Genomic DNA, 71,687 nt, shown 5'->3' with positions numbered 1-71,687 from the left:
CTACAAACACCTGAAACTTACCATGAAGCAGATCCCAAAGACTGCCATTTTCCATGTAGTCATAGAAGAGAAGGTTCCCAGAGGGCGACAAGGAGTATCCTTGGAGGCAAACCAGATTCCGATGCTTGATACTCCCAACCGTCTCAAGTTCTGTTTCGAATTCCTTCAAGCACTGATAGTGGGAGTAGAGTTTCTTGATAGCCACTGGCTTGCAATTCTTAAGGACACATTTGTAAACTGTGCTTGATGCCCCATAACCAATTATATACTTCTCACTCAAGTTTTCAGTCATTCTCATGATGTCCTCATACACATGAAGTGCCATATTCATGTGAAGGATCACTAGCTTTGGTGTAGAGTAACTAACTGTAGTTTCAGGAGCACACAGGAGTTAGTAGCTTGGTAGAGCTTTCAGTGGGCAAGATGATCAGACCCTATCAGACTATAACTAACGGGTAAAGAGTAAAAATATCACTTTAGAAACAAATTAACCTTCTCATTGCCATTATCGACATGGATGAAATAATCTCATGGTTTGATTTAACGGCCAAGGAATTCATTAGAAGGATGGTTCCAATCATCCAGGAAGATCAAAAACATCTCAAGTGATGGTACTTTTTTGAAAATGATTTAACTCAGTAAAATGAACAAAACCCATAGTAGGTGAACCATCCCCATAGGCATCTAAGCCCCATGGCAGTGACTACAGTTATGCAATATTTTATTTAGTCTAATATAAGGTACCTGGTTTGTCAAGCGATCCATCTGAAAAAGGAGCTGGTGTGTGAGGCCGGCATGCTGCTGCTAATATCATGAGAAGAATTACAAGGGCACCAAGAGCAATACCCAGAATGGCTGCTTTAGATATTGTGACTACAAAGGCAACAGTGAAGAAGAGAAAAGAAAAGAAAAATTATTACTCAAATTTGCAACTAAATAGCATCCAATTCTAGGAAGAAAGTATGCTGAAAACATGCAATAGTGTACTACATAATTAGACAAGGACAAAAGGCCCAGCTACGTCATGCTCTAACATCAAAGAAATGCTACAGCATTTTGTCAAATTACATATATACAGTTACATCTTTGCTGCATAGAACATGTCAGATGAATTTGGTACCAAAGACAAGATATTAACACCATTATAAAAGTAATTTGCATCTTTCAGTCAGTACTTCAGTGACTAGGAATTTTTCAAGATATAACAAAAATTATGCAAATGACTGATCTAGCCAGTCATGTCAAATCCTGGTCCAGTACATGATTTGGCCATTTTGTGGTTTCTAGTAGACATTTATAAGACAAATACTAACAGTTGTGGCTCTGGTTAAGCAAATAAATGAAGGGGAAAAAAGGTCAGACTTGAAGGTCATCTTTACCTCGCTCTGTTGGATGATACTCATGACATGGGGAACTGAGCCAAGAACCACAAAGACCAGGATTTCCAATGAAACTGCAAACAAAGATTCCATCAGTCGGATGAAAGCCTGAACCAATACTAGAAGCAATCAGATCAATTTTTTTGAAAATCAATAAGACAACTAAACTTTGAATGTTTCGTTTGGCAGTTTAAGAAATAAACAGTTGATTTTCTAACCTGTCAGGTGAAAATCTTGAGAAGTTATTGCTTGTGGGAATATCACCAGCTAGATTGTTATAGGATACATTGCTGCATGGATTTGGGATTAAATATTGTTACAAAAATCATTGTGATCTACCTTAAAGCTTAAGCCATAATATAAATTCCACTGGATAAGATACTTAACAGTACACTAAGACTCAGACAGTTAATCAGTGACATCACATCCCCAGATAAATTGTTGTTTTGTAGTCTCCTGCATTATATTGCAGGAAGGGATCAAATCACAAAAACAAAATGTGCAACCAATTAGCATTGCTTCATTTTGAAAATCTTAAATTCCTAATAAACAACAATAGCATGAATGCTTCATAACAGGGCCATTTAAGTCCTTAAACCTAATGCAACCACATAAGAATATGAACTATATAGCCACGGATGATTTTAAGCCATTTTTAAGTTGGTATCTTTGGGAGACCATATTATTTCATTGACTTGTACGCTGAAAACAGTCAAAAAATAAAGCTCACTCTCAATGGTGACAATTATTCATGTTCAATACTGTACCTAGAAAATCATTTAAATAGAATTCCATTGAAAAGAGTCTTGCTATTGCTCTTGAAACTTTGTAAAAGCCATAAATATCATCAACACGAAAGCTACTGGATACAAAATCACAATGAGTAACTTACAATGAGACCATGTTCTGTAGCTGACTAAGTTCTGGAGGAATGAAGCCTGAGAGATGATTATTTGAAAGATCTCTATAATGTGAAGCATGAATCACAAGGTTAGAAACAACCAAAATGGCTTAATAATAGTATTAATAAAAGAACTATTACTTACATTTCCATAACACTTCTTAGATTACCAAACTCCAAGGGAATAAATCCTGTTAAATGATTTCGGCTCAAATTCCTACCACATTGAATAACTGGTGTAAGCAAGAAGACAAACCATGATAGAAAAAAAAATAAGGAGTGGAACTCACAGCTTCAGAAGATGTTCCAAATCACCAAGGGAAGAAGGAATTGAGCCATTGATTTTGTTATCAGAGATGTCCCTGAGCAAAAGCATATATTAGAAAAAGAAATAAGTTTTGAAGGAAACCACCAGTGCGATTAATACTTACAAAGTATCTAAATTACCAATCCGAGATAGCTCAATTGGAATTGGGCCCCGAAGATTGTTGGAGGAAAGATTCCTGAGGATGTCATCAAATCAATGAGAAGCATTAAGGCAAGATTTCATATATTCAAACTGAGTGTGCATGATAGGACCTTGATGTGCTTAAATGTGCTTCTGTGCATGGACTTGTTTCAACCACAAAATGAAACCATACAGTAGATGGGAATGGAATTGATCACTGAGGACATACAAATTGGGGAATGACTACTATGCAACACAGATGGCAAACCTTGATGTGCACATATGTGCCTTGTGCATGCTTTAGCAACAAAGTAATGAAACCTTGGAGACGGGATGGTAATGACAACAATAACAGAGAGACAACCACTGCTATGACAAGGCAACATGGAAAAAATGCAAGACAACAAAAACTGCATGATTCTAACCGTTAATTAGTATTTCAGTAGACCAGGGTGAAACTTACAGATACGTCATACTCTCTAGCCTCTGGAAACCAAGTGGGACGGTTCCATTCAACTTGTTCCCATGCACATTGCTGACATTGAATCAAATAGAAAATAACTACCTTGAAAACAATCAATCAAAGTTCTTAGTAAGAGGTCAAGGTTAAGATGCTTACAGGTTGTTAAGATTTGTACACGAGCTAAGATTATCAGGGATGGGCCCTTCAAGATTGTTGTTAGCAACATTACTGCAAGAGTGTTGCATCAGTAACTTAAATAGAATTATGCTGAAACCACTCAGAATTAAACAATTCCAGAATGCAGAACCTACAGGTCAAAGAGATCAGTAAGCTTCCCAAGCTCAGGTGGAATAAGGCCATCAAGATTATTGTCATTCAATTCCCTACAAAGGTAGAGTGATAATTAGAGAGCAGATGCATCTTCCCCGATGCATGACTGAGAAATAACAAATACTTTCCTAATAACACAGGAACGCAGTTATTTTGTGTGCCCTTAATACATCACAGGGTAAATACACAAAATGGGTGGAATGCTTTGAGATCTTATATCCAACAATGAAGCTCAAATGACATCAAAACCATACTCAATGTAAAGAAAAATCAGAGAGCTGAAATTAAATTAAAGAAACTCAAGTGTTGCCACTTGTTTGCATATGCAAATATACATCATAGGTTACAAAAGAAATATGAAAAAAGATGAGGAAAATAAAAATAAAAAACGTACAGATAGTGAAGCTTTGTCATATTTCCGAGCTCTGGTGGAATAGACCCAGTCAGCTTGTTGCCATGCAAATACCTACATTTGAAATTTGGAATGAAAAAAATGAGGCATACAAAGCAAAAATACTTGGTAACGTTACAGTGGTGAGCATCATAAGATATTTCAGATACATAAATACATTCAAATCAAAGAAAATTATAAGTTGATAGCAGAAGTTGTACTGGAATGTTAACCGCTGGCTCTGAATAACAATTTTAAGATGGTGCTTATTAGTAGCTATTTTCAACACTATATATGTTTCATGTGCAAGAGAAGATACTCAGACACAAATGATATATTGCAAGAATGCCAACAACGTACTTACAATTTCTCAGTGTAAGTCAAATTTCCCAAAATAGGAGGAATTGGCCCACTTAACATGTTGCAGCTCAGATCTCTGGGTTGGAAACAAGGAAAAATGAGATGGAAATAGGAGAGAAAGAAAGCAGTTAGTGAGATGGCACTGTATAAACTTCTCTTCGGATGCAGTTAGCTAAAAGCACTTACAACACAGCAAGTGCCTGCATCAGACCAATCACTGATGGAATATGCCCCGTAAGTCGATTACCTTGAAATGATCTAGCAACAACAAAGTTTAAGAGCTATTAGTATATCAGACTTATCAAATAAATGAAGAAATTACCATAACATTATTAGATCCAAGCGCTCAACAAAACAAACAAAACCCCAAGCACATACAATGTGGCTACTTGCAAGAACCCAATATTGAATGGAATCTCTCCCGTTAGCTGGTTGTAGGACAAGTCCCTGTCAATAAAAAGAGAACATACTCTTAAGTTAACCCAGATTAAGCATTCTGGACATTTTGACATCATTGAGACAGATTGAATACATACAAGACTTGGAAGGCAGTGCAGTTCCCTATATTTTGGGGAATACTGCCAGTCAAACTGTTATTTCTTACATCACTGCAATCAGTAGGAGAAACCATGTTAAATAGATAAAGGACCTTATATGCTGGAGAATACAAAGGAATTTTTGCGTTTGAAGAGTGAAGGATTTGATGTCCACTTACAAGTACCATAACCCAGTTAGCTGGCACATATCTGTAGAGAGCGTACCCACTAACTTGTTCCCTCGCAAACCACTAAGAAGGAAATGACAAAAGAAGTTCATTCTCAAGATCAATATTATTAGAATTCCAGAAAAAGGAATAACAGCTTAGTATTATCAATGTACTGGTACACTCACAGATACTGCAAAACTTCATTCCAGTATATAAGCCTTGGTATTTCTCCACTCAGATTATTTTGTGCCAAATCTCTGAAACCAGTGTTCCATATGGAATTTCAGTCATGATTCATTCAAATTTAAATTCAGTACAAAGTAAGGAGAGAAGCCAGGAGATGAAACTTACAGAACTTTCAAGTTTGGAATCTGAGACAAAGTTGAAGGAATTGGCCCAATCAGCTGATTATTTTTCAAGATTCTGAAAGCCCCATTCAAAATATAGTTTAAAATTATTACTTTGCAGGAGAGAATAGGTTGACAAAACATAAAAAATACATTCTTGTACAAGAACTTACAGATATTCTAGCTGTTTCAACTTTGAGATTGAAAATGGTATGTCTCCATCTATCTCATTAAATGACAAGTCCCTAATAAGACCAATTAATAAATTAACAATGAGATAGAGAATACGGGGAGGGTCCTTGTATCCACTATCTAGCAGCATCCACATTATGATGATAAAATCATGAACTCAAGCAAGTCCCTTTCCACTATAGAACTTACAAGCTTTTCAAAGAAGAACAGTCACCAATCTCGTCTGGGATTTGCCCTGAGAGCCGGTTTAACCTTAGATCACTGATCAAAGAAGACATAATAACGGTCAACCTTGATTCAAACCCATCACAATTCCTTGTTTATAAATAACAACTAAGCTTAGACTCTGTTTGTTTTTAAAATAGTTCCCAATAAAACTATAATCAATCACTTTGGGAAAGCACAGTTCTCTTCAAATTCAAATTTTATTACTTTCTCAACACCCCCCCACACCCCCCCCCCCCCAAAAAAAAAAAAACTGTGGAAATCATTCTCTAAGGAAACAGAGTCTTGGCAGAAAAATGTAACAAAAAATAGCTTAAATGTCAAAACAAAAATATGAATGGAGAACAGTACATGGTAAGCAGGAACTTAAGTTCTCCAATTGCAGGTGAGATTTCTCCATCTAGATTCAAACCTGACAGATTGCTAAAAATCATAGAAAACCAAACACACAAACAGTGAAAAAGAAGAATTCTTGAATAACAAGAAAATAAAATAAATTTAAGTAGCTGCCAATTAAAGACATGCACAGTACTCAACCCACAAAAATGGAACAAAGAAACAGGACTTACAGGGCAACGACATTGAAGGTGACATTGTCACATGTGACACCTCTCCAAACACAATAATCTGAAGATGGTGAGTCCGTCCAATCATATAGAACATTGTCCACATCCCTGAATGACTTCTTTATCTCCAATAGTGTTGCCCCTTCAACACCCACATTCATTTTTAGTCTCACCACACAATACAAAATATCTAATAACATAAAGAGCTCCCTAAAATCCCAAAACACAGAGTGTGTGTGTACGAGTTAAATCGAGTCAAGTGTAAATAACAAGCAAAACAAGGTCAGCGATTTTGATTAAAAAAATGAATAGCTTAATTTAAAATTAATCAAAAGACCACACAAAAAATGTTACATTTTAATAAACATTGTTGAACTTCGAAACAGTGAATAAACTAATAAACAAACAAATGGGTTTAAAATATTGTTCACCATAGCATAAGCTTTACAAATTTTTTCTAAAAAAAAATCTTAACTTTACGTTCCATGATGTCCTGGTTTCAAAACCCAACTAACCCCACGTAAAAGAAGTATCAAGCATTTAGGTTCACTAAGTTTAAAAGAATTAAAAAAAAAAAAAAAAAAAAAAAAAAAAAAAACTTTGTTCTGAAAATCCAAGCTTCATTTTTTTTTTTTAATGAAATATGACATTTTTGTCGGCATACAAACAGGACATAAGGCTTTAGGATCAAATGACTCACCGTCATCGGAATCCACCGAACCGAAGCTGAGAGATACGAGAATAGCAAGAAGAAGAAGCTCAACTCGAAATGCCATCACTGCCCTCCAAAGAAAACCAGTTTTTTACAGCTTAACCAACCCCCTCTAGTCAGTGTACCGAAAAGTGAGATAAGCTTTAGCTACCCTTTATAATTTACAAGCAACTGCTTCACTTGAAAACATTTGGAAACCCAGAGAGTCCGCACAATACAACCCACAGAGAGCTCACACATGTACAGCAGCTTGAACTCAGTAACATTATTGAGTTGGGTTTATGAGAATTTTCCTTGGGTGGGTTTGTTTTTTCTTTTTTTAAATTTATGGGGTCGGCGAAAATGTTGTAACAGGACGAACTGAACTATGGTCGTTCAATCACATCGGTCGGGAGAGTCATATAGAGCTCTATGTATAAATGCAAAACTGTAAGAAGTACAGAGAGAAAGAAAGATAACAGCTAGAGAGAGAGAGAGAGAGACCATTATTTTCATGGACAAAGTTAAAAAACAATCTGCCACAACTCTGCTATAAAACCTGCAACACTACAGCTCTCTCTCTCTCTCTCAACTTTCTCTTTCTACATTCTCTCTCTTATTACTATTTGATATGGCACTGTGACTGTGAATAATGGGTCGCTTTCTATATGGTTGTATTGAATTGAACTGTGGGAGTAAGATGGTTAATGCAAAATGTCAGATACTGAGGTTATTTGGTTATCTCCTTGGGTCTCCAATTGGACCAAACCGGTTTGTGAAAATTTGAGTTTTTTTTTTTTTTTTTCCTAGAAATCGTGAAAATGGAATTAATTTTCAGTTTTTTTTTTCTTCCTTATTTTGATAAGCAAAAATCGATTTTAGACACCCTTAGGGTGTACTATGTAGGCAACCTTTTCGATGCGGTTAGGGATTTTAATGGATTTTCATTTTAGAAAATATTTTTAGAAATTTTTTCATTTGAGAACCGTTTTATTTTATTATAATTGAATTTTTTTTTACTGAAAATATGATAAATAAAGCTAAAAATTAATTAAAATAGTATAGTAAAACTCATGAATAGTATCAAAAAATGTAATAAGACCCATAAATAGTAGCAAAAATATGCTGAATAGTAAAAAAAAAGCTAAATAATAAAAAAATTGTATTTTTTAGCCAATGTCAAATACAACATTTTATAAAAAAATATTTAAAATAATTTTTGATTTTTTTATTTAGATTTTTATATTTTCTATGAAAGTGATGTAAAAAATTTCATAAAATTAGTTTATTAATAAATACTCTAAAAGTACCCATTAACCAGATTCATTTTATAATTTACTTATGTAAAATTGTGAATGGTGGAATCCACCACTTTTTGTCAACCATTACCAATTTTTGTATAAGTAAGTAAATGGTGAAATTGTGTGTTAGAATAGTTATCTTTGTTTTAATATTGTTGTTTTGTTTTATTATGATTGAAATTTTGAACATACATTTTATATTTGTAAAGTATTCAAGTGCATAATAATAAATTTGTGTAGGATGTCACCAAAATAAGAAGTGTAATGGATTCCAAGTTTTAAGTTTCCAACTAGCTCAATTTTTTAATTTTTGGACACAAAAGTAAGAATGCAGTTCAAATACAAATATACATTACAAACTTCATTAAAAAATTATCATCTAATTAACTTAATTTTAATAGTCTGTTTGGATTAAAAGAGAATTAAAAGAGAATGAGAGATAATAGAATAAAGTTAACCGAAAATTAACCTAATTTCCAACTAATTCTAATCTATCTTTCCTTACGTCCCCTCCTACCCAATCAAGCTATAAAGAAATAGGTGTCAAAAATTTCAAGTCTTGTCATATCATAAAATCGGAAGGAAAAAGAAAAAAAAAATTGCGTAGGGTCCAAAATGGACACTTGGACAATGAATAAGAAATGAATTGAGTAATTTCGCTCAGTTTGTAAGTGCATTTTTTCAACATCCAACTTTTTTAAAATTTCACTTTTTATTAGGCACAACTTTTTCAAAAACTAGTTTTAAAAATAAACTTAAAAAATAAATTGTACTAAACAGACTCCTGGTTGTTGGTCTTTTTGGTAGTCATGGTGATCTTCATAAACATAGTTTTTTTTTTTTTTTTTTTTTTTTTTAAATTTTATATATATATATATAAGAATTTTTGGTTTTTACCAAACAAATAAAGTGAAATACTAAATATATTACAAATTTTAAAGAAAAAAAATTACAAATTAATATGATAATAAATATAATTAGTGTAAATTTGGCAAGATAATAAATTATTATTTGAATTTTTTATAGTTAGTAACATATCATTTTATAAGATTTATGTACTAAAATTTTATGTACATATAACATCACTAATCTTTTTGCCACATAGGAAGAACTACCTTAGACGTTAGTTGCTTTGCTCATCAAAGTTGTTGAGTTGGCCACTTGGTCTCCAACTGAATTCCAATGAATGAATTCAAGGAATATTCTTGGCAAAAAGTAAAAAAAAAGTACTACTTTTAATATCGACCTGTTTTAAGGAACAAAATAATGCATTCATATGGTTTCAATATCATTTTAACCTATAAACTCAGTAGACCCATCCAGCAATCAGCATTGATTAATACAATATTTTTGCTGAACAATATGTATTGAAATTAAGAAAAGGACCCAAGGCCTATCCCATCAGTATTCTCGACCTTTAAAACGAGGATAAGAAGAGTGGAGTTGGGAATAACACCAAGACAAGTACAAAAGGGAGCCTAAGCTGCTAAGGAACTGCCTAAAACATTTGCAGATCGAACCACACGGAAAAATGAGAATAGAAAGAAGATTTTGCAGCTGCATTGATGTCATTAGTCTTACTAGTCATGTGCAACAATCCGCTAAATCTACCCTCTGCATTGCCCCGCTTGGATATGGTATTTATTTCTAAGCGGGTTGGGTCGGTTCAACTATTAAAATGATTGGTCAAGTTAGGTGGCAGGTTAAAGGTTGAGCTTTTTTAAACTACCAAGACTGGATGTGACCCGCCTATATATATATATATATATATTTTTTTTTTTTAATCAACTCCATAATTTGCATATGTTAATATGAAAAATGTAATACTTTTACAACATATTCGTAAGCATAAATTATGACTTGTTAATGTTTAAAAGTCTCTTTTATCTTTTGAAGACAGAAGTTAGAAAATACTTGTATCATAAAATATGTGGATTTTGATCTATGAGAAAGTTGACATTTCTTAGGATTTCCTTAATTGTTTATATTTTTGTTGTAAGTAGGATTTAAAGGAAATACTTTTTAAATTTATTCATAAATGATAAAATAAAATTGAAAATTTAGTTTGCAACACATAACTAAACTATACCTCATAACTCATCCAATTCACCGAGTTAAAAACCACCCAAATCTTCAACCAACCCGTCATTTTTTTTGCAATTTGGTGGGTTAGTGGTGGTTTGAAAATTTTCCAACCTACTAATGCCGAATTGATTAAAATCATTTCCCTCAACCCATCTAATCCAGTCCATGCACGCCTCTAGATGTTGCCAATATAGACCAATATGGAGAAGCGACAGTTCGAAATAGGATCAATGACATTATGAGAATCTCCTTTCAAAAATAGTGTAGTCTAATTTAGCGATAAAAGCGACGGTAATAGCAAGAAGACCTACTTTTTTTTTTTTTTTGAGAGGACCTACTTTAGTCTTTAGCTCAGCCCCAAAGAAGATCACCATGACCATCAATCCCAATCCAAGCATGCACGAGTGTGATTATTATTTATACCCAAATGGCTTCAACTGATCGATAACATTAAGGTAGACATTTTCAGGGTGCACGGCAGAATCACAATTGATCTTATGCCAACCAAGTGAAATGGGGGTTGGAGGAGGACCAAAGTGGAGGGTAGATTTGCGTGGAGTCGAGGTTCGTGGACTCCAAAGCTTGTAGGTCAAAGAGAATTTCTAATTTTTTTTTTTCACAGAATAGCACTAAAGGGAGTGCAATTGGAAGTTAACAAAATTTATCAGGATTAAGAATAAAATTAACCTAATATGTTAAAATTATGGATAGAAGCTGGTCTACGTGGATTGTCCATGGGGAGGATAGGCACATTGATTGAGCTATCGGGCTCTGGGTATAAGATGGAAAATGTTGTTTCCTTTTGTGCGTGGCGGAGAAAGAATATTATATCTATCAAATTACCAATTCTTTTAAAAGTTTAAGCTATTATGAGATAATGAATTTATTCTTTTAATCCAATATTCCACCTTCACTTGTGGGTCACTCTCCCAAAAGTCAAGTGATCACTTTAAACTTAAGGGATTAAAATCACTCATGTGCTCAAGTTTAGGGACCAACAATGTATTTTAGCATTTCTACAAATTGTTTTGCTAATATGAGTACTCGAAAGCTTTAGAACACTTGACTATTCCTCCATGTGCGTGTGGTCATGCAAAATAGTTGTTTTCTATTTAAATGGTAAAAAGTTTGCTTTAAATAGAAATCTCAAAAGTTTAGCTTTAGGTGAGCGCATTTATTCAGCATTTGGGAAACAAATAAATTACTTCATAAAACTTATATATATATATATATATATATATGTATTTTAAGGGTTGCCAAAAGTCTTGTAGCTGAATTGGCACCTTCCTATGCATAAAGTGATTAGAGGTCTAGAGGGGAAAGAGTTCGAATTGCGGGGCTAGCAGCATGTTGTAATTATTTCTCAAAAAAAAAAAAAAGTATTTAAGGGTTCTAGTAGCTCAATACCACGCATATACAAGTGCTAAATAAAAGTAAAGAGAAAATTTTAAATGAAATTAAGAAAAAAAAAAAAAAAAACACAGATCTTGTTGAGTAGTGTCTTTAAAAAGGTAGATAGTTACAAATTTTTAAAAATTTAATAAAAGAAAAGACTTTCTAGCAAGAGTTTAACTAGAAATTTGATAAATTCACTTTGAATGCATTACAACTTGGCACAAAAACATGTGAAAAAATGGGGAAATACCTCCCATCCGGCACAATGACAAGATTTTGATTTGCAATTGCATCCTCAAGCGCTTTGAATAGTTTGATTTTGATATGATTTTGGATTAGCTTATTGTTATACAACCTAAGTACACCCCAACTATGAACAATATTTTGAACAAGAAAATTGAGATGTTTAATGAGATTACTTTGGTTTTGGGTAAGGACATGGGCATAAGAAAGTTTTCCAAGGGAGCATGAATTTGTTTCATGTGAAACCTTGTTTGCACCAAGGTTACTAATTGAAAAATTATTATTATTTTTTTTTCTTTTCAAGATCAATGTGAAAGTCAATTTGGTTTGAGCCAGGCTGATAGAACTGATTAATTTCATGGGTATTTCCGTAATTCCATCATCAGCAACGGTAACAAATCAAACGCGCAGTGCGCGTTTTTATTTATGGACCGTCCATAAATTTTCTGTGTTTACTCTGCATTTTTGGGCTTAACCAAACGCAATTTTAGGCCTAGCTTTTTTCAAAAAGCCCTTTTTGGGCTCAAAACGTGGAAACAAACGGACACTATATTTTGACACGTTAAACAATTTGTAGGATAAGAAGACCTTGAACTATTTTGACTGTGTGAATAAGTGCTTTTGTTAGAACTTGGGCGTGACTATTTGCAATTTTTGGCATGTTGAAGACCTTGTCGGATATGAACAACTTGTACTTTGGCATGTTGAACTACTTGCACCTGCATTTTGGTATGCTAAGCTATTCATAGTAGGATATGTAGAAGATTGAACTATTTTGACTATATATAATAGGTCCTTTAAAATTGTTAGAATTTGGTATTGTTTATTTAGAAAATTTGGCATGGCAGAACTATTTTGATTGAAAGATGGTTATATACATATAACTAAAACACTTGCTTTATCTCTCTATTAGCACTCTCACATCTAATCCTCTTGTTATTATTGTTTTTAATCTTTATTTTGTTAATGTCGAAACAAATTTATTAAGAATAACAAAATAATTAATGATCTGTTTGGATTGAGGGAGAGGGAAAGGGAGTAGAGTAAAGTCAAGTAGATTTAGCACAAAATTAGTTTATTTTTAGTTAACTCTATTTTATTCTCCTCCATTCCCCCTCCTTCCCCCCTCCATTCCCCCTCCTTCCCCCCTCCATCCAAGCAGGCCATAAACCTTTGAAGAAGGGAGTGGGCACTCTTGATTTGACCCCATATCATTGATCACGTCCCACCTTATTGTCATCCTTTATCAAACAACAATCTTTTTCTTTTTTTCAGCTCATCTTTCATAGTTGCAACTACATAAGAGAGAAAGTCTTCACTTTAAGTAACTATTAACTAACAATAGAGAGAGAGTCTTCACTTTATGTAAATACTAACTAACATGAGAGAGAGAGAGAGAGAGAGAGAGACTTCATAGTTGCAAGTTGCCGCTAACATGTGCTAATCTTTTCTCTCTCTTTTTTCATTATTTTGATAGTTAACGTTCAAGTAAACAATGTTACACAAATTTTGACTCCAGAGTTTAATTAGATATATATTTAAACTTTAGGGTTTAATATACTACAGTATTTTTCGAACTATAGGATTTAATTTGGATAACCACTAAACTATAGAGTTTAAAATGAAATTTCTCCACACAAAAAAAGTATATCTTAGAAATCATTTTTCATGATAACAAACAAATCAAACTAAAAACACTAAAGCAAAAATACAATTTTCATTTCTACATTTTGGTGTCACTACTAATTTAGTCCATACATTTTGATTGCAATCAATTAGTTTCTATCATTAACTCACCAACAGAAATTGATTGCAAATTAAAAATAACAGAAACCAAATTGATTCCAACCAAAATAAGGAATCGAATTGACAACAACTCTAAAATGTAAGGATCAAAATGATATTTTCACTTAAAGAGATATTCATAACATTAGGGGTCTGTTTGGGAGCTGTTTTTTTTGCTAAAACTGAAATTTTTTTACTGAAAGTACTGTAAATAAAGGTAAAAGTTGGCTAAAATAGTACAGTGAGACTCATAAATAGTATCAAAAAATGCAGTAGAACCCATAAATAGTAGCAAAAATAAATTGAAAATAAAATAAGCTGACTTTTTAATTTAGAACCAGACACACACTAAGCAAAATAAAATATGATAAATTTTAGTACCAATCACAACTTTTAACCATAACTATTTTAGTTGATAAACTAAGATTATTTACCTTTTACTTCCACGTAAAATATTCTAATCACGTCGACAGTTGGGACAAAAGAAAAAAAAAAAAAGTTTTTTTAAACGCAGTTAAATTTTTTTGATAAAATATGGAAAGGGTAAAAAGGAAATCGGCGATTTCGTTAGTTAACAGAGAGTGAAAACGGGTAAAAAAAAAAAGGTTAAAAAAAAGAGCAAAAAAGAAAGGTCAGTAAAAACCAAAAGATTGAGAGAAAAAGTAGGGTCCACACAAAAACCCTTTGTTCTCTTTTGTACTCTCTGATAAATTTCCCCGTCAAAAAGAAAGAAAAAGTTACCCCCTATTCTTTATTTCTTTCTGCTTTTATTCAATTCATTTCTATATTTTTCACCTCGGGAAGGTCATTTGTCTCGTCTTCTCTCTCTCTCTCTCTCTCTATCACCCAGAGAGCTCAGCTCAGAGCCTATGAGTCTGACAAAACCTTATGATTTTTATGTGGGGCCCTCTTTCAATGCCCCAAAAAGCCTGACCCACGACACAGTTTGACGGCCTCCAACGTCGTTAAGGTCACTCTCTCACTTCTCATATGTCGTTTTCACCTTTGTCTCTCTTCTTTTCCTCTTTCATTTAACTGTTTTTATTCCAAATATTATATTAAATTAAATTATTATTGTACTACTCCTTTTTTTTTTTTTTTTTTTTTTTTTTATTAACTGTCTTTACTTAATCTTGTTTAGGTTAGTTGATTTTTTTTCTTTTTTTTTAAAATATTTTTTTGGAGAAATTATTTTATTATTTTTAATTTTTAAATAATATTTGATATATGAAAGTAGAGTCCAAATTCTATAAAAATGAGATGTAAAACTCATATTTTACATTATCTAATAAAAGATTGTCATGTCAATATTTTACTTAAAATTTAATACATTGTAGTGATTCTACCACTCTTAATAACATTTCAATAAATTCCCAAATTTTTTTTTTTTTTTTTTATGGTGAATAAATTCTCAATTTGGTTGGATTTATATATGGATATTATAATTAACTGAGTGGGGTTATACTTATTCTTAAATATATGACAAAATGATGTGACATATTAAGATTGAAACAGTAAAACATGAGTTTTACTCCTTACAGAATTTAATCTCATGAAAGTAAGATAACGATAAAGAATGCTTTTAAAATAATTATTAATAAATTATATTAAGAAAGTTCTAAGATCACTTTCAAGAAAAATATAAAAATTGTTAACAAAATTAATTAATTTTTTATAAAATATTTCTTAAACTAATATCTTTAAACATTCATTAACATTTTTTTTTTTGAGGGGATCATTAACATTTCTTAAGAAGTCTTTTTCTTAAACAGGCAGTAATGTTTCCTGGATTATGGGTATGCTCCTCATAGAGCAACAGAACTCTATATTAGGTCCACCAACCACTGCAGGCCACGTGGAACTAAGCAATAATTTCGGGCTTTTGCTTGTATTACCCATAAATGAAAAAAACCCCACCAATTGATGCCTGTTTCCTTTTGTGTTCATGATGTGGATTATCAATTGTGGACAAAAAGTGTGTGTGACAATGAAGGCTCACTCTTTATTGATAATAATAAGCTTTTGGGGCTATTTCGTTTATGATAATCCCTCCAAGGTCACATTATAGGGTCGGTTTGGAGTCTTACTTTGACAAATCCAAATCGAACTTCGTATGTATAATATTGTCTCAATTATGTCAGTATGTGCGTGTCTTTATATTTTTATCCCAAAAGAAGAAAATAAAAATCTTCATATTATATATGGATTCAAGGATAATTCCATAGTTTTTTTTTTTTTTTGAGTAAAGATAATCCATAGTTAAAACATTAGGAATGAGTATTTGAAGCTAAACGTATTTATTGAATGCACCAAGAGATACCATTTTCTTAGAGATAATTACAACATGTTGCTAACCTTGCAACTACTCTTTTCCCCCTAAAACCCCAAACACTTTGTATATAGGAAAGTGTCTACTTAGCTGCAAAACCCTTAATTTTTTTAAGATATTGTTCAATATTAAATTATACACTTAAAAACCCTCCATATTTCAAATATTGTGGGTTGTCTTGTATTTTTTTTCTATATTTTTTGGTTCACTCTAATATAAATTTTGATGATTTTAGTAAAATGGAAAAATTTAGGCATAGGTACTCGGGTGTGATACATTAGGTTTTTCAATAAAATTTAATCACATAGATATAGTTGTATTGAATTTACTTGTCCTTTAAAAGATAATATTATTTGTGCTTTATTAGTCAACATAGCCACATGTTTGAATATAATTAAAAAGTCTAATGTACTACATATAAGATATTATACATAAGTTTTAACCATATTAAAAATAGATAAGTGTTAGTTGATACAATTGTTAAAAGTTTCTTGTCACATGTCCACCTACGCCAAATGGGTTGGAGGACTTTGTACAGTGAATAGACTAATACACCCTAGCCCAAAGGTATTTGATTTGGTTTTACTTAGTTATACAATTAATATGATTTGACATTTGACGGAGCTTAAGAGCCTAACTCTGCGTTTAGAAGGGCTTAAAAAGCTTTAAGCCCCTTAAAGCTATTTAGCAAATTTACCATTAGTAGAGTATTTTCTCCCAAGCCCCCACCCTAAAGCTACGGCTTTGAGGTGAAGTTGAGAATGTGAAGATGTTACTTTAGTCTTTAGTACAATGTTTAAATTTTTAATACAAATAATGAAATGATAAAAATTTTATTATTTATTTTTAAAATTGTTAAATTTGCTTTGACACTATGTTGAAATTAAAATGAAATAGAAAATTTCGTAAAGAAAAATTGTAGAGAGAGCAGAAATAAGAAAAGAGAAAAATAGAGAACACAGAGAGTTACGTGGTTTGGCCTGACAACTTACGTCAATAGAATAAAGCCTCTAGCGGTTACATCTTTATTGTATGCTTAAGTGTTATTTACAACGAATCCTAAGAGCAACCACATCAGTTCGTGCAGATTTTCTATCTATTTTACAAGAAAAAACCTACTTTTTATATTTTACACATCCACTTTTACAAAACACCCACATCAGTTTATCTATTTTACACATTTATTCAATAAAATATTCATTCTTTTACCCTTTTTTATTATTCCCTCCCTCACTGCCCTTCTCTCTCACAGACCCATAGTCCATCACTACCAACGATCACTCCACACCCACCCACCATCACCACCTAACTAGCATCATCAAGGAAAACCGACCCACTCAATCCTAAACCCATTCAATCCCAAACCCATTCATCACCCACCCAACCCAAAACCTAGTCAAGCCAAATCATCACCCACCCAATCGGTGGCAAGATCATCAAAACCCACCAATGAACTAGAAAAAACAAGCCGATCAAGATCAAAACCCACCAACCCACACCCACAATCAACCAAAAAACTAGAAAAAAAAACCAGCAACCAACAGATTGGAGTGAGATCGACACCTCACAGCACCGCCACCTCCTTGTGACGGCCGTCACCATGCGCTCCATCCTAGCTTCTGAGTCCCTCCCCCTCACCCCGTCTGCTCTTGAAGGGATTCGATGTGATCGGAGCTTATTTTCCTGTGAATGATCGGTGGACTAAGGTGAGATTGGTGAGACTGAAGGAGAGATAAAACGAGAGAGAGGTGAGAGTGAGATGCTGAGAGAGTGAGGTGAAGGAGAGAGAAAAAAATCTAAAATATTAGATACACGATCTACAGTAGCCGTGAATATATGTATTATTACTGTAGCAAATGTGCAAATATGCACGCTTTTAGAAGCACTGATATGGAGCATTTTTTGGGTAAAATGTGTAAAATTAGTACCTTTTTGTATTTTAGAAGACTATACATGATCTGATGCGGTTGCTCTAAGTAGGGTATATATATAGACTAGAAGATAGGGTTAGTCACAATTGGGCTCTACACTAAATTGAGCCTCTTGAGTCATTACATAATAAACTACTGTAAATTATTATCTTTATGATTTCAGTCAAGATTTAGGAGGACCCACTCCTTAACAGAACAACACGGGAATTAAGGATTTTCGATGCTATTCCAATATCCCATCAAGGGAGACTTAAGGGGGGTAACGATCCAAAGTAGTACGAGGGTCTTTAACTATTCCTTATTAGGGCTCTAGCTTAACCTCTCAACCTATGGATTAATGGCTTCTATTGAACTCCACTAAAGGGTGTATGAACGTTCCTATTAACCTCCCTTTACCCCCTCCTCCCCCTTGATGAGGGCTCCCTTCCTCTTTGATTCTCTACCAATACAGGCATAGGGAACTTATGAAATGCTATGTGTTAAGCAATGGACTCAACACAAAACACCTATGGTGGTATTAAGTGACCCATGATCTCCTACCAATGTTGTTATCCCTCACTCGATCTGGGATACCTCAAATCATTCCTTCTTTTTCATATAAAGACAATTAGGAGCATGATGACATGGTAGATTTGTTGGTGAAGTTCTATCTATCTCGATTTCCCATTAATAAAGTTATTAAGCTGGCAAAGAAGATAGATAAGTCTATTTTTTGAGTCTATAACAACACCAACAAATTTGGATTATGTCTATGATATTATCGGAGACATTAAGATGGATCTCCCCACTTTGTTGCAACAATATATTCCTAGGTTATCCTTGATACCTCTTCGTTAAGGGTTATCTTGAATACAAACTTGGAAAGCTCTTCTACCAAGTATGTTTTTGAAGCCCCAATGTTGTTGACCTACGTGTTTTGATGCAGTAAAGCGATTATTTAGAAAGAATATTATATTTGTCTTTCCTACTAAAATGTTTGAGATGGCTGCTTTTAGCTCGTAGTTTCACTCTTGCTTTTGCCTTACCTTATATTCTATTAGTAAATAATGTGTTCTTGTATTTTGAAAGAAAGATGTACAATGGAGGTCTTCTTGTCAATCTTCGAAGCTAAGCTAAGCATTGACAACAGAGAGAATGATTGATACCCTTTTTTGTGTGGGTACGCCGCTTCATGAGAGAGCGAATGAGCATAAATCCAACCTAATATTACAAAAAATCATTCATTCACGTAGACAAATAAAAAGTATTTATGGTTTCATATTAGTATAATTTAAGATAATTTCATTTTTGTTTATTTGGAATCTAAAATACATATATATATACATATTGTATATGATTATAAGATTGATTCATTCAAGTTATAGAAGATTTTAATAAATAAAAACTCAAGACCAAAATTAAAATAAGAAAATATTGATGTTTAATATAACTAGTAAAAAATGAAACTAAGAATATTGAATCGGAAAATTAAACATCATGTATAATGACATTGTTTGTGCTCATATTATCTAGACTTGCTATTGCTAAAAGTATGGCAAAAATGGCAAAATACCACTTTCGCCTAAAAGTTCCAGCAAAATGTCCCTATTCTGAAACTAACTAGTGATATGCTTCTGTTTTGAAACTCGATTTGTAGAAAATCGAGTTATAGGCAATCAAACTTAAAAATAAAAAATAAAAAAATTTATGGAACTCAAGTTCCTTACTGAAATTTGATTTTTAGAAAATTGAATTTCAAAACAGGAGCATTTTGCTATATAGTTTTAGAACAGGGGTATTTTGTTGGAATTTTTGGATGAAAGAGGTATTTTGCCATTTTGGCCCTAAAAGTACGGGACAATCTTTTACTAGTAAAAGCTATAAAAGAAGACAATTCCCACCTTTCGTCTCTCTCTCTCTTCTTTTTGTATATTTTATTTTATTTTATATTAATTCATTATAATATGCTTTTTTCTTTTTTTGGATAAAATATATAATATGATTTTTTTTAGAGAGTTTCAACAAATGACGTCCGCTTTTGATGATAGCTCTTTATCATTAGACTAAAACGCCAATTGGTTTTTGGTATAGGCAGAGATTGAACCCCAAATATCTTATTCAATCATCAAAGATTTTAGCAGTTGAGCTAACTGGAATCCATGTATATTATATAATACTTAAAACAATAGAAGGGTAGGTATTTGAACTATTGATTTTTTTGTTGAAAACATTAGAAGGTATCAATTGAGTTACAAAACTTTTAACCTCAAATTTATTCTCTTAACCTTTATTTTTCATGAAAAACTCTCACTATTACTTAAAAAAAAAAAAATTAACCCAAATGAAAGTACACAAAAAGAAGGTGAAAAAAGAAAAAAAATGAAATGCCACTTAAGTATAAGAAAGACATCAGCAAATTGATTTCTAGTGCATTAATTAGATCAGGAGAAGAAACCAGCAAGAACAAGAAGAATTGTTCAAAATTTCAAACCCTCCTCTCTCACTTATTGTAAACAAAATATTCCAAGAATTAGTTAGCAGCATTATTATTGTCATTTATTTTTTTGGTTGAGAGTTAGCCACATCAATTGCCTAGGAGTCCAAATCTCCTGTCTCACACTTTCTATTCCACTATATACTCCACAAATAAAAACATGCCACATGTCCATCTAATTTATTAAATGCTAAATTTAGGTAATTGAAATAATAGAAGGTATAAATTTAGCATTTAATAAATTAGATGGAAATATGACATATTTTTATTTGTGGAGTATATAATAAAGTAAGAAGTGTGGGACAGAAGATTTGGACTCATTGCCTAGTGCCTTCAATATTTTGCAGCTGGCTATTACTACTCCGATATCAGTAACAGAGTTAATTAAGAAATGTCCCGGTCTCTTTCCCATATTGAGTGCATCCTGTAACATCTTATTATTATTATTAGATCATTCACACCACTGTGTGTATAATAGATAGAAGGTGTAGAATTTATATAATTTTGCTTAAAAATAATCTACATTAATTCATGTATAATTATGTAAATTTATAAGTTTCCTATAATAATCGTGTAAATTTATACTGACACTTTTAATTTTGTACTTAGTTGTTTATTATTTTTTTACGTATCTCAAAAATAAAGGAAGAGAGTAAATTGTGGTTGTTGTATGTAAAGAAAGAAAAACAACTAAATCAAGAAAATTGATATTTTAATGAAATGTAGTGTAAAATAAATAATCTGACCTAGTGTATTTTGAAAAGTGAATATGTAAAAAAAAAAAAAAAAAATTTTTATGCTAAAATAGATATAAATTTTTATACCAACTGATGCAAATCCACTTATTATTACGATTTTTTTTTGGTAAAATATTATTATGATTTTGCTAAAGGCATATCCTGTTTTATCTTTATATCCAAAAATATTTAAAAAAAAAAAGAAAAAGAAAAAGAAAAAGAAAAAAATCACGTGCACAGCTGTATCGTTGGTTTGATTTCTATTGTGGTGCAATCAGTGGGGGTACTGTGACTGGGGATCATTGCATGCAAGAATGCCCCGAAGTAAATGGTGAAGGAAAACCTTGGCCCACCAATCACATGCAAATCGTTTTCAAATCAAGCCCCTTCTCCAACAGCAATTTGTTCCCAATCACGTTCCCAATAAATGTCTATAATTAAGGTTTCTCTTTTTGGGCCCCATCTTTTTTATCAACCCAGCTAAATATTTAAAGGAAAAAAGAAAAAGAAAAAAATAGGGCTCACTATGACATATGTATTATGTAACATATTTTCAAGAAGAATAACGTAGCGCCTCCACCCCCAAAAAAAAAAAAAAAAAATGTAAGTTACACTGAATGGTGTGTACTTTATATGTATAGAGAATCTAATGTTGTTGTTCATAATATTGTTAGATGGGCTGTTCATGTAATTGGAGAGGGGAGACTTATCCCTGATTTTTGCCTTGGGCCTTTGAGCTGTATAGGACCATTTACCCCCCCCCCCCCCTTTTTTTGTTCCCCCCCCCCCTCTTTTTTTGTTATTTTCTGTTGGTTTTTATTTTTAATATTAAGTATTATTCAGAAAAAATAATCGAAGAAAAATAATCTCACTCCTTAAGGAAAAAAAGAAAAGAAAAAGAGAAGACAACCTATTATAGTCCTTACTGCAGAATTGTGATATTTTAAAATAACTATGGTTACTGTTGGGTGTCATTTAATATTGTAAAATGCAGTTTCATCATGTGTGCAAACAAATATGGCAGCCGAAAATTTAGTCCTTATTTAACTTTCTTATGTTATTCTTTAGGACTTGCTTCTGCAAGAGTAATGTAGATCCATCTTCCAAATTTAAAAATTCAATCTCGTTGGAATGAATGCCTGAGAATCACCCTTCTCGAACTGTGGACTTTCGAAGGATAAATATAATATACACTTCTATCTTGGACCTTTTATGTTCCACACTCATTATTATTATTATTATTATTATTTTTTTTTTAAAAGAGTTTCAACTTATGACGTCCGCTCCTAATAATAGCTCTTTATTATCAGACTAAGACACCAATCAGTTTTTGGTATAGACGGGGGATTGAACCCTAGATTTCTTATACAATCATCAAAGACTTTACCAGCTGAACTAACTGTAACCCACCATTTCAACATATACTACTTGTTTTTTTTTTTTGTTTTTCTATTTTCCTTGAAGAAGAAGAAGAACAGAGAAAATTATATTTTCATTTTTTATCCTTTCCAGCTTTCATCCGACCTTCGTATTTCCTTCAAGCAGAGGATTTTGAAAATACACAATAGAAGCAATGGCAGGGCATCATCACAAACAAATGAAAGGATTCAGTTTTCCTTTTGTCTCTTGCAGTCTTGGCTTAATCGATTTCAAAATGGTGGGTATAGCGACGATACTGCATAAAGCTATTGGTTATTTTGGGAGGTCACATGAAATCAACAGGGAAAGAAAAATACCTGACAAGGATTAATACTGTACAACCTGGACAGGAGCTCACTATTGTCCATGGATCTACGGTTCTGAAATCTGAATTATCAAGCCTGCTTTTACCAGCAATGCCCATGCCATGCACAAACAAAGAGTTGAATAGTCATTCATTGTTGGGTTCTGGTGGGGCAAGAGCAAATCCCTTTTAACATAAGATATATTTTTTATTACCAAACAATATAGATGTGCACATAAATAGAGAGACACGAGCGAAGGTGCTTGTGTATGAGTGGAAGTACATGCTACGTGTGATGCACTAGCCTTAACAAGTCTGTTTACTGGAGTGATGTTGTTGTTGGTGTTGGGAACAAAAGAAAGAGTAAAAAGACTAAAGATTATGAAATCACTAGCCACGTCATGCCCTTCTTGAATAATGTGGAATCTTGAAGCCCCTAATTTTTTAAATTTGTAACATTCCAAATGATGATAAAATAATTATGTAGTTGGAAGCTAGTAGCTAGCCACTAGTCAGCCATAATCCCTCTTTTTTTTTGGCTGAATAGTATTCATTAAAACAAGAAACAACCACATAGTTGTCACATAAACATGAAACAAATACAAAGACCAAGAAAGCAGAGATACATAACGGACTACTAGGGGGCCAGCCCAATGAGCCCATATCTTTTAGGATGCACAACTTGTGACGAGCTTGCTTATGTTGCACTATGAATATTTGATGTTACAATACTACAATCTTACACAGGCTTTAAGCCTTTAACTCTAATCATTAACAGCTATCAAATACTATATATATTTATACATTATCACACAATAAATGAAAGGAAGCCGTGGGATTAACGCAGAAAAAATTACTAGAAACAAACTCATCCGGAATTTTTAACAGCGGGTATATTTGGCATCAAATCATAGCTAGTTCTTACTGCTTCTCTGAGACCCATGGAGCTGTAGAAGCAACGAGTTGGTGACAACAAATATTGAGCTCAGAGCCATCAGGCCACCTGTTAAACCAAACATAGGAGTGAATCTTTCATGAAACTGGAAAAGAATAGTTGGTAGGGCCCGTAAAGTGGTATGTGGTACTGTAATATATGTAGGCAAGGCATGTTCATGAGATACGCATGGAACAATGAACATTGGCTTTTTTAACCATTCCAATCAAAGAATAACTTGGATTGAGTAATAAAACTATGCAGATTGCAGACCTGAAAGTGAAGGCGTCATGGCAAAATCATATTGTGGAAGAAGTACTCCAGCGGCAATGGGGATGGCAACAACATTGTATGCTATTGCCCATGATAAGTTTTGGTACACTTTTGCCATAGTTGCTTGTGCAAGTTCCAATGCATCTACAACCTGCCAACAACACAAACTCAGAAAAAAGAAACACGAAAAACCTAGTATAAGCTTTAATGTAGGAAAAAGTACACAGCATTCATGGTTCAAACAGTTTCGTTAATGGGACTTCTTCCCTTCTCCTGTTTATTTTTTTGGGGGTAAGTTAAAACTTTCATTGGAATGCAGAGAAAACAAGCTAGACAGATGGACAGGACAAGACAGGAGGGGATTTACCTCCATTTCTCTACTTTGTAATTTCCCAGTTTTAAAATAACCCCATTACCATATGCACAAGTTTTGCATCCAAATCAAAAGCAAAAAATCTGCCACTAACATATGATAACCATATACATTTTTTTATCCCTTTAAATCATAAAAGAATCAGAGTGGCCTAATTTGTCAATGGACCATTCAGTCAAGGACAATTTTTACAATAGGAATGGGGTACTCTTCTCGTTTTTATTCATTTGTCAACTTTATATAGAAGGTTCCCCATCCTCTGTAATGATAGTTTAGCACTCAACTCTCATATTATAACTTGACAAATCACCCAAGAAGCTTTCAAGGAGCATATCGTGCAAGTAAATGTTGAAGGCGTGCTCTTCCTCTTTGAATTAGTGTGCATCCAACCTACCAACCCGATGAAACTGACCCAACACAACCCAATCCAATGCCTCGGGTTGGTGGGTTGGGTTGGGTTTTTCTTTTTAGCCTCGGATTGGGTCATGTTCAAATACAGTGTATTTTATTACCATTGTTAAAAAAAATTTAGGTTGATTTATTTTGGTATTTTGAGAATTAGTTTTGATGAAATTTGAAATATAATTTAGACATATTATGGGAATTGTAAGCTATTAAAGAAAAATGCTTAATTAGTTGATGAAAGCCCAATTTTTGAAAAGGCTGGAAGTTTTTTGAAAATTATCTGCTGACCTAACCCAACCCGACCTGACCCACGTGGGTTGGTTGATGGATTGGGTTGAGTCAAGAATTTTCCAACCTGACTTGTTGGGTTGGGTAAAAAAAAAAAACTCCAGCCCAACCCATGCAAACCCCCTAGTATCTTTTAGTAGAATCATGCATACAGGTTCATATCCATAAGATATTGTAACATGACCAGAGTTTTTTGGGTTGAATGGTTACTTCTGATCACTACTAAACAGGGTATAGAGCTGGTACTGGTAGTGCAGTTACCAGAGTTTTCTGGGTTGAATGGTTATTCTGATCATCCCTAAAACAGGGTATTTATATCCTAGCAGGGGAAGGAAAATATTGTAATGAAATATACCTTGAGTATAAAAAGCTACCAAAGAGATTGTTATCAGAAATCCAATGTGTGAGAATGTGATGATCCTCAACATTTTTTTTTGGCAACAGAGAAATCCCATGTGTGCATAAGTAGCATAAAACAAGAAGAAAAAATCAATCACATTGGAAAGAACATACCTGTGAAAGCTTGTTTCCAAGAAGTACAATGGATGCTGCATCAGATGCAGCGTTCTCTTGTGCTTCAATCTGCAGAGCAATCCCGACATCGGCAAGAGCCAAAGAAGGTGCATCATTTATGCCATCACCCACCTTAAGAAAACTAGACATGTCAGAAAAATGTCATTTCTACCAAAGAAAAAGCCTTTTAAAAGTCCATAATAGGTTGCTTAGGGATGAGGTACAAGCAAATCTTTATCTGATATCATGTTCATGGGGATTAAGGAAGGTTGAATGCTTTAGATCCATGGAATTTAGTGTGAACAGTTGATTGAAAAAATCAGAATTGCTAGCATGAAGGACCTATTTAACCATTGCAAATTTTCTATGTTCATATTAATTCTAGAGAAGTAATGGATCTGATTGAAGATGGTTACCATAGCAACACGATGTCCTGCAGATTTAAGAGTTGAGATAATTTCAGATTTACGCTGCGGAGTCAAGGAGGCATTGATACAATCACTTCCCATTCCAACTGTCTTTGCAATAGTTGCCACTGCCTCTTCCCTGTCTCCTGATAAGAGAACTGCCTTGATACCCTTCTGCTGGAGCCTTCCCATCAAAGCAGCAACATAAGCACATGTAGCCAGAACTCGAGTGACAAGAATGGCAAGGAAAATATTGCCATTCAGCAAAAACCATACAAAGAAACAATGCCAAAATCCAACAAATAGAATGAAACTAAAAATAGTTGTTCTGTCAACCAACGTACAGAAAAGCGTTATTACTAATCACTAGGATTCCATCACAACCATGACACACAATTAATAAAAAGATTCTAATTATCCATTCTGAGGATTGGGATAAATAATCCAACATAGAGAAGGGGAAGTCTAGCAATTAGAAATATGCTGGCCAACATGTCAAGTACAAAAATTTATATGTACATAATCTTTTGTATTCTTTAGGCTCCTTCATGTATTTTTGCATGAAGTAGTCTCTTTTCAATAAAGTATTATTACCTATCAAATTTATTTATTTATTATTTATTTTTTACCATGGACAAAAGTACAAAACAAAGTCTATATTTGAACTCATTTCACTTTGCAAGGACCACAATATTCTTTGAAAATCTTCTAATTATGAGTTTAGAGTCAAATATTCACTACAAATTCAGAGACAATCTATATTCTTTTAGTGACAGGGGCACTGCAATGATTTTTTTGGTGAGGTTCAGGAAATGACTGGGTTTAGATGATATAAGTAAGATATCCTAAACAAAGAGCAGAAGACAGTTAACGAGGGGAAAAGAGAAGGGGGGGGGGTGAAACAGATTTGCATTATAGTTGGAATAAACAATGAATAGCTCTGGTCACCAAGGACACTCATGATCGCCATAACATAAAACTAGATTCTGTACATTATCAGATAAAATAATGCAGGGTTCTTGTATATGCAGCTAGAAATTGTCACAATTATATCATTTTAAGGAAAAAGCAATTTACCTAGTTACAGTAGATCTAGCATCAAGGCGTAAACTATCAGATATTGCAATAGCACCAATGATGCCTTCTCCTTCACGTCCAACATAAACAACTGTTTTTGAATGGCTTGACAATGATATTCCTATTGATGAATCTTGCATCACAGCATGCTCCAGATTCATAAGATCATATGAGCTTGTTCTTCTTTGAAACCGTGCATGAACCCATTCTAAGGAACCAACTGCTACCAAACGGCCATCTAATTCTGCCAAGGTTCCAAAACCAGGTTCTACTAATTGCCCTCTTGTGACAGGGATATCCAAATTTAATAATTCAGCCTTTTTTAATATAGCCTTTGCTATAGGATGTGAAGCTGTTTTCTCTACTGCAGCAGCAATTTGAAGAATTTCAGATTCTGCATAAACAAAAGATGCCACAGCGGACACAGCAGGTTTTCCTTCTGTGAGGGTCCCTGTCTGAAAGTTGAAAATTTGAGTCAGGATGCAGAGAACTCAAATAATCTAGACTAAAATGCATTATTTATACAACAAAACTTATTTATTTCAGAGCCAGTTCCATGTGTTTATGAGTTGGGGGAAAGGAGAGGGAGGGGGGGGGGGTGAAGTGGGGGACTACCTTATCTAAAGCAACATAATCTATGCTGGCCAAGCGTTCCAACACATCTCCTCCTCTTATAAGAAGTCCTTGTCTTGCTCCTGCTCATGGTCCAATGCAACAAAGGGGCGGCATTGGAGGTCTCAATAAGTACAATATTTATAGTACAGGGGCAGGGACACATAAACAGAGAGGAATATGACTATTGGAAATAAAGCAACACAATAAATTTTAAAGTGCATGTAAGCTTTACGCCTTGTTTTAAAACATTATTGATGCAGGGAGCACAACCAATATTTTTTTATATATATTTTTAATTTATTTTTTCAGATTTATTTTTTCCTTATTTAAAATCTCACATTTCACTTTTGAGTTTTGAATTTCAGATTTTTCTAGATTTCACTTTTGAATTTTGAATTTATTGTTGTCAGGGATTTCATGGAAATAATTGTGGCTTGAATTGATGTACTCAAAGCCTACCAAGAAGTAGGAATGGTTTGAAGCAGTGCAATTTGAATAAGAATTTTCTGAATAGGGACGGCCTGATAGTGATTCCAATCACCCTTAGGTGATGAGGCCTAGGGTTTCAGGAAAATTCTAGATGGTGAAGTTTAGGATTTGTCTTTTGCTTTCCCCTAATTTCTATCTTCCACTCCTTGTCCCGCGTCAATTCTGCACACCATCTTATAAAAGTAGTACTGTGATAGTCAGTAGAGTGATATTTGACAAACTGGTATTTGGCATTCAGAGGACGTTTTGAGAATCATCCATGGAAAAGTATCCTTTATATAAATATAGATATGCAAAAATCTCCATTATATTTTTTTCACTTATTTGCAGTCAGAACTAGACGAGTAGAAGTTACTCATTTCAGCATTTGTTATGACAGATGCTCATTGTAGGTCTCATTGATACTCTCAATCATCTCATATTTGCAACAATAATAGATATTAGGAAGAAAGAAAGTTGATTACAGGGCGTAAAGTATCATCTGAGCAGTAAGATCTCATGCACACTTGTTTTAGAACTTGTGTGTCAGCATTATAAAACATCCAACTGCATATAATATAACTTATCCCAATAAAAAGGAAAAAAAAAAAGAGAAAAGACTAACTGAATATAGCAAACAAGTTAGATAACGTACCAAGAGAGGTGCCAACTAGGATTGCTGTGGGTGTGGCAAGTCCCAGTGCACATGGGCAAGAAACTACCTAAGGGAGAGAAAAAATTACTCTTATGAAATGAATAAATAACAATAACATTTCTTTTAAATTTTCTCTCAAGAGTTTTTTGTTTCAATATATAGGATCATTAGCAAAGATGTTTTTCCTCAATAGATGGCAGTAATAGACAAATGGCTAAATGAATCAGTCCTATAGCATCAATTTGAATTATGAAAAATGATATAGCAGATGAGTGTAATTTTTTTCATTGATACTTTTTTTTTTCAATGATGATTATCGCAGATCAGTATGACATGGAGTCTTAAATGGCTGACAACTTGTAAGATGAATGGATACACAGTTTTCAGTCTGCAGTATTGTTCTACAACTGTCTAGTCACTGGCTTTAGCGGCCTTAATTTTTGTTATCACTTTTCAATCAATGATGGGATCTAAAAACTATTGAAAACAAAGTGTTTGAGACATGGATTTTATCTCAGTAAGATTTTATGTAATACTAGTTATGATTACTTCAAGAAGATTTAATGAAAAAGAGGACAATAAAAATCACTACAATTGCAGGGAATCATCCAGATATAGAATATTTCTATACAGTTTAATAGGCATCCATTTCCATTTAAATGTCCCAAAATCTTTGTTGAATGACACCAAAAAGTAGTTTAAAGACTTTTACACAGTTTTAGTCTGAAGCATTGTTCTACTACTGTCTAGTCAGTGGCTTAAGCAGCCTTAATTTTTGTTAGCACTTAGCACTTTTCAATCAAGGATGAGATCTAAAAACAATTGAAATCAGTGTTTGAGGCATGGATTTAATCTAAGCAAGATTTCATGTAATACAAGTTATGATTGAACTTCAGGAAGATTTCATGAAAAAGAGGACAATAAAAATCATCACAACTGCAGTGAATCATCCAGATATAGAATATTTCTGTACAGTTTAATAGGCATCCATTTCCATTTCGATGTCCCAAAATCTTTGTTGAATAACACCAGAAAGTAGTCTAAAGATAATTAGTTATAATAGCATATAAGTTCACCAATACTCACCAATACATCCACAGAAAGTTTCAAGCTCAGAAGCAGAGGATTTCCTTCTGGCCCAGCAATATCATTGAGCAAAACATCTGGAAAAATGTGTGTCCCAATATAATACCTGAACAGGAATACAACCAGGTGTTAAAAGCAAGTAGATTATAACAGGACATATATGAGAATTAATAAATTTCAGTGTCAAGTTAAATTGATTAATGTTACAAGAGGTTTACAAATTGTAGCCTTTCTTAAAAACTCCGATACTGGTCCTATTTATCCTTTCATATAACCTAATAGCATTTTTAAGTGTTATGAATGTAAGAATAACTAAAGAAGCAAACACATACCAAAATGCAAATGTAGCAGCTGAGAGAGTCATTACACTATATACAAATGGCCCAGCTATTGAATCTGCAAGCCTTTGTATGGGTGCTTCATGTCCTTGAGCATCCTCAACCTGACAATAGAACTTTCATATAACTAGAAACCACTAATACACATCCATCTAATAAGCTTTAAAGTCTCATATAATACGAACCATCCACTTATCATATATATGTATGTATGTATGTATGTATGTATATAATATAATATGAACTATCAAGCATTAGATTGTTCATTAGGCTTATCTCAATAACTGTCCATCCAACCTGGCCAGGTTTTATTTGAGCTGTTCACACAAGTGTAGTAAGTTTCAAATGTTTGTTTATATGGGTAAAGCAATAGGAGAAATGGGGTCAATTCTTATTGTTTCTAAGAAAGTCAAGTTTCATGACTTTCTTACCCTGTTGGCAACACCACCCCCCCCCCCCCCCCAAAAAAAAAAAAAAACCCAATCTTTAAAACACGAGGCATTTCAAAATACCTCTAGTTTAGAATTATGGACCAAAATGACATGAAAAAGACAAGAAATAAAACAACCGTTGTCTTACTAACCATGCGAAAAATCTTGGAAATTGTTGAGTTGGCGCCAGTGGAAGAGGCTTCAATCCTCAAAGGACCATCCTGAAATACAAAGTAGCACTTCTAATTAACTTAAACAAAATTGAGACATCAAAACCTGCGTAAAATTTGGATGTCCTAAGAGTTAACTGAAGAGTGAACTATGTGGTCTAAAGCTTGATTTCACAAGGAGAAAAATGGTAAGTAACAATGTGTTTTCAAACTCCCATCTCATATATCCTAAATATATAAAGGCAATACAAAATTTATTATGAAAAGTTCTATCTATGTCTAAAACATAAGCATCACACAAAAAATATCACCCTACAGAACAGAATTAAGGGCAGAAGGGATAACATTGAAGTCTTCACATGGTCATACCCAGTTTATAGTTCCAGCAGAGACTGTGAGGCCTTTTTCCTTAAACACAGGAAGTGACTCTCCTGTAAGCATGGATTCATCCACAACACTTCTTCCTGAAAGAACTTTTCCCTGTTGCAGGCAATTTTAGTTTCAGTTGACATCTATACAAACATTTCATTTTTAATATATGTATGCACATATATACATAGATACATATTATGCAAGCAACAAAAAGCTCTGGAAGAGCAAAGTTAAAAATCAAACCTATTTGAAGCTATGGTCTAAATTTGATGTGGGACCTAGTTGTAATCTTACGAAGTCTCAGCCTAATTAGTTTTGAACTTAACTTTATCTCTATTTGTGCTAGTAAGCTGTTAGTTCAGTTCAGTTCTATTTAATTTTTCTAAGCTAGGGGTGATCTGGTAATTTTCATATTTTTGGAATGAGCAGTACTAAAGGTTTGTGAGTCTTATTTTAGGTTTTGGAATCCTTTTCTATTTTATTCTAGTAGTTTCTACCTGGTTAGCGGTTCTTTCCATTTTTAACTTGGGAATCCTAGTCTTTGTTGTAATAGGATTGATAACAGCCTATATAAAGACCTTTATCATTATGTAGGCCAAAAATTCAGAGAATGTTTTAATACATATTCCAGTAGCTTTTGAGCTTTTAAGGGGTGATTGCCTATGCTGTTTCCTTCTTCTTTTCCGTATTTGTTTTATCGAGCACCAAATCATCAAGATCCCTTTTTCTTTTTCTTTTTCACACCTAGTTACCCCTAAGCCCCTTTACAAATGGCACTGACCTGTTATTGTTCCACTGCCATGAGTGAGAGGTATTGCTACTCTATGAAGCCAACCTTGTGTGGTGTTGTCCTACTTGACCACTCCTCTTTCACAACTTAGCAAAAGGGGAGAGGGGGGGAAGCTAGTACATGACATAGTGGGAAACGATAAATAAATAATTTATAATTTTATGCATATTATATATATTTTTAAGCATGTTTTATGTTAACTAGTGATGATAATTAAAATATTGTTTGCGATATTTACAACTTTTAAGTTTTAATTGCTTAACACTAATCCCTATTCCATATAGCTTTGTTTTGACTAAGAGAGTTAGAAATAAAGCATTAATTACATTCAGCTGTCTTAATGATTGGAAAATACACAATCGGCTCAGTCTTTAAAAAAATTGAATGTAAAATTTCACCGAGAAGCCTCTGGCTCTCGAACATAAACAAAAGCAAAGAATAAAAAAAGACATAACAGAGAACATAGAGAAGAGAGAATGGTAAGAGCAACATCAATGGGCTGAGACAAGTGCTGATGAGCTTTGTCGGAGTGTAGATGTAGGATGACAACGAGAGAGAGAGAGAGATCAAGTGTATTACAATCTAAACACCGATCGACGGGTCAAATCAATCCACCTTTTTTTCCCCTAGTTTTATCATCACCATTTTGCAATCATGTCCCAGAAGTGTCTTAACTGTATCCGAAATAAAAAATGAAAAACAAAAAATAAGAGAACCTTTTTTTTTTGGGCCATGTCCATGCTTCCTAGCTAAGAAGTGAGTTAGATGTTGGCTTTATGTGTGTCTAGAGCTACCTTCAAGGTCCGACTACTCATTTTTAGGTAGCTTGTAACTCATGTGTAAGCCTTCATCCACTACTCCTTCTCAACCAACTTAGCCATATATATAAACTTTACATCAAATTCCTAACCAACATTTCATTAAGAACCCTAACTATAGTTCTCTCTATCTTGCGTCAATATATAACGGAAAGAGGCTCCACAAAGAAAAAAAAATGAATGAGAGACTATCTTAAGTAATCAACAAATCAATTTTTACAGCAAAAACATGTTATGTGTATATATTGATCTAATATGTATTCATACAACATATTAATGAAATCTTAAGGCTATACACAAATGTTTGACCTAACAAGAAATTATCTGATTTCATAACAAGGTTGGTTTTTATGTTAAAGGGTAAAACATATCAAGTCAGAGATAAATTGCACTGGGGAAAGGGTAGACTATAAGACTGATTGAAGATTTTATTTATTTATTTAATGGTATGTTAAATGCACCAATGTGTCTTGAACCCATGACCTCATCTCCATCTCAACATTATGGGAGGGGGAAGTGACAATCAAACTATAGCTCACTGGCAGGAGCTGATTGAAGATTCAAATGTGATTTCTCATAATAACTGATTTTAAACCATGGAAATCCATAAGCATTCTGAACACTTACATCTACAGGAATAGTTTCTCCAGGCAAAACCAACACGGAATCTCCAACTCGAATGTCATCAGTTGGAACCTCAATACATATTGCATCAGAGCAAAGTACACTATCAGCATTTGAATCACTTTCAGAGGACATGATCACAAGTCGCGATTGAGTGGATATCAATGACTGCAAAAACATCCAGCACATTCAATCAAACAAGAGTTGACTATTTTATCCACAATAAGATATCAAAGCATATAGGAAAGGACATCATGCATAGATCAATTTCCTGTACAGTCAAATTAAGGTCATTTCCACTCATCACTTTTTCCTGTAAGCAAATCCTATACAATGGGACATAAAGAAAACAAGAAACGGGTGTTCTGAAATGTGTTGAATTTAATGAAAGTAAACCGTGGTGCCATGTTTTTTAACAATACAGTAATTCACAAATACTCAGGCTAGCATGTTCATTGCAGTGAGCAAATGGTACTCTCTCATCAAATAAATATGCTTATCTCTGCTACCTTCGTATTTTTTATGACATTAGGCTAGACCTAATACAGACAACAGAGACATGGAGAACTACATCAAACCAAAAATACATTGAGACAACTGTGATCAACGTGTTTCAGCAACCGAGAAAAACAATTGTCTTTTAATATAAAACGAAGTACCTTGAATTTGGATCATATATATTTTTCATTGCTGCTAGAAATGAAAGAGGGGGGGGGGGGGGGGGAGACCAGCTACAAAAGTACATAATAGAGCAAAGAAAGAAAGAAATTATGGGAAGAACTAGCTTAGTGAGTGTTCCATCAAAATGCACTGAAATACTAAAAGGATAAATACTACTACTACTACCAATAATAACAATAATGAATAATATTCCCATCCAAACTCAATATCACCCATTGAAAACCTTTCAGACAGATAAAAAGAAAAATAAATCACAATGGCAGGTAAAAAAGGCACAACTACACAAGTTAAAGAAGCTATAATAAAGCCGAATTTCATGAGAAGAGACTATCAGAATTTTCATAGATTATTTTGTTGAAATTAGTGCCATAAAGCACATTTTTAACTTACTAAAAGTTCATTCATATCACTTGATGCCCTGATCCTTGCCTTTTCTTCCAGAGAACGTCCTAGGAGCACGAAACCAAGAAGCATGACCTGCATGCTAAAATACAGGAGCCTTCCATGAGGAATTTGTTTTCTAATGAACTTTAATGTTTAACCTACTAGCTTTCACATGTCATGAAGATCATCCAAAAAACTTAATAAGCTCAGCTTAAAAAGCAAAAAGCCAAGCCATGTTGAGTAATAGGTTTCTCAAACTCAGCTTAAAAACTTAACAAGCTTCTAAGAAGATCATGCAAAGTACTGAAAATAATGAAAGTAAAGCAATTCACCGGTTCATCGAAGAATGATGCATCCCATTCAAGGCCAGGGTTAAGAAGTGAGACCTACAAGAGAGAATAAATTTAAGATAATAAAATTTACAACCAAAACTGAAATATAGCATAACCATCTTGCAATGTAAGGGAAAACTCAATGTTAGCTTTCAGAAAGGGCCTCACCGCACTAATGATAAATGCAGAGATTGATCCAAATCCCACTAGAGAATTCATATTTGGTGAACCTTTCTTGAGTGCCCTCAAACCATCAAAAAGCAAGTCTGAAACATATTCTTACTCTTTTCAATCAAAACATATTAATAGACATAGAAAAATTTGAACATACAAAGTAAGCAAACTACACTTTACCTCCTTGGCTATAGTTTGATTTTTAAATTCATACATTGATCGGTTCAATGTCCTTGTAGTTTGGATTAGACTGAAAAAATTTGGTGAATCTATCAAGTGATGCTACATCTTCATCATCATCTACTATTCAACACCCTAATTGCACACAATCTTCCTTCCTTTTTCTTTCCTATCAAATGCCCTGCCTGTGGGGTGAATTAAATTGATACATTTTGGATGAACAGTTAAGAGGAAAACGAAGAAGGAAGAATGATAGTTTACAAATAAGGTGTCAAATTGATGATGATGTGACATTACCTGATAGATTTACAAAGACAAATCAACTTAATATAAACTATAAGGAGGTTCAGTATAATCTTTTAAAAGTCAGGAAGGTAAGGCAATAAACAATAATTTAACCAAAATTAATCGATGAGCAGGGTCGGCCATAGATCCTTAACAGATTAGTCAGGATCAGCCACATGTATTTTTTTCCTCCATTTTATTCTATCCGAAGTCATAGTCTCCTGTTACTTCCTTAATTGACATGTCGTTCTAGTAATTTCATTTTTGGTCTTCCTCTACTTTTTTTTCATTCCCTCAACTTGAATCAACTCACTCTTTGTCACTCTTTGTTATAGGTGCATTGATCTCAAATACTAATGAAAATTTATTACAAACACATCAAATCCCTCATGAGATACTAGTTGACAAAATATACCAAGAGGATGAAAGGGAAGCCATTACTGACCTCGTCCAGGTCCTAATAGAGCTCCCAAAGCCAAACCGCCCTTCACATATGAATTATGAAGTACCTCCCAGAACGATCCTACACCAAACGACAACAATGAAAAATAAATCAAATGAACCAATTTTTTTTGCTTTGAAAAGCAAAACTTAACTTGCTCGTTCTTGTTTCGAGTTTCTGAAATAATTTGATTTACAATTACCATGAGCAACGTGAATTCCAAGGGAATGCAAGATATGCGAACCGTGCGATCCGCAACACAAAGCCACCAAAGTCCACGCGAAGAACACGCGGTTCCGACTCTTAGCGAGCAATTCCTCCTTCTTCTTCGCCATATCCTTCCACTTCTTCACGTTCTCCGTTACTCCCATCCCCGAAACCCTCCTCTTCGTCGGGAACCCACACTCCGTCAGCTTCACAGCCAAACTCTCCGCAACATTCGCAGCCATATCGAGCTTCGCGACCTCGGGCTTCAATTTGACCGCGGCGGTCTCGGTCAACATGTTGACCACCACCGAGTCGACTCGGTCGTCGGCGGAGAGCAACGATTTGACTCGCGACACGCAGGCCCCGCACATCATTCCCGATACATCGAGAAGAGCCGACGACTCGTCGCCACGGCTGCGAAACGCATCGTTTTGCGTAATCATCCGTTCGGTTTCGAGAGAGTTCGAGATAACGAGATTAGGAGCTGAGAGGCGAAAGCAAAGTCGAGAGCGGCGCGGAAGGTCATTACGACGCCGTTTTACTGGAATCAGAGTATTAGAGTCTGTGCTATAACTGAAGCAGAGCTTTTTGTGAGACACAAGAGAGAGTCTCAGTAGATCAGTCATCGTCGGATAGAGAGAGAGAGAGGAATGAGATTTGTTTGAGAGAGAGAGAGGAGGGGATGGGAAAACCGAAAATGAATAAAATGGAGGTGTTCGTTGAGTAATTTGAAAGTGGCGTGGCGAGTTTGATCAGGATGTGACACGTCAGATAATTATATCCTCAACTTTCATTTCTGGCTGCGAGTCAACTAACTTGTGGTCAAAATTGCGGGAGGAGTTGCCACGCTGTATCCACCGTTGAAAACTGTGCACAACGTCGTCGTATGGAGTGTAATGATTCTAGGATCAAATATCTCTTTCCTGATTTCTATGCGTTATCTTTGTTTTACCAGTGGACTTGGTGAACTGAGCTTCGCAAGATATGGCACTGAATAGTGACAACGTTACGGAATGTAAGGCGACTAAACCTGTGCCAAATTGTGGAGTGTTCTCTTGGGCATTCACTCAAACACCATTGGCAGTGGCACCCCCATTCCTGAGACCATTCAGCTCCAAGCCTAGCAGTGGTAATTATGTTTGTCCAAATCCAAATACCATTCTTCGTGACATTCAAAGCTCTATCATGTCAACTGCTGATAAATGCTTCAAATTACTTCACCTGTTCGCTTCTGAAAATCCTGTTCTCAAGAAGCTCCTCGCTTGGTCTTCTGAATTTCACACTATCCGCAAACAGGTACGTAACTCGCACTCTCTACTTTTTACTACTCTTTTGGTGTCTCAATTGGAAAAATGTTGGAATCTTGATAGTTGATTGAAGTAGGAGTAATTGATGAGTAGAGTCTGAGTTGTAGAATGTCTTCTTTATGACTTTCTGAATAAAATTTTCAGTAAGGGAAGGTTTCAATTATAAATTTCAATCAGGCAGAAGACGAAAGAGAGACTGAAACCACTGCACTGGAGAATTCATGTAGCCAATAGCAAAGTAGTCGAGTTGATCCAATTACTGATTCCGGAAATGTTTCATTCTTGCGTTATTCTTGTAGAAACTTTATTCAACTTGCCCAACAATTTGGATGTTTTATCATTTGTTTTAGGGCTAGCAGTACTGCACTATACAAGATTGACTGCCTAATGACCGATGTAAGTAGGGATCCCCTATCTATCTTACTATTGAAACTAAATGGTCCATCATGAAGATTTGTCTTAGACTCTTGGTGAATTCCCATGGTGTATGGTTGTATGCTTTTGCGAAGCATATAGTTTTAGTGGATGAAAGTAGACATGAAGTGAGCGCCAAGTTAGAAACCTAGGGGGACGCCTTAGAATTTAAAGGCTTTAAGTTAAGTAACTTTAAAATGTAGTACATAGAGTGTAAGTCTAAGTAATAGGAGAAATAAAGATGGGGCCATAAAACTTGATGGTCTAGAGATGCCAAAAAATGAGTGCTTTTGATAATCATTGATCAATAATTCATAACGATGGAAAGACTGAAGGGGATGCGAATCATAGGATAAGAGCAGGGTAGATGAAGTGGGAAAGCACATAAGGAGTATTGTGTGATCATAAAATACCTATTAAGCTAAAGGGAAATTTTTACGAGATTGTTACAAGAGCAATCGTGCTATTTGGCATTGAGTACTTGGCTATTAGAAAATGACATGTTTGGTTAAGATTAGCATAGCTGAAATGAGAATGTTAAGATAAATAAGTGGAAATACAAAGAAAGATGGGATATGAAATGCATAAATTCGGTTAAGATAGTAGTGACTCCCATTGATGAAAAAAATGAGTAGAGTCACTTGAGATGGGGAATGAAAAGAGGTAGAGGAGGACCAAAAATAGCACTAGTAAAAGTTGTTGTTGTTTGTCTTGTAGTTTACCAAGGATATGTTCCCACCCTTCTTTATCTTCTTGTACTTTTCTTTATGATACACCTGAACTGATATTTAATATTCTTCATTTCTTTGATCAGTTGGAGTAACTTGTTGAACTTTACTTCAGATTGACTGCAGGAACTACAGGAACATGAGCTCTCTGTCCAATCACAATTTTGCTGCTGTCTTACCTGGAGATTCAGTGGCAGGGCTTGTGGTGGCTAATGGCATCCTGAATTTCCTGAACATTTATAACACGGTTTTGATTGTCAGGCTTGTCTTGACCTGGTTTCCAAATGCTCCCTCTGTCATCGTTAGTCCCCTCAGGTGATCATCCTATATGTTGAAACTCTGATATAGTAAACCTTTCAATTTCATCATAGGAAAAGGGAAAAAATACAGGAAAATTGAATTCATGTGAACATGGTGTTAGAGAAATTTGATTAGAACTGCTGAGGTGATTAACAATGAATTTGCCTTTTAGAGTCACACAGGCTGATGTGATAACCTTCATATCCAATCTGAATTACAATATTGTAAAGAAATAAAGGCAGAATCGTTCATAGATAAGGTCATCATTGTTCTTTAGTCCATGGGGTGTCCAGAACATATAATTGATGTTGGAGTTTGTAGCCTGCTTTATGCATTTAGCGTTTGATTTCTACTTGCCTCAGTGATATGGAAGATTGACTGATTGTTTATTCAGTTCACTTAATCTGTACATCTTTCTGATGGATATAATGTTTTCGTTCAGCACTTTATGTGATCCGTACTTGAACATATTCCGTGGAATTATCCCACCACTTGGAGGGCTGGATCTCTCTCCCATACTGGCATTCCTCGTTCTGAATGCCTTTACTAGCACTGCTTCTGCACTTCCTGCTGAACTTCCTGGCACAAGAACATCTGAAGAAGGTCCTGCATCTCATTCAAAGTTTACTAATCTTACTACATCGCAGAAGAAATGGCTGCTAAGGCTTCAAGGAAATAGGTCAAAGAGATCCGGTGGTGTCAATTAGGCTATTCTGTTCATTTCCATCTCTCTCTTCAAAATTTTCTGCCTTACCAATTGTCATAGTCTACTAGGTATACATTTGTGTATTCTTGTCATTTTTGAGTTATAAAAAATCTTCCGAATATTACCTATTTACCTTGACTTCGAATGGCTGAGGTGTAGAAATTCTTTTGTTACGCATGTTGTTTCACTGTCTCATCTTCTGGTATCTTGTTAAAATGTTGTATTAGGCATGCATGAACAATCCAACTTAATTTATTCTTGTCAGGGTGACTAGTCTGCTGCTATTGATATTAAGTTGTTCATGGCTAGTGGTTTTAGCTGACTACTTGATTTTGTCTTATGTACCCTAGATACGTATCAAAGAAAATGATGTGAATGCGGGTTTTTTAATTCATGTAGAACAGTTTGTGCAGCTATGTGATCAGATAGTAATAATGAATGGAATAGAAGTTAAGGCCCATGCTCGATTCTCAAAGGAGATAACTTATGACCCATTCACATTCTTATATTTTTGGTAGGTAGACCTATACATGTAGATGTCCTCCTCAGGGAAGACTTTTTTGGCTGCTTTATGATGAGTTTAGAGAAAACCAATGAACTACTCTTGCTGAAATGATACTTTCTTCTCTCATAAAAATGAGTAGATGGTGAGCCTGTTGATTTGAAACCCATTGTATAGAAGTATAACTTACCAATAAATAAATAAAAAACTACTATTTGCTTGGAGAAAGTCTATGGTTTCCTGTCGGGCAGGCCTAACAGGTAGTTACCAATTTACCATCCTTGTATGCACTTTATTGGTTATTCTTCCGCATACAATAATCGACTCAATTTTCTTTGTTCTATTGTGAATTTGCGATTGGTAATGATCAAAATTCCGTGTTGCTTTTTAATTCCTTTTGATGAGACATTAAACGGCTTTGCCACCTTGTATATTGTGGATATGTGTTTGAATAGATTCGAGAATTTATGCTACTCAAAGACAGAATCAGATTCCAAACAATCATGTACACAGCATCAGACATATATTTTTGTTAATGGGGGAATAGTCTATCCCTTTCCAGGACTTGCTCACATCCATTCAATCTAACCAATGTGACTTCATGAGTAAGCTGCCAAAGCACTATCTTGCAAAGTACCTGATTTTCATTACTTCGATTCCCTGGGGAGGATAGACTATAAAATGAGTGTCTTTTTCCGAAAAAACTTCTCCAAAGACGCTGTCCAGGAAAGTTCCCTGAGATCAGCTCAAAAAACAAGCTAACATCAGCAACTAGTCCCAAAGAATATATCAATCTAACTAACAAGAGGGATGGAGAATTCTCTGGAAAAATCCCTCCCATCACAGCCTTCCCTCTTTTTTCACCAAGTACACACTTGGCCACTATACAAGTTTTGGTGAAATTTGATCAACTTGAATCCTTAAACAACGAGACAAGGCGGTTTTCTGTAGAGAGTTGCTTCCTGAATGGAGCTTGGAGCTACATGCAGAACAAGTAGGTTTACTTCATATGAGAGGCTGGTGGTAATAGGCTTGGCTCTTCTAGCTGTGCTTTCTCCTCTCTATATTGACCGGAAACTGGAAAGTGATGAAGAACCTGAGGAGGAGCCCTTCAGTCTTGTTTCTTGGTTGCCTCTGCTGCTCTTGGTGTTGATCTTGGCCATTGTTTTGTCACATTACTTAGATCAGAGCTGTAGCAGGTTTGATCCTTATTGGATTCACAGAGTTGGTGGCTCTTCTTGTGGTATCATTTTGATTCTCTTGGTGCTTATACTGGTTTTGAAGTGCAAAGGTTCTGTAAAGAACTGGGAGGCCTGGCTTAAATGAGAGAGAGAAAGAGACAACAGTCTCAAAGATTTGGCGTGATGCTGTGTTTGAGGAAAACGAATAAGCAGCTTCTCAGTTTGGGATTGAAATACTTTTTGTATCTTTTCAGATATAAGAGTTAGCAGCTTATTGAATGAAATCTAAAAGTTTTTGTTATATTAATATTTTTGATCCATTTCTTTCTAGAGAGTAAAGAACAAGGTAAACAGTCTCCCTCTCTCTCCCTCTCTCTTCACACACACACACACACCTTTTGAACTGCAAAAAAAGAACACTTTTCCATGGTTCTTAACAAATACCTGGGGTTCTTAAAGTTGAAAAACGAGTCAGATTTTCACCACATTGGATTTTATTTTTATTTTTTTAATTTCACAGACAGCATGTAAAAATAGAACAATGGAAAAGGAATTCTATTAGTTTTCTATGTTTTCTCTTAGGGATGGAAAAGTAAAAGAATGACAAAGGTTGGGAAGATAAATTTTTTTTTTTTTAAATAATTTTTCACCATTTGGCACCACATCCGATGATGAGAAAATGGAAGATTGGAAATATATATAGATTTTCTTTGATCGGTTTGCCAGAAAAATGAAAGAATGGAAAAGGTTATAAGTTTTAATTTATTATAATGCTCATATTATATAATAATTTTTTTTTATAGCAGATAAGATTAAAAGAATCAATTAATTAATTAATAAGTAATCAAATACTATTTTTTAATAGTCAATCTAACCTCTTAACCACACACACACGAAAAAAGAAGAAGGCAAAATTGATTAAAAAAACAAAGTCGAATGGGTTTCATCACCCTTTTTGATGAAACCCATCCAGCTCCAACGAACTAGAGCTTGCTTCATTTGTTGGCTAATCTAGAGAGTAAAGAACAAGGTAAACAGTCTCCCTCTCTCTCCCTCTCTCTTCACACACACACACACACCTTTTGAACTGCAAAAAAAGAACACTTTTCCATGGTTCTTAACAAATACCTGGGGTTCTTAAAGTTGAAAAACGAGTCAGAAGACTTTATCACTCCACAATTGGATTTCTAATTCTTTATCTATTATTAATTTAATACATGAATTCAGGCAAGTTAGTAAAGTTAAACAAATGGAATGGAATCATTTAGGTTCTTTTTCAATATAATATTTTCTCTATGGGATGGAAATGTAATAAGAAATGCACGAAAGCAGTTCTGGAAGCCACTATATGTTTCTATGTAAAAAATTACAAATTTTTCGACACGCCATGTGGTTCTATCAGAACGAATACTGCATGATAGGGGAAAATCATTATGGGAAGGTCAATTGAGTAATAATGGAATTATCACAAGGACGGCATTACTTGCTATGGGTCGGTTTCTGCCCAAAAAAATGAAGAAAGAATGGAAAGGTATAACGCTTCTTAATCTATATAGATCACCGTCTATCAATAGACGGCATTGAGAGTATTAATAAAGTAAATTTTTTTTGCAGCTGTAGACAGTAAAGAAGCCAACGATCAGCCAATTAAATAATAGAAATAAACTCATAAGGAGCTATAATGACATTTAAATAAGTGACTAAAGCTCTTAACCACAACAACAGCCCACGAAAATAGAAAGGAGGCATTGATGAAAGACAACGTCGGAATGACGCTAAATCCTATGCAACCCTATTTTCTTGATGAAACCCATCCAGCTCCAACGAACTAGAGCTTGCTTCATTTGTTGGCTAATGCGAAGGCCAACTTTCATGATAAGACAAAGTTCAGACGACAATAACCATAAATTCGGCAAATAGGGGCATTGTAAGAAAACGCTAATTCCGGGAACAATTAATTGAGCGTCTAGTGTCATCAAAGTAAATTGATTTTAAATAATTCACTTTTTTTTTTCTTATCCATGCCCATATATGTTTATAAATTAAACTACATAATAATTAATAAATTCCCTCAAAAGATTAAATATGAGAAATTTAAGAGAATGTTATGCCTATAACATTTTCACAACAAATTCTATGTGATAAGTTGTTACTAATTCTAATTTGAATCCATGACTAAAATTACTTTTTTGTCTATCAGTAACAGTCGGTAATAACTTGCTACTTAGAATTTGTTATGTTGTGAAAGTGTTGTAAAAATGTTGTGAACATAGTATTTCTTGAAATTTAAATAGTTAACTAGATAGATTAATACTAGTTGTGGGGGTAAAGTTCGCCAGTAAACTGTGGGCCATGGTACCCGTACAAAGCCCAACCATAATAAGAAGCGAAAATACGGACAGAGGACCCCCAGCCCAATCATGTTGGGCCGGGCTTGTTTAAGGGGCGTCCGAGAAGGAGTGCCTCCTCGGACGCACCAAACGGGAGGTCCAATTCACACCCTTTACATGGTGAAAGGTCATCCAAAATCAAAGGAAAATGCAAGACGATCAGGGGGCAACCACAACTGCCGCATTAAATGCAAGGAAAATACTTTTCTAGCCGCATTAATGTGGAGAGGACAGGAGAACAGTATTATCTTGGCCAGCGCAACTCACAGAAAAGAAGGAGGATGTCCTATGGGACAGACACTCAAGTAGAGGCCCAGATGATTAACAAGTGTAGGGTCATTATCGTAAGAAGGATGCTATATAAGAGAAGAAAATCCCCATGACCAGGGGATCGGAAGCGGGGGGAGCAAAAAGTAAGAAAAAGAAAAGGAGAGAAAGAGAGAGAAGTTCTGCAAACAAAGCAGAAGATATTGTCCCATGAACTGTAGTCCCAGGAAACTCAATAAAACATCCCCACATTCAAATGGTTGCATGGCTTACTAACAATTATGTTTACTCTGTTTAGACCTAGTTCTACGACCCACTCTCTACAAATTCATTGTTGAGGGTCCTTTGGGCCAGAATCGCCTGCGTGCTGGGCCTGGGCCCCAAAATCCGCACCTACACTAGTAAACTGTGAAAATAAATCTATAATAATAATAATAATAGTAATAATAGGTGAAGGTGAGAGAAACTCAAATTAGAATTCCAAATTAGAGTTCCAATTTTGTACCATGTGTCCTAAATTATTTATTCCTAAAGAGTTTTATTCCTTAATTTTAGAATCAAATGTGGGACAATACCATAAATATTCATCCAAGTGAGTTATTAAGTACAAAAACCAAATAGTCTAAAATAAATGAATAGTAAAAGAAAAAATGCTTCACAATAAAAAAATTAAAAAAATGGACAATTTACATTTCATACTTAATAATATCCTTATAAAATTTTGTAAAGAGTTAATAAAATATAAAAATGACTATTAATAGTATTTAAATTATATATATAGGAATAATATTATGCATCTTATTACATATCTTTAAGTGTATCTATGCATATGCATGGAGTTATAAGCTGGTTATATAAAAGTATAAATGTATTTTATCAAAGAGTTTGTATATATAGGGGGTTGGGTTCAAGTTACACTTGGTGTAACTTTAAGCAATGTTACACCACCCAATCTTTTTTAATTGAATGCGAATATTAACAAATCCACCGTTAGATTACATTATCTTCATATATTCTCCATGCTTGCAAAGTTTCAAGGTGATTAAAGATTAATAGCCATGTCATCAATCAATTGTTAAAATTCAAGTTTTTGTAGTTTAAAATAATACATAAAAGATGAGTTTATGGATCAAATGGTAAATTACATCCAATTGATATGAAAATTGGCATGCATGTTAAGAACATATATAATATGTAATTTAACGGTTGGATTTTCAAAATATTAATTCAATAATAAGTTATTGAGTGGTGTAACACTGCTTAAAGTTACACCAAGTGTAACTTGAACCCAACCCATATATATATATATATATATATATATTTGTGGTGGCTAATAAGTTTTGAGATGAGGAACCACACCAAGGAATTTGACTAAGCAGAATATGAAGAGAGATTCCAGCTATCTAGATCCGAACTTGCAAGATTGAAACAACTTTATTTCCTAGGCTTCTGATCAATTAGGTGGGTTGAATGGAGACCCTCTGAAAATCAAGGTAGTTCTTAAGAGTTTTATGCCTTTAGTTAGAAGAAATATGGAATAGCTGTAAAAAAAATTCCTCCATAAAAATTGAATTAATTATTTTGGTTTTGTATTTGTTAATATTAGACTATTATTATAGGAGATTTTACTTTTAGTTCATGGTTCATATTAATTTTTCATTATTTATGTGTATAAAGTGATATGAAAGTGCTAGATAATACAATTTACATTATGTTTATTAACCTAATGAGATTTTGGGAGAATAAGTCCTATAAGATTCTTAATAATAAATGAAACATGAGGATATCATATTTCCTGGAATTTTAATCAAACCAAACGTGAGCATACTTACATCTCTAAATATTTAGGTCTCCAAATATCACAATTCTAGAAGTTGGCAACTCAAAGCAGTGACAACAATCATTAAGGGCCCTTTTGGGTAATAGTGTTTAGTATTAGTTTCAAATTGATATGAAATCTGTTATAGAAATTTTTGTTTAAAGTATTCATGATGTTAAAAAAAAAAAAAAGTGTTTGGTATTATGTGTATAATGACATATTTTCAAAAGTGAAAAAACAAATTGTTTGTTTGGTAAGAGTGTGTGTGTGTGTTTTTTTTAAAGTGGTAACTATTTTGTGGATCCCATGCTTTTCAAAGTGGTATGAACATATTTAGTTTTTGTATTGTCAAATCCTATGGGTCCTATGCTTTTCAAAATATTTACAGCAATACTATTAAACATTGTTACTCAAAAACTGAAAACCACTCTGGATAGGTTATTAAAATAGAGTGTTTAAACACCTTAAATTGAGAATTGTGGTTCAAATACTTCTACCAAACACTCCTTTTTTTTTTGCCCACATTTTTCAATGTTTAAACACTGAAAACTGTTATTTGAACTCACATATCAAATATACCTTAACTATTCCGCAAGCAAAATGGCCAATCGAAGCACACGCATGATTAATTGTGAACATTATCATAGACCTAAGAAAGATCTTAAAAACAACAATTAGGACAAATATGACAGAATAATGAACACATATCATAGAGTTGAGTTTCTATCCAATGTATCAATGTTAAATTAGACAAAAGATATGGTATTACATATATGTACCCTCTCACATGGGATAAATTTAACGTTTGTAAGATTCATCCATGTGAGATGATGGAAATATGTATCAAATGCACAATAGATTGTCTTAGACTAAAGTCAAGTCTATTATAATAAAGCAAGTCACTCCTAGCATATCAATAAAACTTCTTTTCCAGTTTAGCAAAAAAAAAAAAAAAAACTTCTTTTTCATAGTCAAATCTTTGAAAGTGATCATTAAAATTGTCTTCCATCGTTAGAACAAGCAATTATAGTGTATTTTTCATCAATGAACGCCCTATTAAATGCACAAGAACAGTTTTAAGAAGCCAAATTGAAATCTCTACTCAGAAAATTTTAATTTTCTACAAAAATTAGAAAGCCAAACAACAAAGCTAAATAACTAGACCAAAATAATTAATGAAACATAGCTTGATCTTACCATTATCTAAACTAGAACCAATCTCAGCTTTCTCCGTCTGAGTTGCTTCCATTCAGGACAATAGAACCAGAAGTTAAAGCTGCGTCCAATGACACCAACCCCATACCAAGACTCAACCAAACATTATGATCATTATCATCATCGTCCACTTTTCCCTTCCCCTTCTCTTCCTTTGTGTATCGCATTCTCTTATTTGTCAAAGAAGACAATGACCCCGATCCAAGTCTTAACCAACCACGACCATCATCATCATCATCATCAACTTTTGCCTTCTCTTCCTCTTCCCTGGTGTATCTCTTCCTCTCACCCCTCAAACCGGTTCCCTTTTCTTCTTTAGCACGATCAGTTTCACCGTACCAACGATCATCACCATCCAAATCAATGACAATAACACCGTCGACAATGCCATGTCCCAGCTCAACCGGTTTCATGTTGAGATCAAAATCAAATACTGTTTTTTTCTCTGCCCCTTCTCTTTTCTCATCAGCCTCCTTTGACACCAACGCTTCAAACCCATCACTATCTTTGCCTTTAGCCTCAACCTCAACCTCGACTCTATCAGTACCCTTTTTCAGATCAGAATGAATCTCACTAGGACAAGAAAGCTTTGGTTTCTTTTTCACAAGACTCTCAGAATCTGCAGATTCAGGAGGTGGAAAACAAGTAGAAGAAGGGTATCTCTTAGTCATCGTGATATTGGAGTGAGAGACTATTGAGCAATCTACATAGGTCTGTGAAGGAAATTTTGTGGGTTTCATTGCTATACTTATAGAAGATATTTTCGAAGCAATTAAGGAAAGATTGAACCGCCATTGACTTAGAGAGAGTCTGAGATAACTTACCAAACAAAGGAAAATAGATGTGAAATCAAATGGTGAGAGTCGTGAGCGAGTTTTGAGGAGCCGCCGAGTAGATTTTAGGTGGTACAGAAAAAGTTGCTGTTGTTGTGATGAGTCGTCTTTTATGGTACAGAATTCTTGATTTCCTTTCCTAAAAGAGCAACCATAATGCATAATCTTGCCAAATAGAAAAAGTAAGGCATTTTATCCATTTTGATAAAAAAAATACTCATATTAGTGAGTGTAAAATTGTGTATAAATGCATAATATTCGCATTAATTGATGCATAATTACTATCCATTTTGTAAGAAAAAATGTATTTTTTCTATTTTACACACACATTTTTACAAAACACCCACATCAGTTTGTCTATTCTACATATTTATTCAATAAAATATTTTAAAGCCAACCACCATCAACCCGATCAATACCCAGCCACCATCAATGATCAATACCCAGCCTTCATCATCAACCCACACAACCACCATCATCAAGCCAGCCTTCATCATCAACCCACACAACCACCATCATCAAGCCAGCCTTCATCATCAACCCACCCATCAAAATCCTAGCCACCATCAACCCGGTCAATACCCATGGATCAAAATCATCAAAACCCACTCATCAAAATCATCAAAACCCAGCCACCATCAACCTGATCAATACTCAGCCACTATCAATGATCAATACCCAACCCTCCATCATTAACCCACACAACCACCAGCCTCCATCATCAACCCACCCATCAAAATCCCAGCCACCATTAACCTGATCAATAACCATGGATCAAAATCATCAAAACCCACTCATTAAAATCATCAAATCCACTAATCAAAACCATCGACGATCAGCAACGGCGAGAGCAGGGACAGACCTACAGTGCAGGGGGGGCCATTGCCCCCCCCCCCCCAAAAAGTTAATATATATGTGTGTGTGTTGAAATTTTAAATTTTGGTCCTAATACCCCCAATTAAATAAATAAATAAATAAACTGGTATACATATGTAATTTGAAAATTTAAGATTTGCCCTTAAATATATATATATATATATATTTGGATCTCCTCTGAAATAACGTTAAGTTCCATTTTGATAAATGTGTTGAAATGTTTAAGAAACACTTATTTTATATGTTATACTTTGTTGACATTTTTATAATATCAAATATTTAAGAAACACTTATTTTATATGTAGTATTTTGTTGAATATGAAATAGATGTTAGTTTTTATTTTCATAAATAAAAAAATAAAAAAAAATTGTTTTAAGCTTTGGCCCCCCTCAGGTTTGAATCCTGGTTCCGTCCCTGGGCGAGAGTAGTAGAGATCAATGGAGGAAGAAAGCGTGAGGTGAGAGTCAGACCAGAGAAAAAAAGAGAGAGTGAGGTGGAGAGAGGAAAAATAAAATAAAATCTTAATAGCAAAAGTTACAGTAGCCGTGCATATATGCATGGTTACTATAGCACTTATGCATTTATGGACAATTTTAAACCCACTGATGTGGGTTTTTTTTTTTTAATTTTTTTTAATTTATCAAAATGTGTAAAATGCCTTACTTTTTCTATTTTGCAAGATTATGCAACCACTGATGTGGTTGCTCTAACCGTACATATATGCAAGGTTACTGTAGCTCTTGCATCTGATATTTTATTATTTTTTCCTCAGTCCCCCTCACTCTCTCTTTTTCTCTCTGGTTGACCCTCACCTCACGCTCTCTTCCTCCACTGATCTTTGCTGCTCTCGTCGTTGCTGATCGCCGATGGTTTTGATTATTTGATCAGTGCTTTCATCGTTGCCGATCACCGATGGTTTTGAATAGTGGGTTTTGATGATTTTGATCCGTGTGTATTGATCAGGTTGATGGTGGTTGGGATTTTGATGGGTGGGTTGATGGTGGAGGTTGGTGGTTGTGTGGGTTAATGATGGAGGGCTGGGTATTGATCAGGTTAATGGTGGCTGGGATTTTGATGGGTAGGTTGATGATGGAGGTTGGCTTGATTATGGTGGTTGTGTCGGTTGATAATGGACGTTGGGTATTGATCGTTGATGGTGGCTGGGTATTGATCGGGTTGATGGTGGTTGGGTTTTGATGATTTTGATTAGTGGTTTTTGATGATTTTGATCTGTGGGTATTGATCAGGTTGATGGTGGCTGGGTTTAGAATATTTTATTGAATAAATGTATAGAATAGACAAACTGATGTAGGTGTTTTGTAAAAATGAGTGTGTAAAATAGAAAAAGCATGTTTTTTCTTGCAAAATGGATAGAAATTATGCATCAACTGATGCGGATGCTCTAAAAGTTATTTTCATCTGGTCATTGGAAAAAATTAATTAGAAAAAACATTTTTCATAGCCATCCTTTATATTTTACATAACCAGTTTTACAATAAATTATACATTTATCTACATTTTGGATACATCATAATCATGTGCCAACATATTTTTTTTTTTCTCTTATATATAGTACATATACATTAGGTTCCTAATTGAATTTAAACACCTGAGCATTGACCAATAAAATAAAAATAATATATTTTTTTCAAAAACAATTAATTTTTTTAAAAAGTATTTAAATTCATTTGAGAAACTCAATACCTAAGGTATTATATATAAATTTTTTATCCTTTAATAATATATTTTTAGAAGAGTCCAAAAGTGAGAGAGAGAGAGAATAAAAATAGGGGCTGTTTTACATAAGGTACAAAGCTTTTGTTGATTTAGGTAGGAAAAAGTCTATATACACAAAAAGTTTGAAAAAAAAATTCACACCGGGTTGATGGTGGCATATTATTTCTAGTAAGTAAAAAAAATGATGTCAATGATAAGTCCAGATAAGAACTAATAAAAATTTATCAATTCAACTATTGTGAAAAATGTTATAAACTTTTTTGTGTATGTACAATTGTTCTTTAGGTAAGCACTAAGATAGTGTATAATTTTATACAAAATAGGGAACGAGATGAAGTTTTTTTTTGCTTCCTTTTATAGCTATAGCATTATCTATTTTGCATTTAAAAAGTTTTACATAACTGGATAAGAATGCTATAACAAAAGATAGATAAGCATTGTTGTTTTGCCTTCCCGAGATCCATAACCGTCATTATGGTTTTTATCAATAAAGTTAGATATAGTGGTGACTTGACGTAATTATGCCAAACTTTCTCAACGTAATAAGTAATTTTGGTAACAACATAATCATACAGTTGTCAAAACATGAATTGTATCATGAATCAATTTTTATTTTTTCTGTATTGTGTATCATAATTTACTCAAACACTTAAAAAAATTAAAATACATATAAAATGTACATTCATTATAAATGCGAAACATATTCAACTAATGATTAATTTAATCATCTCTTTTGTAAATAAATCAAATTAACATGTGTTTAATACATTCACATTCAAATTTATTAAACCCAAAACCGTTCTATATGACATATAAGCCAAAACAATAATTTCTTTCACATTGTATTCATAATTTTGCCTAATCAATTTCATTTAAGTCAAATGTTATCATCATGTTCATCATCTTGTAAAATTATTTTTTCATTGACATTTTCTTCCTCATAATCAACATTTACTATCTCTTCTTGTTCTTTTATTTTAATAATTTTTTATACTTCCTAAGTGTGGGGTCAGAGAACTTGTGACCCCGGCCCACTTTACGTTAAGGCCCAAGGCCCGAGCCGAGGAGAGACATTACCGATGACATACAGTGAAAGTCCAAATGACCTAGAGATATAGCCGAGGATGACTCTGTCCTCAGCATCCCAAGATACTCCTAGAAAAAAAAGGCAAGTATGGTATAGGAGCGGTGCATGGAAAAGCCAAACACCTTCGCATTAATGTGGAAAGGACCCCTGAACAGTGTGGCGACAAAAGATAAGGGAAAGGCTGCCATTACTGCAATTAAGTATTCTGCGCCTGACAAAGCAATGCTTTTCAGTTTTTACAACCGCCCCCAACCACTTTGGGTATGGGCTGATAGGACAAGTATCAACCCTAGAAAGTTGAACCTACACGTGGACGTAGGAGGGAAGGAAAATGCTAGTATTAAAAGGAAAGAGAAGCAATTAAAGAAAGGGAGGGGGGGGGGGACATATTGTCTCCCAGGCCATTGAATCTTAGAAAAAGGAGAATAATAAGAACACAAAACTCCTCGGATGAGGTCTAAGGACCGGAACCGCTAAGGGCGTGCCGGGGGAAAAGTCTTATTAGATACGCTAAGTTCACCCTCATGCGACTACCATGAACACCATGACTAACCACTGTCCGGTGACCAAGGCCTAACCTTTCAGCTCATGCTCTACAAATTTTATTGTTTGGGCCTTTAACGTACGAACCCAATATCATTTTGGGATCGTTACAAATTGAGTCCTTACACTAAGCATTCTAGTTTCTTTGACTTATAACAATAATAACAAAAATAAAAAGTAAATATATTGTCATTTAATACATGATTCATAATATAGAAAAGAAATTTACAAATATGATTGTGAAGTGTCGAGTTCATATTTTATAGGAAGAAAAAAAATCATGAACATATTATTATATTAGGCTCAATTAAGTAGCCCAATAATTTTGTATTAAAAACAAGTCTAACAACTTGTTGGACTTGAATAAAAGCAAAAATTTTAACAAAGCACCCAATTTAAATTCACATGTCTATATATTTTATGGTAAATTTGATTTTATGATATGATTTATAAGATACACATCTATGATTGTACGATTCATGAGTATGTTCAATACGTATCTACAATACGGTACTTTTTTCACTTGATACAATACATAGCACATATTATATGATACTAACGACTACTCATTAGAAAATAGGAAGTTTTAGTTATTAAGGCGCCCCTTTTCACCACAAATCACACCTTTGTCTTTTTGAAGGATGATGTTTAGGATAGAACATATTTTTCTTTATAAGCTTTACATACTGCTATATGAATTTTTTAAACATACAACAATAAAAGTAATTAAAATTTTTATTTATTATGTAGATGTGACACTAATCACATTTATAGTGAAGTTAGGTTGTAAGCCTTTTGTAATAAAATTGACAATAACTTTAGCATTTTTTTTTTTTTTTTTTTTTTTTGTTGAGAATGAGCATTTTTCTTTTTTAAAGGTCATCATTTTGTGGTAAATTGTTCAATTAAGGCATTTATATTTACCTGATTTTCATTACTTCGATTCCCTGGGGAGGATAGGTTATAAAATGAGTGTCTTTTTCCGAAAAAACTTCTCCAAAGACGCTGTCCAGGAAAGTTCCCTGAGATCAGCACAAAAAACAAGCTAACATCAGCAACTAGTCCCAAAGAATATATCAATCTAAACTAACAAGAAGGATGGAGAATTCTCTGGAAAAATCCCTCCCATCACAGCCTTCCCTCTTTTTTCACCAAGTACACACTTGGCCACTATACAAGTTTTGGTGAAATTTGATCAACTTGAATCCTTAAACAACGAGACAAGGCGGTTTTCTGTAGAGAGTTGCTTCCTGAATGGAGCTTGGAGCTACATGCAGAACAAGTAGGTCTACTTCATATGAGAGGCTGGTGGTAATAGGCTTGGCTCTTCTAGCTGTGCTTTCTCCTCTCTATATTGACCGGAAACTGGAAAGTGATGAAGAACCTGAGGAGGAGCCCTTCAGTCTTGTTTCTTGGTTGCCTCTGCTGCTCTTGGTGTTGATCTTGGCCATTGTTTTGTCGCATTACTTAGATCAGAGCTGTAGCAGGTTTGATCCTTATTGGATTCACAGAGTTGGTGGCTCTTCTTGTGGTATCATTTTGATTCTCTTGGTGCTTATACTGGTTTTGAAGTGCAAAGGTTTTGTAAAGAACTGGGAGGCCTGGCTTAAATGAGAGAGAGAAAGAGAAAGTCTCAAAGATTTGGCGTGATGCTGTGTTTGAGGAAAACGAATAAGCAGCTTCTCAGTTTGGGGTTAAAATACTTTTTGTATCTTTTCAGATATAAGAGTTTAGCAGCTTATTGAATGAAATCTAAAAGTTTTTGTTATATTAATATTTTTGATCCATTTCTTTCTAGAGAGTAAAAAACAAGGTAAACAGCCTCCCTCTCTCTCTCTCTCTCTCTTCACACACACACGCACACACACTTTTTGAGCTGCAAAAAAAGAACACTTTTCCATGGTTCTTAACAAATACCTGGGGTTCTTAAAGTTGAAAGACGAGTCAGATTTTCACCACATTGGATTTTATTTTTAATTTTTTTAATTTCACAGACAGCATGTAAAAATAGAACAATGGAAAAGGAATTCTATTAGTTTTCTATGTTTTCCCATGGAAAAGTAAAAGAATGACAAAGGTTGGGAAGATAATTTTTCACCATTTGGCACCACATCCGATGATGAGAAAATGGAAGGATTGGAAATATATATAGATTTTCTTTGATCGGTTTGCCAGAAAAATGAAAGAATGGAAAATGTTATAAGTTTTAATTTATTAATGCTCATATTATATAAGAAATTTTTTTTTTTTTTTTTTTTTATAGCAGATAAGATTAAAAGAATTAATTAATTAATAAGTAATCAAATACTATTTTTTAATAGTCAATCTAACCTCTTAACCACACACACACGAAAAAAGAAGAAGGCAAAATTGATTAAAAAAACAAAGTCGAATGGGTTTCATCACCCTTTTTGATGAAACCCATCCAGCTCCAACGAACTAGAGCTTGCTTCATTTGTTGGCTAATGCGGAGGCCAACTTTCATGACAAGACAAAGTTCAGAAGACAATAACCATAAATTCGGCAAATAGGGGCATTGTAAGAAAACGCTAATTCCGGGAACAATTAATTGAGCGTCTAGTGTCATTAAAGTAAATTGAATTTAAATAATTCACTTCTTTTTTTCTTATCCATACCCATATATGTTTATAAATTAAACTACATAATAATTAATAAATTCCCTCAAAAGATTAAATATGAGAAATTTAAGAGAATATTATGTCTATAACATTTTCACAACAAATTTTATGGGATAAGTTGTTACTAGTTCTAATTTGAACCCACCACTAAAATTACTTTTTTGTTTATCAATAACAGTCAATAACAACTTGCCACTTAGAATTTGTTGTGTTGTAAAAATATTGTAAAAATGTTGTGAACATAATATTTCTTGAAATTTAAATAGTTAACCAGATAGATTAATACTAGTAAATTGTGAAAATAAATTTATATATATAATAATAATAGGTGAAGGTAAGAGAAACTCAAATTAGAATTCCAAATTAGAGTTTTAATTTTGCGCCATGTGTCCTAAATTATTTATTCTTAAAGAGTTTTATTCCTTAATTTTAGAATCAAATGTGGGACAACACCATAAATATTCATCAAAGTGGATTATTAACTACAAAAACCAAATAATCTAAAATAAATGAATCGTAAAAGAAAAAATGCTTCACAATAAAAAATAAAAAATGGACAATTTACATTTTATACTTAATAATATCCTTACAAATTTTTTTAAAGAGTTAATAAAATATAAAAATGATTATTAATAGTATTTAAATTATATATATAGGAATTATATTATGCATCTTACTGTATATCTTTAATTGTATCAATGCATATGCATGGAGTTATATGCTAGTTGTGGGGCTAGAGAACTTACGACCCGGCCCACTTTCCATTAGGGCCCAGGGCCCGTGCCGAGGAGGGTAGTTGTAACACCCCAATCCAATTTTTATAATTAAACTATATGTTTAAGTGGTTAAGTATGATTAATATTTTAAGCCACTTACTTACAAAGTATTTAATGAACATATTATTTTATAATGTTATTGAATAAGAATTTGTAAAGATTATAAATAATTGAAATGACTATTTGTATTATAAAATATATTTAGCATGTACAAAACTATATTAAGTGGTTAAGTTATGAGATATATATATATATATATATATAGTTATTGGTGTTTCAACTATGTATGATGCATGAGATATTATAGAACATCTATGCAATTTTAATGTGATGAATACAATTTTATAAAGGTAAGGATATATATGTATATATATATATATGTATATGCAAAGTGATATTATTTTGTAGAAAGGTGTGAGTGTGAATGTAAAGAATTATTTTGGTAGCAAAGTAAGTGTGAATGCAAAGATTATATATATATATATATATATAAGTGTGAATGCAAGAAAAATTTGGAAAGTGGGTGGGATATTTCTTTCCCTAGCCATACACGTATCCACCCCAACTTTCCACTTCTCTTATCTGATTTTGCTGCCCCAAAAGTCTTCACACTTTTCTTATTTTCTTGGCTGCATCAGATCAGAAGTCCAGCCCCTCTCTCTCTCTACTCCTTTTCCTCTTTCTTTGTTCTTCTTTCTCTCTTCTTCTGTTGCTTCTACACGGCAGCCCTCCCTTTCTCACCAACACAATATATTCCTCTCTAAATAAGAAATTAAAGGGTTAACACTAAAATTTCAGCTTCCAAGTTTGTGGGTAAGTAATCAAACCTTCATTTGTTTATTTCTATTTCTTTATCTTCTATCCTGATTTTATAGGCTGAATTAAGATTCTGTTTTAGTGATTGAAGGTTTGATGATATTTTGATCAATTGAATGCTTATTAGGGTATTTTAATATGTATACTATATGTATAAAAATACCCAAATTAAATTAAGGCCTATTGCTATTTGTTGATGATTTTATAAGAATATGTACTGAATCTGTCACTGTGACAGATTCTGTGTTCATGCATGTTAAATTATGTATTAAATTGTATATAGTGAATTTGGATGCTAGGGATAATTCATATGAAACCTAAGACACTTGTGGTTGTTATTGAATTGGTCTCACAGCATTTGGATGAACATAAAAATAATGGTTTAAATTATAAATTGCATGAATTTCTGTCAGGAAAGTTTTGAGTATACTGTCTTGTGTGATTTTTAGTAAATTATTGGTTTATTCTTTGACTCCGAAAATTTTATGGTTTATAATTAACATACAGGGGAGTAGTTCTGTAAAATTTCATGACAATTGGATGTGTTTGGACAGCCCGTTTGTATTTTACAAATGGAGCCTATGCTGCTGGAATAGAACAGTGAATAGTAAGGGACATGCCTAACTTTGTGGATTTAATTATCAAGTTAGGGTAAATGTTTTGAGCTATAATTTAATATGCTTATCTTTTGGTATGTTTCGATCATAGATTAATTTTGTGTAACTTGTTTTGAGGTTTAGTACCCAAAGGAAGGGGCTCTAAACCATGAGATGGTTGTATGTATGAAGCCGTTTTGCCTGACGTGTTGTATGTTATCATATGAATCTATATAGTTACATGATCATGCTTAAAATATTTTATATTTATGCATGCATTATTGTCCTAACCTTAAAGCACCTTTTGAAATAAAGTTAGCTCTTTTAGAGATATGGGATTAATATAAGAATGTTGGTTTCTCTAGGATTTTGTACTTGTTGTTGATGAATGTATTTTTGTTTGTGGGAACCTCGTTGAGGTGGGGTTAGGATTTCCTTAATTCTAAGAAATAGGCTTTGAGTTGATTGTGTAAGTCTATGACAAGGAAATTATGGATAGTAATAAGCTTCGATTTATGGTTTAGGTGTTACCAGTATCCAAGTCTAAGCTCCTTCGACTTTAGGCTCTCGGTTCCTCTGCTTTCAGGTAAGGGATAAGTTATATGAGCATTTGGTAAGTCATGAGGTTATTTTAAAGTATGTTATGCATTAAAATGTTTTTGATTAGAGATATGGCATGTAATCATTATTCTGACAATGATATGTTCGTGAGCTTTCGAAAAACTTACGTATATGATTTAAGCATATTGATGCTATTATTGATTCCAAGAACATGATGTTTAATGAAAAGAATGGAAATGCTATTATTATGAAATGTTATGCAAAATAAGAAATTTCAGTATGATGTAAAGTATGAAATGTTTTCGGGTTATGTCCTCTGATAATTTGAACTCAGCCAGTAGGGGTTAATTATTGGCTTTCCATGGAAATATGTTATCTGTTTGGCCATTTAAAGTAGAGGAAATGGGGCTGCCCGTAACTCTAGGCCATTTAAAGTAGAGGAAATGGGGCTGCCCGTAACTCTAGGCCATTTAAAGTAGAGGAAATGGGGTTGCCCGTAACTCTAATTTGACTAAGGCCTTCTCCCCAATGTGTACGGACGGCGGGGAGGAACAAAACCTGGAGGAGATGTGCCATCAGGCCTCTCAAAGGGGACAATATCATGCACATGAGGTTTTCCAAATGTGATGAGGCCTTCTCTGTACAGCTTATCAGACATGGACTAACCAATATGATATGAACAGCTATGTTATGTTATTAATCATGAGAGAATTATTTTGTTTAAATGCATTATGAAAAGTTAAAAGCTCTCATGAAAATAAGAAGTTTCTGATGAAAAGAAAGCTGTTCATTAAAGATAAAAGTTTCTGAAATTCTGTTATGCTATAAAGGTAAAGTTTCTGATGAAAGTACAAGTTTTGTTAAAAAGTTATCAGATATCTGTTTTTATGAAACGTCAAGTTTTATGATCATGAAAGTTATGGTATTCTATGAGAAGAAGTTTATAAATAAAAGTTTTCTTATTAGTGAAGATGTTTCTAGTTGAATACAAAGTTGCCGATTATCTGATTTGAGTTGAAATGATTATTTTGTAACGAGAATATATATAGGGCGACTTTGTAAGAAATGAAAAAAGTTTAATCCGAAAGGTTTTGGTAATATTAAATCGATAAGAAAAATGAGAACAATTATTTTCTATGATGAGCGTATAAGCTGTTATTATGAATAGTATAAAATACTATGCATGGAAAGATGTTCTCCTGTTCGAATATTCATAGAATGAAATGATTTTGTTACATGCATCCTTATTAAATTCTCATATATCTTACCTTTACTGAGCTGTGTAGCTCACCCCTTCCACTCTTTCAGTTAGCAGGTTTTATTTTGGAGCAGAGGGAGCCTTAGTCGAGTTTTGGAAGGAGCTGGTTTAGTTTTATATGTATAGATCCTAAATTAGCAATATGATGTTTAGATTTGTAGTATCCTGTATTTTAGGATCTAAAGAAAGTTGTGTATCTTAAAATACTAGGAGATGTATTATGTGAAAGTGTGGAAATTAAATGATTGGTGGTTTAAGTTATATTTTGAGTACAGTATAGATGCTCTGACTTTCAAGTGAAAAGTGATATCAAGAAGTAAAGAAACAACAAAATTGTTCTGAAAATAAAAAGAGAAGCTTTTGGAAAAGTTTTGTAAAAGTTAAGTTGGTTCTTGTTAATATCAGGTTTAGGCTTGATATTAGCATGCCGGTCATGATCACAAATCCGAGTATCGGGTTTGGGGCGTGACAGTAGTTGCCGAGGACGAGTAGGGAAAGACCAAATAGCCTAGAGACGCAGCCGAGGATGACCCTGTCCTCAACATCCCAAGACTTCGGAGGGAAGAGTGACATGTCATCAAAGGCAGGCTCCAAACGGCCCCCAGAAGAAGAGGCGAGTAGAATAGGACCCACGTAGGGGTACGGTGTGGAGGTGGTTCAAGGTAAATACGTCCCCTCCGCATTGAATGCGTCCACAAACGTCTCAACCATATTAATGAGAAAAGACGTTTGAACAGTGTGACTTCGGTTATTGCAACTGATAAAAAGTAAGGGGAGGCGGCTGATAGGACAGGTACTTGAATAGGCACCTGCCTGATCAACAGGTGGAGGGCCAGGATCAGCCAAGAAGGGCTATATAATGTGAAGACTGATGCGCAAAAGAGGGGGTGGGGGAAGGGCCAAGAATTAGAGCCTTCCAAACCGTCTCGAGGAGAAAGACTCCTCGAGCGAACACGGTTTAATTCTGTATGAACACCACGACTAACCACCGTTCGATAACCAAGGCCTAGCCTTTCAAACCCACGCTCTACAAATTATATTGTTTGGGCCCTCCACGTGTAAACCCAATACTGTTTTGGGGCCGTCACGAATTGAGTCCCTACAATTGGCGCCGTCTGTGGGAAGGCTTGTATGTTGGCACAGGCGGTGGGTTGAGAAAGTCCCCCCATCACCTCCAACAGCCCGTTGTAGCGCTCTAAAGTAAAGTTCCATTAGGGGCTATGCTTTTTCATTAGGGGCTACGCTTCGAAGCGTCAGTAGCGCTGATGGTTCTAGGGGCTTGGCCGAGGGGTTAATCTTCCCAAACCAATGTCCCACGGCTTAGCCGAGGGGCTAATTCCCCCCCCCCCCCACTTAATGAAAAATCTAAGTTTTGAACAGAACCAAGGTATTGCATGGTCCTCGGACTCAAGCCTATGGGGAAACTAACTACTTAAAAACTAAGTTTTGGACAGAACCAAGGTATTGCATGGTCCTCGGACTCAAGCCTATGGGGAAACCTACTACTTAAAATCTAAGTTTTGGACAGAACCAAAGTATTGCATGGTTCTCGGACTCAAGCCTATGGGGAAACCAACTACTTAAAAACTAAGTTTTGGACAGAACCAAGGTATTGCATGGTCCTCAAACTCAAGCCTATGGGGAAACCAACTACTTAAAATCTAAGTTTTTGACAGAATTAAGGTATTGTATGGTCTTCGGGCCAACTACTTAATGAAAATATCTAAGTTTTGGACAGAACCAAGGTATTGCATGGTCCTCGGACTCAAGCCTATGGGGAAACCAATTACTTAATGAAAATATCTAAGTTTTAGACAGAACCAAGGTATTGTATGGTCCTCGGACTCAAGCCTATGAGGAAACCAACTACTTAATGAAAATATCTAAGTTTTGAACAGAACCAAAGTATTGTATGGTCCTCGGACTCAAGCCTATGGGGAAACCAACTACTTAATGAAAATATCTAAGTTTTGGACAGAACCAAGGTATTGCATGGTCCTCGGACTCAAGCCTATGGGGAAACCAACTACTTAAAAACTAAGTTTTGGATAGAACCAAGGTATTGCATGGTCCTCGGACTCAAACCTATGGGGAAACCAACTACTTAAAAAGCTAAGTTTTGGACAGAACCAAGGTATTGCATGGTCCTCAGACTCAGACCTATGGGGAAACCAACTACTTAAAGGAAATCTGGATACCAAGTTGGACCTAGCAACACACGAGACATCTCGGATGATGCCTATATCTCCACTGAAGGAGGTTCAGACACGAGTTCAATGCCCTATGGGTGCGGGTGAGTTAGCATTCCAAAACATGATTCTAAATATATCGTATGCATAACTGTATATACTTGTTAAGATAACTAGTTCAAAAGTCATAAGGTCTGTAACAATGATAAGTATCGACGAGGGCAAGTAACATGTAATCAAAAGGAAAGAGGAAGAAAAGAATTTCATATATGTGTTCAACAAGTTCAACTACAAGCAAACTATAAAGTTTTCAAAAATAAAAGAGAAACTAGTTAATCATCAAACTAAAAACAAATGCGGAGGCTGGCCGGGGTTTCTACTTCTTCAATTCTGTGTCGGCCATATCCTGGGAAGGCAGAACAGGACTAGCTTCGACGTCCTGGAGGACAGTCCCTTTTGGGGAAGGTTGAGCAGGATCGGTGTCAGTGCTCTTGGGGACCTCAACGAGGGGAATTGCCTGCAGGGGCTGAGCAAGAATGGCTGGCTCCTTGGCAACAGGAATCTGGGCTCCAACCGCAGGCTCGGCAACCTCCTTGGGCATCTCGGGATTAATACCTCCAGGTGCTTCTATCGCATCATGAGGCTCTTCCCCTTCAAGCGACTCGCCAGGAGGGACGCTGATCTGTGCAACTTCTGACTGAGTAACCCTTGCCTCGTGTTGATTGCTCACAGCCTCAGAGCTGGCGGAGGCGGCCTCACGGATGGCAGGAGGGTAAAATATGCTTTCCGCCTTCCACAAATCAGACGATGCATCCACCCCAGCCCGTTTTAAGGCCTCTTCCCAAACCTGGGAGCAGTATAGCTTGCACACTCCGAGAATTTGGGCTTTAAGGGAGGCTTAGGTTTCAGCTACCCCCGTATTGTAACCCTCATCCTCGGCCTTATCCCTAGCAGCTTCGGCCTCGTTTCTGGCAAACTCAGCCTCCTGCTTGGCCCTCATGGTTTCGTCCCAGGCAAACTCCGCCACGCCCTTAGCATTCTCTACCATTATCAGTTTTTTCTTCAAATTACTGATCTGCTCCTTGGATATCTGCAACTGATCCTCGGCTTCGAGTAGACGTTTTGCCTGTTCCTCGGCCTGTTTTTGGGTGCCATTTAAACTTGCCGAAGCACTATCCCTCTCTCGAATAGCCTCCTTTAAGGCCTCCTTAGCCCTTGCGAGGTCGTCCTCAAAAGCTTTGAGGGTCCGCGCGGCGTCTATGCGTTTGGCAAGTTCATTTTCGGCGGCCTTACTCTGCTTGTTAACCTCCTCCTCCATCCTACAGGTGGTCCGGAGAGCCTGTCAAGTGAGATAAATGCATTGTGAGTGAAAGTCCGGAAGCAAGAGTTAATAGAATTTTTGATTTTCCAAAGTCTTACTATGCCCAAGTATCTCTTTGCACTGAGGAAAACCTCTTGTATCCTCATGTTCTTTAACTCATCCACATCAGTGGGAAGTAGCATGGTTCTCCCTAATGCGTCGGCCACATAATCGCCCTCGCCATCTCCAAGGTCCCTCATGGACGCGGTTTCTAGCAGTGGCCCCCCGTGGAGCATTGGGGCGGGAAGCCAGGCGCTTGGCGAGGATTGGGCTTCGATCCCTTTCCCCTTGCTTTGGGCGGATTGGGTTTCGGTCTCTTTACCCTTACTTTGGTGCCCAATCTTTAATTGTTTCACACGCGGGGCTTCATCCCTCTCCTTAGAAGATTGGGATTTTCCCCTGTCCATGGGTTCCTTACCCTTGGGGCTCCTCTTTCTCTTTGAGTCAGTGGGCTCCGGCCGAGGAGGCAAAGCTGATTGAGGAGGAGCAGGAAGTTTGGGGCAGGGAGATTGTGGCTGCGACTTGGTGGAGGATGACCTGGTCTGGATGGTTTGGGGCTGAGGTGGTGAAGATGGAACATTGGACTGCGGTGTTCCTTGCGCACCCTTCCCCGGTTGTCCCTCGAGGAGGTCGAGTAAGCTGGTCGAGGGCTTTCTCTTAAGTCCCATCTCAGCTCGGGAGGATGTACCCACTGACAATAGCTCTGTTTCGGACAAGTCTGGATCCCCTAGATCGCCAGAGGGATCCTCGGATGGGTCAGCTTGATCAAATACCCCAAAACCCTCCTCAGACGGATCCAAATTATCTTCGTCCTCCGCTGCGCGATGAAGCGACAAAGAGCCCACCAATGGGATGCCCTCTGGGACAGGAGATCCCTCGGAGATCAAAAACCCTTGTTCAACTACGGTAATTTTTGGAAGCCGAGGACGGTTAGCACTAATCATGCGCTAATCACGTGCTTTAGGTCCGCAAACGACTTCTGAAGGGGAGTGTACCCTAAGATCTTGTGAGCGGCTCTGACTTGACCATCATTGTCATTTACAAAAACTGCCGCTTGAAGAACAGTCTCCAAGTCCACCCGGTTAACTAGGTGAAAGTGCTGATGAAAGGCGTTGGGATCTGCAAGAAAAAGGCATGCACATGGTTAGTAACCGAACCACATCAAATTAAAATGGCGCAAAGGATCAGCGTCCTTCCACTCTCTATACCCCACCTGGTTCTCCCTCCACCATTGGGCACGGAACGCCGTCATGCCATTCCCCAGATACAATAAGAAAGTCTTTGTTCAACCCCTTGTTGGAGTCAGGGAGGCACTGAATTAGCCGAACCCTTTCGTCTCTGGTCTTCATGTAATAGATTTTGCCTTTTAATTTTTGGAGATTGTAGCACCAATTCACGTCATGATGGGTTAGTTTTAGCCCTATTTTCTCATTCAGGGCATCCACACAACCCAGAATCCTAAACATATTGGCGGCGCACTGGGTGAGAGCTAACCGAAAATGCCTAAGGTAATTCTTCATTACTGGCCCCATGGGGATTCTCATACCCCCCTCTACGAAGGCGAGAACAAGAATTACCACCTCGCCCGTATTTCTCAGAATATGCCACTCCCCCATCTTACAGTGCTTCAAACTCACGTTGGGGGGAATTCTATAATCAGCGATGAACTTTTCCATCGCCTATTCGGTATCAACCAATTTCCTCAATCTCATTTTAACCATCTCTAAGAACTACTAAACAGACTCAACCAACTACGGGAGAAGGAGAGGAACTAGAGAAAAATAAACCCAGAAAAGAAAAAGCACGAGTTAATGGAGGCAGAGAACTTACAGAAAAGAGGAAAGGTGCCTCGGACAGGCTTTTTGTGCTGGAGATAGACTTGAGTTTAGACGAAATTTCAGATGAACCCAAGGTATATGCGCTAGAACTCTTAAGTGCAAAACTGAAGAGACAAATCAGTTCCAAAAATCATTTATGCCTCCCATCGAAAGTAACTGCATGAATTTTCCCGCCCATAAAGGTAAGGAAATCTCCACCGTTAGATCTCCATCATGCCGTTGAATATGGGAAGCACAGAGCCGCCCGCATTTAATGAGGACACGTTTCGCCTTCCGAAGATTCCAGAAACGTGTCTCAGGTAGACAAAGAGTCTTGGGAACCGATAGGTGACAAGGATTGACAAGCTTTGGCAGAGGACTGATGTCATCAAAACCCTCCTATCTGGCCGAGGATATAGAAGAAAGCAATTCAGCATTTAGGGGCATGAGTATGTTTGCTGTGGTTTTGTTGTTCATGAATCTAACTAAATATATGCTCCGCTTCTTGCTCTCAAAAAGCAAAAAGACTTGTCGGAAATTGCTGGTTGGGTTTGTCCCACCAGGAAAGACATGGGAGATTTGGTGGAAAAAGAATTGGAACGGAGAATGCGGTATTTCTCATTTTCAAAGAGACTTCTGGCATTACCGAAAGGATTGAAACGACATTCGAAAGAGCGTGACTCTAGGTTTGAAAGCACTGAGTTACTTACGTTATAGCACAGTCAGGCAGGCTTATACCATTACGCTCACGAGCAGAATCTTTGAAATTTGAATTTCTTCGCCGGGCTTGGACCATGTCTCCCGAACAATTTCAGTACATACGGCGCAAGACGATTCCACATATCGAGGTCGAAATGGGATCGGGTGTTTTCACGTCTCACCGTAGTGCCCGGTTTGTCTTGATTTCCGATTGATGAACAAGAAAGAAAATGGAACTATTGGATTTTGTGACTCGCCCCCGGCTACGTGTCCTTTTGACCCTTCGCCCGCCCGCCACCAGTGGAAGCAAGCTAGCCTCCTATGTTGGTTGCCCCTTTCCCCGGACAGCAGGATTTTGAGGGACTATTGTGGGGCCAGAGAACTTACGACCCAACCCACTTTCCATTAGGGCCCAGGGCCCGTGCCGAGGAGGGTAGTTGCCGAGGACGAGTAGGGAAAGACCAAATAGCCTAGAGACGCAGCCGAGGATGACCCTGTCCTCGGCATCCCAAGACTTCGGAGGGAAGAGTGACATGTCATCAAAGGTAGCCTCCAAACAGCCCCCAGAAGAAGAGGCGAGTAGAATAGGACCCACGTGGGGGTACGGTGTGGAGGTGGTTCAAGGTAAATACGTTCCCTCCGCGTTGAATGCGTCCACAAACGTCCCAACCTTATTAATGAGAAAAGACGCCTGAACAGTGTGGCTTCGGTTATTACAACTGATAAAAAGTAAGGGGAGGCGGCTGATGGGACAAGTACTTGAATAGGCACCTGCCTGATCAACAAGTGGAGGGCCAGGATAAGCCAAGAAGGGCTATATAATGTGAAGACTAATGCGCAAAAGAGGGGGGGGGAAAAAAGGGCCAAGAACCAAAGCCTCCCAAACCGTCTCGAGGAGAAAGACTCCCCGAGCAAATACTGTTTAATTCTGTATGAACACCACGACTAACCACCGTTCGGTGACCAAGGCCTAGCCTTTCAAACCCACGCTCTACAAATTATATTGTTTGGGCCCTCCACGTGTGAACCCAATACTGTTTTGGGGCCGTCACGAATTGAGTCCCTACACTAGTTATATAAATATATAAATGTATTTTATCAAAGAGTTTGCATATATATATATATAGGGTTAGGTTCAGCAATGTTATACCGCCTAATATTTTTTAATTGAATGCGAATATTGACAAATCCACCGTTAGATTACATTATCTTCATATATTCTTCATGTTTGCAAAATTTCAAGATGATCAAAGATAAATAGTCATGTCATCAATCAATTATTAAAATTCAAGTTTTTGTAGTTTAAAATAATACATAAAAGATGTGTTTATGGATCAAATAGTAAATAACATCCGATTGATATGAAAATTAGCATACATGTTAAGAACATATATAATATGTAATTTAACGATTAGATTTTCAAAATATTAATTCAATAATAAGTTATTGAGTAAGTTATTGAGTGGTGTAACTTTTGTTAAAGTTACACCAAGTGTAATTTGAACCCAACCTATATATATATAAATATATATATATATATATATTTGTGGTGGCTAATAAGTTTTGAGATGAGGAACCACACCAAGGAATTTGACTAAGCAGAATATGAAGAGAGATTCCAGCTATCTAGATCCGAACTTGCAAGATTGAAACAACTTTATTTCCTAGGCTTCTGATCAATTAGGTGGGTTGATTGGAGACCCTCTGAAAATCAAGGTAGTTCTTGAGAGGTTTATGCCTTTAGTTAGAAGAAATATGGAATAGCTGTAAAAAAAACATTCCTCCATAAAAATTGAATTATTTTGGTTTTGTATTTGTTAATATTAGACTATTATTATAGGAGATTTTACTTTTAATTCAAGGTTCATATTAATTTTTCATTATTTATGTTTATAAAGTGATATGAAAGTGATAGATAATACAATTTACGTTATGTTTATAAACCTAATGAGATTTTGGGAGAATAAGCCCTATAAGATTCTTAATAATAAATGAAACATGAGGATATCATATTTCCTGGAATTTTAATCAAACCAAACGTGAGCATACTTACATTTCTAAATATTTAGGTCTCCAAACATCACAATTCTAGAAGTTGGCAACTCAAAGCAGTGACAACAATCATTAAGGGCCCTTTTAGGTAATAGCGTTTAGTATTAGTTTTCAAATTGATACGAAATCTGTGATCTAAAAAGTGTTATAGAAATGTTTGTTTAAAGTACTCATGATGCAAAAAAAAAAAAAAAAAAAAAAAAGTGTTTGGTATTGTGTATAATGACATATTTTCAAAAGTGAAAAAACAAATTGTTTGTTTGGTAGGAGTGTGTGTATGTTTTAAGTGGTAACTATTTTGTGGATTCCATGCTTTTCAAAGTGGTATGAACATATTTAGTTTTTGTATTGTCAAATCCTATGGGTCCTATGCTTTTCAAAATATTTACAGCAGTACTATTAAACATTGTTACTCAAAAATTGAAAACCACTCTGGATAAGTTATTAAAATAAAGTGTTTAAACACCTTAAATTGAGAATTATGGCTCAAATACTTCTACCAAGCACTCTTTTTTTTTTTTTTGCCCACATTTTTCAGTGTTTAAATACTAAAAACTGTTATTTGAACTCATATATCAAATATACCTCAACCATTCCACAAGCAAAATGGCCAATCGAAGCACACGCATGATTAATTGTGAACGTTATCATTGACCTAAGAAAGATCTTAAAAACAACAATTAGGACAAATATGACAGAATAATGAATACATATAATAGAGTTGAGTTTCTATCCAATGCATCAATGTTAAATTAGACAAAAGAGATGGTATTACATATATGTACCCTCTCACATGGGATAAATTTAATGTTCGTAGGATTCATCCATGTGAGATGATGGAAATATGTATCAAATGCACGATAGGATGTCTTAGACTAAAGTCAAGTCTATTATAATAAAGCAAGTCACTCCTGTCATATCAATAAAACTTCTTTTCCAGTTTAGCACCAAAAAAAAAAAAATTCTTTTCCTCAGTCAAATCTTTGAAAGTAATCATTAAAATTGTCTTCCATCATTAGAACAAGCAATTATAGTGTAGTTTTTATCAATGAACGCTCTATTAAATGCACAAGAACAGTTTTAAGAAGCCAAATTGAAATCTCTACTTAGAAAATTTTAATTTTCTACAAAAATTAGAAAGCCAAACAGTAAAGCTAAATAACTAGACCAAAATAATTAATGAAACATATCTTGATCTTACCATTACCTAAACTAGAACCAATCTCAGCTTTCTCCGTCTGAGTTGCTTCCATTCAGGTCAATAGAACCAGAAGTTAAAGCTGCGTCCAATGACACCAACCCCATACCAAGACTCAACCAAACATTATGATCATCATCATCATTGTCCACTTTTCCCTTCCCCTTCTCTTCCTTTGTGTATCGCATTCTCTTATTTGTCAAAGAAGACAATGACCCCGACCCAAGTCTTAACCAACCACGACCATCATCATCATCAACTTTTGCCTTCTCTTTCTCTTCCCTGGTGTATCTCTTCCTCTCACCCCTCAAACTGGTTCCCTTTTCTTCTTTAGCACGATCAGTTTCACCGTACCAACGATCATCACCATCCAAATCAATGACAATAACACCGTCGACAATGCCATGTCCCAGCTTAACCGGTTTCATGTTGAGATCAAAATCAAATACTGGTTTTTTCTCTGCCCCTTCTCTTTTCTCATCAGCCTCCTTTGACACCAATGCTTTAAACCCATCACTATCTTTGCCTTTAACCTCAACCTCGACTCTATCAGTACCTTCTTCCAGATCAAACTGAATCTCACTAGGACAAGAAAGCTTTGGTTTCTTTTTCACAAGACTCTCAGAATCTGCAGATTCAGGAGGTGAAAAACAAGTAGAAGAAGGGTTTCTCTTAGTCATCGTGATATTGGAGTGAGAGACTATTGAGCAATCCACAGAGGTCTGTGAAGGAAATTTTGTGGGTTTCATTGCTATACTCATAGAAGATATTTTCGAAGCAATTAAGGAAACATTGAACCGCCATTGACTTAGAGAGAGTCTGAGATAACTCACCAAACAAAGGAAAACAGATGTGAAATCAAATGGTGAGAGTCGTGAGCGAGTTTTGAGGAGCCGCCGAGTAGAATTTAGGTGGTACAGAAAAAGTTGCTGTTGTTGTGATGAGTCGTCTTTTATGGTACAGAATTCTTGATTTCCTTTCCTAAAAGAGCAACCATATTGCATAATCCTGCCAAATAGAAAACGTAAGGCATTTTACTCATTTTGATAAATAAATAAAAAACACTCACATTAGTGGATATAAAATTATGCATAAATACACAACATTCGCATCAATTGATGCATAATTACTGTTAATTTTGTAAGAAAAAATATACTTTTTTCTATTTTACACATTCATTTTTACAAAACACCCATATCAGTTTGTCTATTCTACATATTTATTCAATAAAATATTTTAAACCCAGCCACCATCAACGATCAATACCTAGCCTTCATCATCAACCCACACAACCACCATCATCAAGCTAGCCTCCATCATCAACCCACTCATCAAAATCCTAGCCACCATCAACCCGGTCAATACCCATGGATCAAAATCATCAAAATCATCAAAACCACTAATCAAAACCATTGGTGACTAGCAACGGTGAAAGCACTGATCAAATAATCAAAATCATCGACGATTAGCAACGGTGAGAGTAGCAGAGATCACTGGAGGAAGAAAGCGTGAGGTGAGAGTCAGACCAAAGAGAAAAAGAGAGAGTGAGGTGGAGAGAGGAAAAAATAATAAAATATCAAATGCAAAAGTTACAGTAACCGTGCATATATGCACAGTTATTGTAACACTTATGCATTTATGCACAATTTTACACCCATTGATGTGGGTTTTTTTTTTTTTTTTTTAAATCAAAATGTGTAAAATGCCTTACTTTTTCTATTTTGCAAGATTATGCAACCACTAACGTGGTTGCTCTAACCGTACATATATGCAAGGTTACTTTAGCTCTTACATCTGATATTTTATTATTTTTTCCTCTCTCCTCCTCACTCTCTCTTTTTCTCTCTGGTCAATTCTCACCTCATGCTCTCTTCCTCCACTGATCTCTGTTGCTCTTGTCGTTACTGATCGTTGAAGGTTTTGATTATTTGATCAGTGCTTTCGTCGTTGCCGATCACCGATGGTTTTGATTAGTGGGTTTGATGATTTTGATAAATGGGTTTTGATGATTTTGATCTGTGTGTATTGATCGGGTTGATGGTGGCTGGGATTTTGATGGGTGGGTTGATGATGGAGGCTGGGTATTGATCGTTGATGGTGGCTGGGTATTGATCGGGTTGATGGTGGTTGGGTTTTGATGATTTTGATCCGTGGGTATTGATCAGGTTGATGGTGGCTGGGTTTAGAATATTTTATTGAATAAATGTATAGAATAGACAAACTAATGTGGGTGTTTTGTAAAAATGAGTGTGTAAAATAGAAAAAACATGTTTTTTCTTGAAAAATGGACATAAATTACGCATCAACTGATGCGAATGCTCTAAAAATTATTTTCATCCGGTCATTGGAAAAAATTAATTAGAAAAAACGTTTTTCATAGTCATCCTTTATATTTTACATAACCATTTTTACAATAAATTATACATTTATCTACATTTTGGATACATCATAATCATGTGCCAACATAATATATTTTTAGAAGAGTCCAAAGGAGAGAGAGAGAGAGAGAGAATAAAATTAGGGCAATGTTTTACATAAGCTACAAAGCTTTTGTTGATTTAGGTAGGAAAAAGTCTATATACACAAAAAGTTTGAAAAAAAAAATTCACACCGGGTTAATGGCGGCATATTATTTCTAGTAAGTAAAAAATGATGTCAATGATAAGTCTAGATAAGAATTAGTAAAAACTTATCAATTCAACTATTGTGAAAATGTTATAAAGTTTGAAAAAAAAAATTCACACCGGGTTAATGGCGGCATATTATTTCTAGTAAGTAAAAAATGATGTCAATGATAAGTCTAGATAAGAATTAGTAAAAACTTATCAATTCAACTAGGTGAAAATGCATAAACTAAGATAGTGTATAATTTTATGCAAAATAGGGAATGAGATGAAGTTTTTTTTTTTTTTTTTTCCTCCTTTTATAGCTAGGCATTAGATATTTTGCATTTTTTTTTTCCTCCTTTTATAGCTATAGCATTATCTATTTTGCATTTTAATAAGTTTTACATAACTGGATAATAATGCTCTAACAAAAGATAGATAAGCATTGTTGTTTTGCCTTCCCGAGTTCCACAACCATCATTTTGGTTTTTTTCAATAAAGTTAGATATAGTGGTGACTTGATGTAATTATGCCAAACTTTCTCAACGCAATAAGTAATTTTGGTAACAACATAATCATACAGTTGTCAAAACATGAATTATATCATGAATCAATTTTTATTTTTTCCGTATTGTGTATCGTAATGTACTCAAACACTTAAAAAAAGTAAAATACATATAAAAGGTACATTCGTTATAAATGTGAAACATATTCAACTAATGACTAATTTAATCATCTCTTTTGTAAATAAATCAAATTAACATGTGTTTAATACATTCACATTCAAATTTATTAAACCCAAAACCGTTCTATATGACATATAAGCCAAAATAATAATTTCTTTCACATTGTATTCATAATAGCCTAATCAATATCATTTAAGTCAAATAT

The 71,687-nt window shown here is 35.0% G+C and overlaps 5 protein-coding genes across 7 annotated transcripts in view; 3 read left to right on the top strand and 2 right to left on the bottom strand.

Moving 5' to 3' along the window:
* LOC115974775 (LRR receptor-like serine/threonine-protein kinase ERECTA) overlaps window positions 1–7,612 on the bottom strand; it is a 9,190-nt gene extending 1,578 nt beyond the window's left edge. The window contains exons 1-25 of one of the 2 annotated variants that reach the window (XM_031095288.1): window positions 7,009–7,612; window positions 6,312–6,450; window positions 6,094–6,165; window positions 5,707–5,778; window positions 5,499–5,570; window positions 5,330–5,401; window positions 5,164–5,235; window positions 4,988–5,059; window positions 4,809–4,880; window positions 4,651–4,719; window positions 4,459–4,530; window positions 4,277–4,348; window positions 3,916–3,987; window positions 3,503–3,574; window positions 3,348–3,419; window positions 3,192–3,263; window positions 2,712–2,783; window positions 2,571–2,642; window positions 2,426–2,497; window positions 2,272–2,343; window positions 1,767–1,835; window positions 1,598–1,669; window positions 1,380–1,453; window positions 745–873; window positions 22–366 (exon numbers count right to left, since the gene is read on the bottom strand). In XM_031095288.1, the coding sequence (XP_030951148.1) occupies window positions 22–366; window positions 745–873; window positions 1,380–1,453; window positions 1,598–1,669; window positions 1,767–1,835; window positions 2,272–2,343; window positions 2,426–2,497; window positions 2,571–2,642; window positions 2,712–2,783; window positions 3,192–3,263; window positions 3,348–3,419; window positions 3,503–3,574; window positions 3,916–3,987; window positions 4,277–4,348; window positions 4,459–4,530; window positions 4,651–4,719; window positions 4,809–4,880; window positions 4,988–5,059; window positions 5,164–5,235; window positions 5,330–5,401; window positions 5,499–5,570; window positions 5,707–5,778; window positions 6,094–6,165; window positions 6,312–6,450; window positions 7,009–7,084 (2,197 nt within the window). In that variant the 5' untranslated portion in view covers window positions 7,085–7,612. The remainder of the gene's footprint in view (window positions 1–21; window positions 367–744; window positions 874–1,379; window positions 1,454–1,597; window positions 1,670–1,766; window positions 1,836–2,271; window positions 2,344–2,425; window positions 2,498–2,570; window positions 2,643–2,711; window positions 2,784–3,191; window positions 3,264–3,347; window positions 3,420–3,502; window positions 3,575–3,915; window positions 3,988–4,276; window positions 4,349–4,458; window positions 4,531–4,650; window positions 4,720–4,808; window positions 4,881–4,987; window positions 5,060–5,163; window positions 5,236–5,329; window positions 5,402–5,498; window positions 5,571–5,706; window positions 5,779–6,093; window positions 6,166–6,311; window positions 6,451–7,008) is intronic. The other variant, XM_031095289.1, reaches the window with a different exon arrangement.
* Window positions 7,613–23,503: 15,891 nt separating this feature from the next.
* Window positions 23,504–37,064, bottom strand: LOC115974773 (copper-transporting ATPase PAA2, chloroplastic). Of its 2 annotated transcripts, XM_031095285.1 has the most exons (17): window positions 36,319–37,054; window positions 36,120–36,197; window positions 35,204–35,301; window positions 35,036–35,089; window positions 34,710–34,796; window positions 33,642–33,806; window positions 31,404–31,514; window positions 31,017–31,085; window positions 30,428–30,537; window positions 30,096–30,201; window positions 29,010–29,076; window positions 27,887–27,966; window positions 27,272–27,726; window positions 26,204–26,378; window positions 25,788–25,919; window positions 24,209–24,359; window positions 23,504–24,004 (listed from the first exon to the last, which is right to left on the bottom strand). In XM_031095285.1, exons 1-17 carry the CDS (start codon window positions 36,947–36,949, stop codon window positions 23,916–23,918), a joined length of 2,658 nt encoding a protein of 885 aa, XP_030951145.1. In that variant the 5' UTR covers window positions 36,950–37,054; the 3' UTR covers window positions 23,504–23,915. The 2 variants fall into 2 exon arrangements, 1 of the variants encoding a protein (XP_030951145.1); XR_004088009.1 differs by lacking the exons at window positions 23,504–24,004; window positions 24,209–24,359 and having other exon boundaries at window positions 25,867–25,919; window positions 26,204–26,418; window positions 36,319–37,064.
* A 95-nt stretch (window positions 37,065–37,159) lies between these two features.
* LOC115974774 (ylmG homolog protein 2, chloroplastic) lies at window positions 37,160–40,086 on the top strand. The gene is made up of 3 exons (XM_031095287.1): window positions 37,160–37,619; window positions 38,888–39,087; window positions 39,515–40,086. Exons 1-3 carry the CDS (start codon window positions 37,308–37,310, stop codon window positions 39,777–39,779), a joined length of 777 nt encoding a protein of 258 aa, XP_030951147.1. The 5' UTR covers window positions 37,160–37,307; the 3' UTR covers window positions 39,780–40,086.
* Window positions 40,087–41,246: 1,160 nt separating this feature from the next.
* On the top strand, window positions 41,247–41,606 carry LOC115960289. The gene has a single exon (XM_031079103.1). It carries the CDS (start codon window positions 41,247–41,249, stop codon window positions 41,604–41,606), a length of 360 nt encoding a protein of 119 aa, XP_030934963.1.
* An 11,712-nt stretch (window positions 41,607–53,318) lies between these two features.
* LOC115956799 lies at window positions 53,319–53,957 on the top strand. The gene has a single exon (XM_031075088.1). It carries the CDS (start codon window positions 53,484–53,486, stop codon window positions 53,841–53,843), a length of 360 nt encoding a protein of 119 aa, XP_030930948.1. The 5' UTR covers window positions 53,319–53,483; the 3' UTR covers window positions 53,844–53,957.
* Window positions 53,958–71,687: the final 17,730 nt, after the last annotated feature.

This window comes from Quercus lobata, chromosome 2, assembly GCF_001633185.2.
Source record: "Quercus lobata isolate SW786 chromosome 2, ValleyOak3.0 Primary Assembly, whole genome shotgun sequence".
Classification (NCBI taxonomy): domain Eukaryota; kingdom Viridiplantae; phylum Streptophyta; class Magnoliopsida; order Fagales; family Fagaceae; genus Quercus; species Quercus lobata.
Note: the sequence above shows the minus strand (reverse complement) of the source record. Positions and strands in the feature narration are given on the sequence as shown.

Coding starts and splice junctions, on each gene's coding strand:
- LOC115974773 (XM_031095285.1), bottom strand. CDS start 36,949: ATGACTGATCTACTGAGACTCTCTCTTGTGTCTCACAAAAAGCTCTGC. Junction 27,967..29,009: donor CCTAGTTGGCACCTCTCTTG/GTACGTTATCTA, acceptor GACCATGAGCAG/GAGCAAGACAAGGACTTCTT. Junction 24,005..24,208: donor CATGACGCCTTCACTTTCAG/GTCTGCAATCTG, acceptor TTGGTTTAACAG/GTGGCCTGATGGCTCTGAGC.
- LOC115974774 (XM_031095287.1), top strand. CDS start 37,308: ATGGCACTGAATAGTGACAACGTTACGGAATGTAAGGCGACTAAACCT. Junction 37,620..38,887: donor TTCACACTATCCGCAAACAG/GTACGTAACTCG, acceptor ACTTTACTTCAG/ATTGACTGCAGGAACTACAG. Junction 39,088..39,514: donor GTCATCGTTAGTCCCCTCAG/GTGATCATCCTA, acceptor GTTTTCGTTCAG/CACTTTATGTGATCCGTACT.
- LOC115960289 (XM_031079103.1), top strand. CDS start 41,247: ATGGAGCTTGGAGCTACATGCAGAACAAGTAGGTTTACTTCATATGAG.
- LOC115956799 (XM_031075088.1), top strand. CDS start 53,484: ATGGAGCTTGGAGCTACATGCAGAACAAGTAGGTCTACTTCATATGAG.